At 50.3% G+C, this 71,257-nt stretch overlaps 2 long non-coding RNA genes across 2 annotated transcripts; one reads left to right on the forward strand and one right to left on the reverse strand.

Annotated features, from left to right (window-relative positions):
* Window positions 1–4,899: 4,899 nt before the first annotated feature.
* On the reverse strand, window positions 4,900–36,823 carry LOC117797407. The gene is made up of 3 exons (XR_004622343.1): window positions 35,424–36,823; window positions 30,934–31,054; window positions 4,900–18,736 (listed from the first exon to the last, which is right to left on the reverse strand). It is a non-coding gene; the product is annotated as an uncharacterized LOC117797407 (long non-coding RNA).
* LOC117797408 lies at window positions 30,332–41,593 on the forward strand. The gene is made up of 3 exons (XR_004622344.1): window positions 30,332–30,377; window positions 38,728–38,784; window positions 39,318–41,593. It is a non-coding gene; the product is annotated as an uncharacterized LOC117797408 (long non-coding RNA).
* The last annotated feature ends 29,664 nt before the right edge of the window (window positions 41,594–71,257 follow it).

Consider the following 71,257-nt stretch of genomic DNA (forward strand, 5'->3'; position numbering starts at 1 on the left):
ATGCTTGATAACCACTTGGAAGGAATGTTGTAGCATCAGATATGTGACTGGAATGAGGAGCTTTTTAACATAGTTACTGTCCTGTTGAGTTCCTTGGAGACAGACCCTGTGATGAGGATTCAGGAGAGTGATATATTAAGGAAATGCTCCCTGGGGAGGGCAGTAAGGGAGTGGTAGGACATGAGGGGAAGGGAGCCGAGCAAGAGTGCCAGGTCAGAGAAAGTCCCAGCCTCAGCTTGGTCTCAAGCCGGGTGGGGGGAGCTCTGGTGCATATCCTACACCTCAGATTTTGTCGGGACTCCTGGCAAGGGAGCTGGGTTTTCATACTCCCTCACAGCGTCAGTCGTTAGCCAAGGGCCATCCCAGGGGGATGTAAGCTTCCAGGCGTTTCCGGCTCTCTGTGAGTCTGGGCAGAGCGGTTCCAGTTATCCAGGAGGACAGTAGGTGTAGGCAGCCAGGAGCAAAAGCACAGCAAAGCTGGAGGGGTGCACAGGGACAGTAAGAGAGATCCATGGGGACGCTGTCACTGGCTGCTAGAGTTACGACAAGGACGGCAGTCACCCTCGGTGGGGGTTCCCTCTGTTCTGATACAGATTTACAAAGCCTCGTGGGCAAAGCCTTGGCCCCAGGGCTCCCAAAGCCCCGTCCTTGGCTGACTCTACTGCTGCCGATCGCAGACCTGCAAGGAGACGGCATTTCAGAGCTGGAACTTCCAGAATCCCATGACGCTGAAGAGGGCAAGCTGGGGACTGTCGTACAGAATGGAAATGAGAGCTTAGAAGGTACAGGAAGAATGACCCCAAGCCCTCATGCAAACTCTGTGGAATCTTTTCAATCTAAAGTAGATTTGGGACTCGAGACAGTAAACATATTTCTGCAATAAAGGGATAAATCTAGCTATGCAGAAACGCAGCACAATGCCGTCATAAAAAATCCACTTTTGTCCATGCCACAGCCCTGAACCTCCTTTGCACTCGATCAGAGACCCTGATAAATCTGGGCTGCTAGAAATGCCAACCAGCTCATATGTTTTCAGTGAGCAATGACAGGGAGCCAAATTGCTTTATTCCGATTAGGGAAGGGCCTCTGACTGTAAAATATACTGTGTAAAAAAAAAATATTGAGTTTTAGTTCGCTGACACATCAATTTAAGAGAGTTATGGCTCTCACACGGAGGCCAAGCAGGTATCTCCCCACATGTATGTGCAATAAAAATTAATTGTGGCCTTTTATACAGGGCACTGTTCTTGCTCGTGGGATCAGGGGGTGACCCGAGTGTCACCTCCAGTGGCAAGCTGCGATGCTGGAGGGGTTGGTCTGTTCTGGGAAGCCACAGAGGCAAACGAGCGCCAGAGCCACAAACAAGCTTCGCATGTAACTTTCTGAATTTTAAAGAAGATATGCGGCCATGTGATGTTCATATTTTTTTTTTCCAAAGTGTATACACGCATTATGGGTATAATGTGCGTATATCATTCGGGGTCCAGACAGGAAAACAGAAACTTTGACAAGTCTTTCAAATTAATTCAGGGAATTGGTTACACAGGAAATAGAGAAGCAAGAACACCAAGGTGGATGGTGAGGGAGCTACTACACCCTCAGGGGCTCAGGGGACACAAGGGAGGGGTGGTTTATGGAGACCAAGAGCTGAGGCTATCCCGGGGCTGCTTGACCCGTGGCGGAGGCGTCCCAAGGGGAACTGTGGCCACCGAGGGAGGCGCTGGAGTATCTCTGCTGCTGGAGACGCCACAAGAAGCAGAGAGCGAGCGAGATGAAATACCCTAGCTTCTCCCTTCCTCCTGTCCTCCAGTCTTCCCCATTGGACACACGGAGCTGGAAGCAGGAGGGCAAGGGAGGCTGGGAGATGTAGTTCCCCGTGAGACACGACACAGCAGCGGAAGGGCGGGAAATGGATCTGAGCGCACAAGGGCAGTGGAGAGGCATGGCATATATGTAAATCCCCCTTTGTTGGTTTGTCTCTCAACTTGACAAGTCTGTTAGACTCTATCGACCGTGCGATTTAGAGAGCAGGGAGTTGGCCTGATATTCAATCCCAAATCGAGGGCCCCACATTCAGCTTGGGGATCTGTTGTATCTGATGGGGATTGCCTTCAGAAGGGTCCTCCAGGTGGCTGATGGACGTATGGTAACTCACAGGGGTATTATTTTAGCAGCATTTCCTAGCACCCCTCCCTTTTTTGTGATTTCTTCTCTTTGACTACACCCTCTTTAACGCCGATCCCAGGATATTAGGTTTATGGCTTTAGGGAAGGATGCGCTCCACCTCGAAGAAAGAATTCTATGTCCTCAGGAAGTCAGGGAGAGCTGGACGAAGCAATGATGTACCTGCCTCACTGGGGGCCCTACGCCATCATGGAGGGGTCATGGCAGAAGATAATGGGTGTCACGTGAGTCGGTAGAAGGATGGTTTTGGAGCCGTCTTAGCTCCTGTGTGGTGTGGTAGGCATACAGATGTGCCCAGTTCACCTACTATGGGCACAGAGTATAGCTGGGTTGAGGGCAGTAGCCAGATGTTGGCTCTCCATGGGTGGCAAGGTGACCCCTCAGTAGTGGCTCAGGGAGGAGGAAGAGAGTGCTAGAGCACGTTTTGGCATCAGACAGGCTAGCTTGATTTCCGGCTCTAACAGTATGTGGCTGTGGGTTTCTTGGACAAGTTCCTTAACTTTTCCCAGCATAGGTTCATCTTCTATGAAATGCGGGTGACCATCCTACCGACTAGGGTAGCTGGGAAATGTAGAGCTAACGTATGTACCTCTCAGCATAGCTCTGGAAGCAGACTGGGGAGACAGGGATGGGTAGTTATTATTACTGGCAGCAGCAATAATGAATATAGTCTGTGTGGTGGAGATCGGTTGCTTGTTTGACCAGATGGTTTCCCTTCTCTTCCGGTTTGGTGTGACCATGAGACTACGTGAAGTTTGGTGGGATGTCAGTGAAAGTAAAGTTCGTGGCCTCTGGGTGTGGCTCAGAAGACCTCCCATGCTCTCCTCCACACTCTTTCTTCTGTTTATCGGCCACTGGAAGGGATGAAGTGAAGTCTCCAAGGGCCTCAGGGATGGCAAAGCCACCAGATGGAAACACCCTGGGTCCTTGGGACACTGCTTGTAGGAGGGCAGCCAGACCAGAAAAAACACATCGGACGGTTTCATGAATGAGAAAGACGTTTTATTTTGCAAAGGCACTGAAACCATAGCATTGTTGGTTAAGGCAGTTGACCTGACACAGCCAGCCTCTCTCTTCACTCTGCTTCCCCCTCTACCTACCCAACAGAGTTATCACAAGCATAACGAGGAAAATACATGCGCAAGTGCTTTGAGGGCTTTTACTAAAAGCACTCTCCAACTGTAAAGTGTTGTTAAAGATGGAATCCATTCCTCCGAACCTGCAAACCATACCCACTGTCTACTCTCACTGTTGGTAGTGCTACCTTGTTCTTCTCCGTCCTGTGCTCTTGTATTTACCTCCTTGTACCGGGCCTCCCCCCACCGCTGGGAGGAAGGAGAGAATGTGGGATGGGAAAGAGGGGTGCCATCTCCCTCCAAGACAGCCTAGAAGGAAACTCAGTTTCCCTTCCTGGGTCTCCTCCCCTAACTTTCTATCACTGGCCTCCTCTGGTCTTCTGGCACTGGAGGTATCTGCCCAGTGGGGACATTCCTGGGGAATCCAGGTCTGGTCAAGGGCAGAAGCAGTTCTTGGGACACTTGGTGCCAGTGAGGGGACATGGAGCTTAGCAGTGCCCACACTGCCCTGTTGCCCATACCCCAGCCCTGTCTCCCACACAGTGGGTAGTGTGCACGACCCCCAGCTCCCAGCCGATGGAGCTGGTGGCCTAGGTGGTGATTTAAGGACACCCGGAAATACCTCCCACTACTTTCTTTCTCAAAATATCTCCTTTGGCCTCTCATCTTGAAGTCTGCTCTATTAATATGAAAACACCCTTGCAGGGGTGGGGAGTGAAACTTTGAGCTGGTGGTAGGCACTACTATGGTAGGACAGAGTATGACTCCGATCCTTCCCTCTGTGATAAGTAGCTGGGAGCAAGAGGCCTAGAAGGCCAGGGGTGGGAGAGTGGTTTGGGGATACTACCGTGAGGACACAAGTGAGGAAGAAGGTTTCCGAGGAAGGAGACAGGAGGAGAGGAAAGGAAAGGAAAGGGTGGTGGGAGGGAATGAAGCCAAACGCGGCCTCCTAGCCCCAGGGGCAGCCCTAACTGCATCAAACCACCACGACTGCACATTTAATAAAAAGAACACACACCTGGTATTCTCTGTGTGCCAGGCATTGTTCTAAGCACTTTATGTCCTCAAAACAATCTGGGGAATGGAGTGGGTAAGTATCATTATTAGCTCTTCAAAAACATGTTGAACACCACCAGTTGCCCAAGATCATATAGCTAATAAGTGGCAGAGCTGGGATTTGAACCTGGGAAGACCGACTCTGGAGGAGGTTCCCTTAACCACTAAATTAAATTCCTCCTCAACTTAATAAAATTGAATCCAACAAACACTTTGGGGGGAACTTTGTATGAAATACTGGAGAAGATGGAAAGACAGATGAGAGGTACCGTCTTTACTCTTCCTCAAGGAATTTCGACTCTAATGAAGACCAGCCAGGCACACACTTGGAGGGGCGTTGGGACGGTGATGCTGGCAGTTCAAAGCAAGCATCTGGCTCAGGTTGGGGACATGGCTCCTGTCCTAGATGAGCAAAAACAAGGACGGTCCAAGGCCCTGAGGGGTTGAGGGTGGGAACCTGGGAATAAGAAGTTACTGACCTTGGAACACACTGTAACACACTGCGTCCAGTAAGAGTGATTTTTTTTAACTGCCCCTAATAGAAAACCTGACATTGACTTGGTTTTCTTTCGTTTCCCCCCTCTGCCACCTCAAATCCCTATAACTGGTTCCATCAAATTTCCCAGTGCACATTCAGCACTGTCCTGGGTCCCGGAACAAGCTATTGAGGCAGGAAGTTCTCAATCACTCTTGGCTTCTGTCCCCCGATCTGATGGGCCTTGATCTGGAGCCAATTGCCCACACTCATTAGGCTGACCAGGAAGCAGGGCATCTCTGGTCTCTGTCACTCGGCTTCGGAGTCGGGCGTCTGGTGGTGCTTACTCCCTTCCCCCGCCTCCACGGTTCGTCTTTCTGAGTTTTCAAACCCAGGCCCCAGTCAGTATGATTGTGTGGGGTAAACACTCTTAGTTTTCTGCTCAACTCCCACCCTCCCTTCTTCCTTGCTAACAGAAATTCAGTTTTGTTTGGGAGTAACATGTCATCCACAGGCACTGGTTCATGATTTGTCTAAGCTAATTATGACAATTTTCTTCTCTACTTTCCCAGCCTCCTGGGAAGCTAGGGATGTCATATGACCCAATTCATCTGGCCAATAAGACTCTATGTGTGTGTGTGTGTGTGTGTGCGTGCGCACGTCCATGCACACACACAAACACATGCATATGGAAAGGGGATATATTATGGGAAAGTTTTTCTTCCTGATAAAATGAATAGACAAGGTTTACATGTCCCCGCCTTCTCTTTGTCTTAAATCTACACTTGATGTCTGGGGGTTTCCCCCTAGTTCATGGCTTCTGACCGAGGTATTTAGACTTCAACAAAACTGAGCCATCATCTCGCCTCCAGCCTGCTCCCCCTGAAGGTTGACAGTCATGATTTCACCTGCATGCATCAGTCACCCAGGCAGGAGCCCGGGGGGGCCACATTTGCTTTCTGGCTCTCCCTTGCTGCCGCTCCCCACCACCCCCATCCTATCAGTCCCCAAGTCTTATTCATTCGACCTCTTGGCTGTCTCTTGAATCTGTATCCTCTCCATCATCACTGTCACTGCCGTAGTTCAGAGCTTCGCCCCGCCTCACCTCGCCCTGATTGCGGCTCCTGCCTGCTCTCTTCCTCCCCTCTGAGCTCTCCAATCAGTCCTCCAAAACTGACTTAGAGTTTCATTTCGAAAATGCAAGTCTGATCAGGTCATTTCCGGCATAAAATCCTCATATTGTTCCCCGGGCTTTAGCTTAGACCCCTTGAGATCTGACTTGTAACAGACCCTTTGGCTGTGGTTCCTGCCTATTTACTTATCCTGCCACCCCCGAAGTAACCCCTGCCCAACTTTATCAGATGCAGACAATGCTTGGAACCAGCTCTGGGCTCTCTCACGATGCTCCCTCTGCCTGGATTTGTCCTTCTTTCTGATTCTTCTTCTGTTAATCCTATTTGACCATTAAAACTCAGGTCAAGTCGTCAGTCCTTCCTTTCTTGGGAAGCCTTCCTCAACTCAACTCTCCTTTTGTCTACCCTACATGTCCTCTTCTCTGCTCACACCTACAGTATCACTTCACACACCGATCTGTGATTTCCAGCTATCCTTTCCTTCTAATTAACGCTTACTTAGGTTTACCCACCTGTTTACCAACTTCATTACTCATCGTTGCTTTTCATATCCTGTCTTTCCCTTCTGGGTTGAATTTCCGAGCTACACTTCTGAAGTAAATCCTTTGGTAATTCTTTCCATTAAGATCAGAAGCATAAATTCTCCCAGACTTTGTTTTAACTGGTCTAATTTATTTCACCCTCACGTTTTACTTTTAGTTATGAAAAATTTCAAATATACAGAAAATAGGAAAAACAGTACAGCAAGCACACTTACAGTTCATCTGGATTTAACAATTATTAACATATGCCATATTTATTTCATCTGCTTTTGTTCTAAAAATAGATTATAGGCATCCTCACTTTTGCCTTTTTATTTCCCCTATTCTTTTCTCTGTCTTGCTCTGCTCTTGAGAGACTGACCTCTAGGACCACATGCCCAAGACCCTCTTGCCTCCTAGCTCTTAGTCAGGCTTGGTCAATAGGAAGATCCAACAGATGAGAAGGCGGACCAGAAGTTGGCAGTGTTGTGTTTCTCCACTGAAGTCTACAGCTTCTGGAAGGAAACCTACAGCTATAACCACACCTCTTCCTCCAGGTCCCAGAAATTGCTCCTCTCTGTTTCCTTGAAGACCCACGATTGAGAACTCCTAGAGCTCCAGGCACTTCAGCATACTTTATTGGTTTCCCCACATCCTGGCCACACCTTCGTAAATAGTCCCTTTATTAAACCTTTCCTCTATTATGCCACTCTATTCTGGCTAATACATGTTCCTAAATGCTTCCGTGCACATCTTTAAAAGGACTGTTTAAACATAAACATAATACCACTACCATACAAGCTGAACAAAATTAACAGTGCTTCCCCAATATTCTCTAATATCCAGTCCATATTCAGATTGCTCCAATTCTTTTGAAAGTTGTCTTTGACAGATGATCTGGTCCATTCAGAAGTCAACCTGAGGACCACATACAACATTTAATCACTCTGTTGCTTAAATTCCTTTTCATGCAGGAGAGGCGCCTCCCCGTCCCTTTCTTTTCATTTTACACATTTTTGACAATACTTCATAAGCAACATTGCCTGTTGGATATTGGATTATATTACGAGCCACATGTGGCCTCACTGTTAGTAATATACAGTTTGAGCACTGCCATCCTCACTCTTGACAGTGTAGGTGAGTATAGAATGACAGTTTAGGTGGGTATAGAATTTTTGAAGCGCCGGTTATGCTTCACTCTCTGGCCGTTGTTCCTTCTGGCCTCTACTGATGCTGCTGCAAAATCTGCTGCTGTCATTCAGTGGTTGCTCCTTGTCAATGATTTTTCTTTTCTCTTGGGCTATTTTTGAGATTTCCTCTTTGTCTTTGTAGTAACAAAGGTGTATTTTGATACACCTAATTGTGGATTGATATTCATTTGCCCTCAGGGCTCACTGTGCTTTTGAATCGGAGGATTTATGGATGCCATTAATTCTGGAAAGTTCTCTCTGCCCTGAGTGTTTCTAATTTAGCCACAGTGCTATGTTCTCTAGTCTCTACTCCTGGAGACTTGATCAGCTCTGTGTTGAACCTTCTCATTTTAGCCCCAATGTTCTCTAGCCCCTCTTTTACTTTTCCTATCACTTCATCTCATTGTACACTATAGGTGATTTCTTCAGCTCTGTCTTGAGTTTCAGAAACACTTTCCAGCTTTGGGTCTTATTCTGTTTCACTCTTTCATTGCGTTTTTAATTTCATTTTTTTTTCATTTCCAGACGTTCTCCTGGCTTCTTTTTTGAGTACCTCTGCTTTATTTTTACATAGTGTCATGTCCTTTCTTTATGACTTGTATATCTTTTATTGATTTAATTATTTTAAATAAACTTACTTTACAGTCTCACTCAGTTGTTCTATTACCCCCAGGTCTTTGGGACGCTTATATTTTCATCTGCTTATTTGTTTTCCTGCTGACTCTTCCTCATGGTGAATCATGTCTCAGATGTGTTGTGATGTGTTTTACTGTGAAGTCATCAATAGCAGGCTTTTGTAGGAGGTCGGACGGGAGTCTTTTTCACTCTATAACATGGCAGCACTGCTACAGACGAGTTTTGCCTCTGCTTTCTAGGGCCAGATTTTATCTAATTTTATGGATTGAGGAACTCCTATATCATACAGATGGAGTAAATTCAGACTCTCTAGGACTTTGAATTCTCATGGAGAGCTTTTTATTTACTACCTAGAGCTCTGGGAAAAGGGGATACTTGCCACTAGCCTGGACTGATGGCAGTATGGTCCTCTACCCTTTTTCATCCTCATAAGGTCTCAACTTTATGCAAAGACCTCATGTTCAGCTCTCCCGTTTTATGAGGGCTACTACCATATTTTCTGACTTCACATCCATGTTCAAACTTGACCGTGCCACCCCCCACCCCCAGCTCCCAGAGTTTATATTCTTTCTGGTAGGCTCCCTGGATGCCACAGCATCACTTTATAGACTTACTATGCTGGCTTACAACCATATTTGACTCTGGCACCTTGGGAGTTTCACTTCCCTCGTTTCCAGTCTGTATTGGTTTTTGTCATATTTTAGCACTACATTTTTTCCAGAACAGGTGCTTCTAGATGTTCTTATTATTGTCTGCCTAATTTGTCCTCTCCACGTCTAGACTGTAAGCACTTTGAGGGCATCATCAATAGCCAATTCAACTCCATATGCCTCAAATTTAACAAAGTTCCTGGCACATAAATGGGTGCTCGACGAGTATTTGTTTTAAACATCTGAATGAATAAATTCTAGTGTACTTGTGAAGTTCATGTTTTCCAAGGCATTGATTTACAATTACTATTTCCTTGTGTGACACTTACTCATTAGTCCCCTTGGCCTACTGTATCATGGAATCTAGATGTTGACTTTATACATTTACATCCATTCTTTCCATATCTTAGAACACAATGTTTTATCCATGTATTTGTTACGCACATCCACTGTCACCTTCTTTACAATGTTTTCTTATTATTAGTTAGTAGACCATAATATGACAGTTAGTTCTATTTCCTCTATTAAATAAATACTAATAAAAGCTTCTTCTGTGTGGAAGGAAGAGAAATCCACTCAAGCTAGCTTCAGGAACAAGGAGGTTTACTTGTGAATACAGAGATCTTACAAAATCCCAACGGCAGGAAAGGGAGAAGAGCAAGTCTGCTGTGAACTGATACTGGGTATGAAAATTCAAGAACTTGGGGTCTTACTCTCTTAGGAGCCATTTCCTGCTGGACTCCGTGTTGCCAAGATTCCCTCTCCCTTCAGAGGGCTTCCTTCACTAACTCACTCTGTGCCTAGCCTAGCAGAGCCTACATACCCTTGCAGATTCAGCAGGCTACTTGGCAGGGTACAGGCACATGGGGGCCTGTCTAGTGGGCCTCACTGGAGCATCCGTGCTGCCTAAAACAAGGGGTGTATGCACAGAGGCACCAGAGGGGCTCCAAGTTTACAGAATGATTGAATGAAAAGAGGTACCTCCGAATGGAACCATTCAGCAGGAAGCCCTAAAGGAGGATCACAGCCCTGTTCCCAGCAGCAAGGAGGAGGCATGACTTCCTCTGAATTGACACGTCAACCTAACCCCATCCACTCCTGGGACCCGAAGCCCCTCCACCCCAAAATTTCCCAGCACCTGCACCTGTGAAAGCTACAGTGAGACATAAGCCATAGAATCAGAGACTGTTTAACAGGATGGAACCCTGGAGGCTACTAAAGGGCTTATTTCATTTTGCTTCATACTCTGTTATTTGTGTAAATGTCTGTCCCCCCCCCCAATAAATTTTAAGGTCCTCGAATGCCAGAAATCCGTCTCATAAGACATCTGTGTCTCTACAGCACCAGACACCTTGCCTTGCTCACGTAGCTGCCTGGCTTCAAATCCCAGGCTAGTGCTTTACTAGTTGTGTGACCTTGAACAAGTTACTCCACCACCCTCCGCCTCAGTTTCCTCATCTGTACATAGGAGATAATAATAGTACCATCCTCCAAAGGTTGTCATGAAGAATAAACAGCTAACACACAGTAAATAATTTAGAACACCTCCTGGCACGTAGTAAACTCCTGAGACACGCCAGCCATTACTAATAGGTGTGGCTCTCGGTCTGAGTTGAGTTTTTTCCAGCTTCCGAGACATCTGTGGGCTGATGTCTGTGTTGGCTTTGCGGATTCTCTACCGCATCTGGACCAGCCGTGACTGCACAACCTCGTGGACCGGCTTGGCATCTGGAGGTCACTGCTGCGGACAGAAGCTGTGTCTGGTCAGAACGGAGCCCCAGGCAAGGTGGTTGTCACGGAGTCCCTACCCCAGCATGTTGGCCTCGGATCCAAGCCCTTCGTCACCTGTGGGTACGCCTTCATGCCACCTGGAAGGTGTGTAGCTGCCTCGACACCGACGCACACACGCACAGTTCCACGTGCACACGCATGCATGGGCACAGGTGCACACACAAGTGTACACACACACTCGCCCTTGCTCTTCTCACTCCTGTTGAGTCCCGCATCCCCAGGGCCTCTTTCACCCTGTTCCCTGCCACCCGCATCCCCACGTTAATAATCTTACATCTCTTGGCTCTCCTCTCTCCCTGCCTTCCCTGGGTGACAAATAGCTCCCCTGACGAAGTTTCCACGTGAACAGGGGAGGGGAGAAGAATTGTCCTCCCTCGCTAGGTTCCATGCATGCACTTCTACGAGAGCTATTGGAAGATGCCTGCCTTTATCCTACTCAAAGGAGCAGATCCAGTGTTGCCCATCTGTTTCAGTTGGATTCTTCTGGAAGCAGAACCCGAGACCAAGACTTGGGTGCAGGGCATTCATTTGAGGGCTGACCCCAAGAATCAGGAAAGAGGGAGCAGGGAGCAGGGAGAGGGAGGCAAGAAAGAGGGGAAAGCCAGTGTTAAGTGTGTGAAGGTCACTGCCACAGGCAACCAGGGTTTGCCCCAGCTGGGACACCCTGAGAGGTACATGGAATGCGTCTGGACTTTACCCCTGGCTCCTGCCCCTCCGTTGGTTGGAGATTGCCTCTTTGGGTGTTAACCTTGTGCTTCTGGACTGTTCTCGTGCACTGGCCTTTAAGGGGCTGCTACAGTGTCAGAAAAGCCCTGGGTCAAAAGTGGAAAGACTAGAGGTCCATACCTGAGGGCAGATGCTGTGAGTAGGAAAGGAGTGTGAGCTCGCAGGAAACAGACGGCCACTAGCCGAGGCTAGCCGGAGGATGTGGCTCTGGGGACCAGTGTGTCTGACAGCACACAGCAGGCCGGACGAGAGGTGTGTGAGCGGTGGGATCACAGAGGCAGCGGGGAGGGCCCATCCTCCCTGTCTAAGAGGAACCTGGCTGGAAATAGCCAGGAGTGCAGAAGCATAGCCTTTACACCAGCACCTCCCTCTCCCTGCTCCCTGCTCTTTCCAGAAGGACATCAGAGGCCCGGGCCTGTATCAAACACAGCCCCATCCTGCACAGAGCCCCGAAGCCTGCTTTCAGCCCCGCAGCATTCATGCATGACAGCCCACCCGGCCCAGTCGCGGAGTTTGGCCCGATTCTGGGCTGAGGCTCTGTGGTGGCCTCCCAGCAGGGCTGGCTATGCTTTTGTATCCGTTTTCATCCAAAGCAGCTCCTGACCTGGTTGGAGGAGCGGCAGAGGGGGCCGAAGGGCTCCTTCTGAACTGCTCATCATTTCCCTTCCTGGGGGCATCAGGGAAACTTCAGGCTAGCCCACCGAGAGCCAAACAGGAGCCCCCCGATGGAAGCGATGGAAGGTCCTGTTTTATCGGTATGAGAGGCCTCAAGCTGGGTGACTGGAAACTGACATGCCTTCTATTTATTTACGAAATTTGTAACTGTGAAAATTAGCCTTAGAAGTTGTAGACCCATTACTATTAGCTTTATCGTCCTCCTAAGACATACCCTGAGGCATTCCTCCAGATTGAATCCTATTGTGCTTTGCAATAAACCCATAATTGATAATGCCACGGAGCTTTAATATGGATGGAGAAATGAAATCTAGAAAGTAAATACATTCAGAATTTTGCTAGCAGGCTGAATTTAAAACTGATTTTCTGAACCTACCAGGATTATTCGTCCTCAATAATGATTTAATTTGAGTGAGCCACCCTGAGAGCTCTTGGTGGGGGAGGGAGGGAGGACAAGCATAGCCTGGCTTCTCACAGGGGCCCCTTAAAGAACTTTATCCTGCATTTTGCACCTGTAAGTTTGTGAAGATAAAATTAAACTCTAAAATTATACATGATGGACCAGTAAACAACACAGGCGCCCAGGTCCTGGCTGCTGATCCAGTGTCCTGATGCGATCACTTGTCACTAACGCTGTCAGCAGAGGGGCGCTGATTCAGTTCGCGTCTACGAGGTGAGCAATTACGCTGTGTTTCTACATGAGCCACACAGCAGTAGGGAGGGCCCGGGTCAGAGGAGGGGAGACTGCCTTCGTGACTGTTGGCCTGGAAAGAGCCACTTGGGCTGCAGGTGTTGGGAGAGCCTCCATAGGTGGTCCCTCGGGCGGCCTCTTAAAACGGAGCCCCGGCGGACCCCTGAGGAAATCCATTTTGCTTGCTTTCTAATCGACTTGCAGGGAGGCGGGAGGGGAGAGTCCAGATTGCTACCTTCTGTAGGTCACATTCCACCACAGAAAGGGTTGGCACTCAGCGATCCGTCAGACAGGCGTAGTCGTTAAAAGTATGGATCCTGGAGCCAGACTGCCTGGGCTCATGTCCCAGTTTTATCACCTGCTAATGCTGTGGCCTGAGGACAGTTGCGTAACTCTGCTGGGCCTCAGTTTCTCAATTTGTACAAGTGGAGAGCTGAAGGTGCCGTTTCCCAGGAAGCCGACTCCGAGATGGAGATCACACGCAGGAAGGTATCAGGGTGTGCTCTTTGGATCCGAACACATGGAAGGGAAGGGAAGGAAGCAGGGTGGGCCGAGGGAGAAGTCGGGATGTGATGGCATCTCATCAGAGGCTTCAGCTGACCTCACAGGGAGCTCTGGACCTGGGATGGTCCAGATTTGGGGTGTGGGGATCTGGTTTTTTTTTTAAGATTTTATTTATTTATTCAACAGAGATAAGAGACAGCCAGCGAGAGAGGGAACACAAGCAGGGGGAGTGGGAGAGGAAGAAGCAGGCTCACAGCAGAGGAGCCTGATGTGGGGCTCGATCCCACAACACCGGGATCACGACCTGAGCCGAAGGCAGATGCTTAACCGCTGTGCCACCCAGGCGCCCCGGGGATCTGGTTTTTTAAACCCCTGCCTTGATCAGTCATCGGATGAGGGCTACTGGCTCTTTTGTGTGGTGTGTGTGTGTGTGTTGTGTGTGTGTGTGTGTGTGACAGAGAGAGAGAGAGAGCACAGCAGGAGAGGGGCAGAGGGAGAGAAAGAATCTTAAGCAGGCTCCAGGCCCAGCATGGAGCCCAAGGCAGGGCTTGATCTCACGACCCTGAGAGCATAACCTGAGCCGAAATCAAGAGTCAGACACTTAAGCAACTGAGCCCCCCTGGCGCCCCATGACTCTCTTTAATGGAGGCATTCCTGCAGAGACTCATAGCCTGGGCCCATCTGAAGGCAGCCCTCCTGGCAATGGGGAAGAAATCCTTCATTTTTGAAGGGGAGTTGCATGAATGTGCCCACGGTACAAGATAAGGAAAAGAACCTGCTTCGCAAGCTTTGGTGGGTGGCTTAACACGCACACGGTTTCAGAACAGTGCCTGGAACAAAGTACACGCTGTGACAGTGTTGGCCGCTTTTGTCCAACAGCACCGAGCCCTCTCCCCATTGGAGGGACCCAGGCATGGGCCAATAGCAGGGTGAACAGTTTCGTGAGGAGGGTGGCTAAGAGTCTGAGAGGAAACACTGGGGGTAGCAGGCTTCTCTTCTGAGTTCGGCCAAGCCTACTTTTCTTCGTAACACTCAGAGGAGAAGCAGGGCCTGTGTGTGGAGATGGGGCATCCCTCTCCCAGATGACACACTTCCTCAGCTCGCTCTGGGTAAAACAGCCAAAGAGGCAAAGGTGCTGTCTTAGTCGGCTCGGGCGGCCATAACGAAATACCACAGAGTGTTGGGCTCTAGCAACAGGCACTTATTTTCTCACGATCAGGGTGTCGTCAGGGTTGATTTCTCCTGAGGCCTCTCTCCTGGGCTTGCAGATGGCCGCCTTCTCACTGTGTGCTCCCGTGGTCTTTCCTCTGGGTGAGACGCCTGCTGGGATCTCTCAATGTGTCCACATTTCCTCTTCTTATGAGGACACTGGTCCTGTTGGGTTAGGGCCCACCCTAGCCCCCTCGTTTTAACTTAATCACCTCTTTAAAGGCCCCCACTTCCAAATACGGTCACATTCTGAGGTCCTGGGAGTTGGGACTCGACCTAAGAATTTGGGAAGGGGAACACAATTCAGTCTATAGCTGGCAGTTCCGTTCATCCCCTTCTCCCCCCGTATAGGGCCTGCTCGTGCCCCCCATGCTATACTGCATTACCTCACTCTCCCCCTCCATCCCCCTGCCAAGTGCTGTCTGACCGTCTGCCCAACCTGCCAGCTCCCTTTGCCCTTCCTACCCAAGCTTATCTCTTTATCGTCCCACTTCCTCAGACCAGTGCTGGCTGACAGCTTCGCTTATGGCTGAAAGCCAAATTGTACTAAGGTGTAAATGGCTGAGTGAACTACTCAGGATTTTAATTGCATTTTTACAACGAAGAGACTTGGGGGGGGGCAGCTGTTCCATGGGGCACAGGTGACTTTTGTAGGTAAGAGGATGAGACAACATTTTGGAGCTTCCGAGGATTTTGACTTATCACCTGAATCACACTGAATTCCTGTCATCGAGCCCGGGGCTTTACAGTGCATGGGCATCCCCTGGGGATCTTGTTAAAATGCAGATTCTAGTTCAGGACGCTTGTAAGGGGGCAGCTTCTCACCAGTGCCCAGGTGATGCTGATGCTTCTGGTCCACAGACCACACTTTGAGGGGCAAAGGCCTAAACCACCATTTTTAAACTCAGGGTATCCCCTGCCATTCAGCCTCTGTGGCTTCAAGGGCTCCCTCCTCGGGCCGTGAGGGTCCCTCTCACATGCCATGGGAGATTTCCAGGAGAAGGCACCTTCGAGCCCCCCCATCCTGTGGATCACAGTCTGGCTCCCTCATCTTCAGTGAAGGCTGGGGGAGGGAGAGGGACCCCGGCCAGACGGGGGCAAAGGCATGGGAGAAAGCACAGAGTGTCTCCGCTGACGAGGCTGTGGAGAATACATAAGGAGAGCTCAACAGGTGTTCCAACGGGAGGAGACCACGAGGGCTTCCAAAAAACCGTGTGGCCCAAAGCAGGTGTGGACCCCTGGGGAGCCATGAATCTGCACGCCAGAATGAGGTCAGGGGAAGAGCAGAGGGTGGGAGGAGCAAGCTGGCAGTTACCTGGCCTAGGTGAGTGGCCTGGGTGGGCTCTGGTGCGAAGCGTGGGTAGGCCAGCTGGATTTAAGGACCAGGAAGAGATAGACGTTCCCCCTATGATTGCCATGTTTGAAAAGATTTTGCAACCAAGCTACCACTATCCCATAATGAATCACTCATTTCCCCATTGGTATTCAATAAAGAACAATAAAATGATAAAACAGGGCTTCTGGTCGGCACAGTCTGAGGTTGGCTGCTGTTTCTGCCAGAGTGAATATAATCCTAGCCCACAGCAAAGGTATCTGACCTGTTTGTTGCCTGGTGGGCTTCTCAGAGACAAACGTGTGGATTATGGAAATACTGATAGTAGTTGGCATATTTTATGACTTATCTCTTCGGGATCCTGGAGTCAAGAAATGTCAAGCTGGTAGAACTGAATCAGTCCAAGATTCATTTTACAGATGACCAAGGTTATGCCCAGAGAAGTTAAGGGAAGACCCTTGGTCTGTGTTGAACAAGAGAGAAAGAGAGAGGTAGCAGTGGGCTGGGCAGGACCGAAGACAGGCCGGACTCCTCTCCTGAACCAAATGAAGGATGTTTCTTTAAGCCCTATGTTTCTAGTTGCTAGAGGAAGGACATCATCTGGGAAGAATTGTGGTCCATTAGACAAATATTAATAAAGCCTATTTGAACAAGGCAGAAACCGTGCTAGACTCTGGAAGATAGACTTGAGCGGCACAGGGCCCTGCCCCAAGATCTCCAAGTGTAGGGTTAGGTTAGCAAGCTGGGGCTTGAGTTGACATTGAGCCCACCCCCGACCACATGCCCTCAGGGCACATAACTCTAAGGCTTTTCACTCTCTTCTTTCTAAGATTTTTCTTGATGTCAACCCACAATTCCACTCTCCACTCACACAGGTGCCACTCGTCTTTCATCCATCCACTGTCCTACAACCACTCCCATATCCAATCCACCTACTCGCCACCCACCTACCTATTCACGCGCCCTCCCGTTGTTTGCTTCCCGTCTCATGTCCATACGTGGGCTCACCATCCATCCCATCATGTGTCCACTACCTAACCATCCATCCCTCCTTCTATCCACCATCCACCTAGCTGTTCATTCATCAACCCACCCCTCTCCCACCTGCCTATCTCTCCTCCCCAGCACCTGTCCATTCACCCATCCATCCACCCACACATCACTGCCCCAGCATCCATCTATCCATGTATATATCCGTCCGATTCCTTATTCATTCAACCTTTGTCGAGAGATACAAGTGGTAAGTTCCAGTTTATGTCCTCCAGACATTCACATTTTAGTATATGAAAATAATAGCCTTTGGTAAACACTTTACTAGGGGGAAAAAGCAGGAAGAATTAGTGGCTAACGCTGCCTGGTAGCATCAGAGAAGGATTCTCAGAAGAAAGGGCATTTGAGCTGGGTCTAGAAGACACCTTGAATTTCACCAGTATTCCAGGCAGAGAGAACACTCTAGACAATGGCTTACAGGGTATGGAGAACACTGTCAAGTTTGGGGAGTGGTTGTAAGCAGCGGAGACTTAAGATGATGGAAACGGGGGAAAGGCTGGTAAGAGATAAGATTGGATAGGCTACCAGGACAAGTTTTGAGACTTTGCATCCCACATCATGGAGGTTAAAATTCAGTCCAAAAAGCCAGAATCAACAAAGTGCCAAGACCATGATTTGTGCTTCAGAATAATCTCTGGTGACAGTCATTAAGCTGAGACAGAGGGAAGAGACTAGAGGCAGAAATACCAATTGGAAGATAATTGCATTATTCCAGATAAGAGGTGACAGAGATCTGGCTGTGGGAGTAGAGAAGAAATGACGAAGTTTGAACACAATTTAGGTGGGTGGGTCATTTGCATTTAGTGGAACTGAGGTTTCTCCCAGGGGCCCCAGAGTTGATGGTGAGGTCACTTGCTGAGATGGGGAGCTGAGCAGGAGGAAGCAGATGGCACAGCCAGAGGAGAGAAGTAATCGATTGCATCTTGCCTGAGCAACATCTAGGTGGATCAGCAGCACTGGAGGCCGATGGGTATTCAGTCCAGAGCTCGGAAGAGGTACCCCTCGGGTAGTGGGTGTAGTTGTGGGTGTTAGGGCTATGTTGAAAGAGCAGAAGGACAATACAGAATGTTGTAGAAAGGAGAGGCCCAGGTCAAATGCCAAAGACAAATCTGGAGGGATGACTACATGAAGATACCATCAAGCTTGGGAATTGTTGGGGCCTATCCCAGTTACTCTTGCCACGCAACAAATTAGCCCAAAACAGAGTGCTCTAAAACAGCAGCGATCATTTCATGATGTCCCTGTTTAGAACAGGGCTCAGCAGAGATAGGCTGTCTCTGCTCCCAATGTCAGGGCCTCACCAGGAAGACTGTCAAGCTAGAGGCTGGAATCACCTGGACAGATCTTCCCTCTCATGTGTGGTGGTGGATGCTGGCTGTTGGCTGAGACCGTAGGTGAGCCACCTGCACGTGGCCTCTCCGTGTGGCTTCTGGGCTTCCTCATAGCATGGTGGCTGGATTCCAGGAGAGAGCATCTCAAGAGGACCAGGTGGAAGCTATACTGCCTTTTATAACCCAGTCTCGAAAGTCCTATAAAGTCACTTCTGCCATAGTCCCAGGCCAGCTTGGATTCAAGGAGAGGAAGAACGAGCCCCATCTCCTTGATGAACAGACCAGAGAGCCAATGTGACATGGTAAGAAGGGCGTGTGGGATGAAAGGTCTTGTGGCGGTCATCTTGGAAAATCTGCTCTGCCAGCGGATCTTCAGGTGTCGGGGGGTTGGGGGCCAAGAAGTCAGACTGTGAGAGGTGTGCACAGAGCATCCAGCAAGCCGGAAGTGGGGACAGCCTGTCGCATGCTTTCGTCGGGAGTTTGGCATCGGGAGGACACAGAGAGCCTGGAGGAGGAAGAGTTGGAAGCAAATGTTGATTTGGAGAAGAGAGAGAACTTAAAAGTGTAGACAGGGAGAGCCTGAAGAGATTAGAGAGAAGAAATACTTGATGGAACGAGTTTCCTGAGAAAACCAGGAGAGACAGCGTCTCGCAGTAGCTCAGACAATGGGCCCTGGAGCCGGAGAGCCGGGGTCCACATTCCTGCTTGGTCAGTCATTACTGGATGGCCTTGAGTAAATTACTCTTCCTCTTTTCACCTGGGTTTCTCCACCTTTAAAACTAATAATAGAGCAAACCTTTTAGAGCTGTTATAAATATTAAAGAAGATAAAATATTGGAACTGTGGCTGGCACAGAGTGAATTGCTGACCGCAGGATAGCTGCACATAGCTGAGTGTCAGTACGGGCGGCGGGAGTTATTCCTGGTGAGGAAAGGGGGTACTTCTCTTCAGAGACAGAGGAAAACCAGGAAAAGGTGAATTCTGAAGTCAAGGGGGGTGGAATGTGTGCCTCAACTTGCCTCTGTTTTGTCTTTGAATTAGGATGTCAGGGTACCTAACAAGACCGAGGGAGCTGAGGCGGGGGGGGGGTGGTGCTGTGAGCTTGAGGAGGGAAGGAAAGGAAGCTGCTGCTCTATGGACTGGAGGGGGTCAGGGAAGGGCAGTGTGGTAGGGGGCATGGGAGATCCTAGGCCCGGATAGAAGATGGCCGCCCCTTGTGGATAGTTCCATGGAACAAGAGCGGTTCATAATCTCCTTCTTGGACACGGTTGTGAGATTTTCCCCCAACAGGGTGACTGGTACCAGGGAGGGGGAATTAGGAGTTTGGATTGACCCGGGTGCTCGGCTGGGAAGACCAGCGCAGGGGGCGCTGAGGATGCTAAAAAGGCCACGAGGATCGCCAGTGCCGTCCAAAGCCAGTCTGAGAGGGAAGAGGGGAGGCTGTTTGCTGGGGGGACGGGAGATGGGGGAAAGCCCGGAGTCCCAGTGGACACAGGAGGCTTAGATAAATGAATGAAAGAGTGGGAAAATAGGAGCTAGTGGTCGGGGGAGGAAATTTCCGGGCCCACAGCTTTCACGTGTACACAGATCTTAGCCAGAGAAGAGATGTCCACCCAATGTAATTTGCTGTGGCCCTTGACTACCCCCTAGGCTTCTGCCTTCACCTACTTCCTATGTGGCCTTTCTCATGAAGTCCCAACCCACCCAGCACACACACACACACACACACACACACACACACACTCACATCCTCTTGAGTCCTATGTTACTGGGGTTTCAGGCTAGAGTACCCCACAAAATCCCTGGTGGCTGCTAGTACTCAGAGGGGGAAGAAGGAAGGGCTTGAGAGTGTGGACGATGGTAAAGGGGTGCTCCAGGGATGAGGCACCCAAAAATACTAGGCACGGTGTGTGACCCGGCCCCTTGGCGCCCCTGAGATCTGGCATCTCGGTGTGTGAAATGCAGAGTTATTTCCACGTGAAATTTCCCACAGTCTTGTCACCTGGCACATCCTGCACGGGTGGTGTTGATATAAAAACAACTTGAAAGAAAAGTAAACCAGAAGAATGAGGAAGTTCACATTCATTAAGCAAAGCAAACATTTTCTCTCACTTCTAAAATTAACTCTTTGACAAACTTTCTTCGTGGTTGTCTGTGAAGAAAGGAGGGCAAGAAATAAAAAAAAAAAAAAAACCAAAAAACCAAAAACAGTATTATTTGGATTCAGGGCATACTTGCCAGTCTACGGGGATAGCAAGTTTCTAAAATTATAGAATTCATTGCATTATTTAAATAATAACTATGATAATAAAATCTTGCATTTATTGATGGCTTACTGTGTTTTAGACACAGTGACAAGCACTTTCCCCATATTCCTCTTAATTCTCATGACACTCCTCTGAGGTAGTCATTCCAGTTCTCACTTTACGGAGGAGGAAACAAAGCCGAGAAGAACTAACTCACTCCAGATGACGCAGTTGAGTGATCAAACTAAGATTGGAACCCAAGATGATTTGATGCCCTAAATCCACGCTTCCAATCACGATGGTACATGGAAGATTTGGAAAAGAAGACAGATCATCCCCAAAGCAACACTGTGGTGACCTAGTGCTTGGGCGTATTTTCATCTGGCCTTTTTACGTGGTTTAATTTACGTGCGTATTCGTGAGTCTGAATCTATGTAATTATCACATACTGCTTTGAGCAAATTTTCCTCCCCTTTCCAGTTAACATTATTTGACGTTCCTTTTCCCCTGGTGCTGTCTCGTCTTTCTAGACATCAGTTTTAATGGATTCATAATGTTTCGTCTGGTAAATGCACCGCAATTATTCTATCAGTTCCTTGAAGCTGAAAGTTCAGATTTTGGTATTGGCCATCCTGCCGCCCTTCCCGGGCATGCAGTGTTTATGGCCACTTCCTTAGACTGCGCTGCTCAGGTTAGGAGTGGGGAGTGGGACTGCCGGCTCTAGCCCTTTGTTTTTACCAGATGCCTTGCCAACAGAGCTGCGTCCATGGACGTGTCGTCCACAACCAACGTGCCGCACCCTCAACAGCACTAGCAAGATTTGGGGTGATTTTACTGGGGGGGGGGGAATGGTACCTCCTTATTTTAATTTGCAGTTGTTTCCTTACTAATGAGGCATGACATTCTTCTAAATGGTGAGCTAGTTATGTTTTCTCTTTGGTGAATTATCTGCTTGTGCTCTTCGCCTGTTGAATTATTAGCAAGTGCATGCTTGTTTTAAAATACTTTATTATTTGAGAGAGAGAGAGAGAGAGAGCATGAACAGGGGGAGGGGCAGAGGGAGAGGGAGAAGCAGGCTCCTCGCTGAGCAGAGAGCCTGATGTGGGGCTCCATCCCAGGACCCTGATATCATGACCTGAGCCAAAGGCAGCTGCTTAACCGACTGAGCCACCCAGGAGCCCCAGAGTGTTTTTCTGTTCTCCCCATTTTCTGATCTCTGCATAAGAATGAACTTTGCTGCAAGTGTTTTATTAATATTTTGTGCATATCTATATATGACTTCTATATAAACAAATATTTTTAACTGTGAAGTTAGGCTGGTGGGTCTTTTTCCTTACTGGTCTGTTCTATCATTTTAACACAGAGAAAGTTCTCCTTCCCCCAGAGGCTGGCTAAATATATACTTTTATTTCCTTCTGCTTTTTCTATTAGATTTTTTTAAAAAACCAAAAACATTGGTCCCTTTTTTATCCATGTGATATTCTTTTGTGTACATAGTGAAAGGGGATGATGGTCAACTCTAAGGAAGACCACCAGCCCGAGTTTGAACAAGGAAATTCATAGATAATCCACCACCCCCACCACCACCAAACAGAAACCAACTAATCTTTTCAAATTATTCCTCTGCTGAATCTTTCCAAAGAACTGATAGATTATGTCATAAAATTGACTGGGAAAAGTTTATTTCCCTTGTCCAGCCTCTGGTTGAAGGGCTGATAAACTATGAAATGACTCAAAGGAGAGCAGACCAAGGGCCTAGGTAGCCCATAAACCGGTCAATAAACCCTCCTCTCCCCAACGATTGAAAGGTGCATACGGAGCTCTGAGCACCAAGTCAGGAACACAGGGAGGGGGCAGGAGTGTGCAGAGACGAGTTTTCAGTCTGCACTTTCCTGGCTTCTCTGCACACTTTGCTACCGTTGGCCACTTTACAGATCCTCCATTGCCTTGCCTTACAGCATCTCCCGTTCCCCGACTTCTCTGACCATTCTGCCCCCTCCTCTGGGAGGTTCCCCTTTCGTGCCCGGCTCCTTTAATGGTTCTTTTTCCTCGAATGTGTCTTCAACGTTCTTTGTCTCTCTCTCCATCCACTTGCCTTGGATGAATCCATCAGCTCACATGGCTTTGGATACCATCTACATGCTAATGATGGCAAAATCCACGTCTCTTCCGAAGCCCTCCATCCAACTGCCCACAGGACTGCTCTGTCCAGAGGCCCCCACCTGGGCTTCAGATCCCTCGGACCCCCAAAGGAGAGCTCACCATCCTGCCCTATCACCACCCCCCAAATAACCTCTTTCATGTCCTTCTGTCTCTTGGACACGTTGGCTCAGCGAAGGGCCTCATTTTCCATCTGGGAAGTCAAAACCTGGGAGTCAGACACCCCTGACTTCCTCACACTTTCCAGTGTGTCCCTTCCAACCTCTGAAATCCCTCTCTGCCTGTCTTATGTACATACCGCCTGCTTGGTTTCCGTGCTCTGGTGGACTGGCACAGTGGTCTTCAGGCTGGCCTCTTCTTCCCACCTTCAGGGATCCCTCAGGGACTTGCCCTGGCCAGACACTCCGGGCCTTTTCTGATCGGGCTCCTGTCTTCTTCCCCCTTCTTCCTTCCTCTCCCTCTCTCACTTACACCCCACGTGGTAGCCAGGCGGCTGGGGCGCCTCCAGCTACACCACCATTTTGCACGTGCTGTGCTTGCAGCCTGTGATGCCAGCCCTTACCCCCGTGGTCCTTTCCCCAGCCTTTGTTCTTTCGGTCGGGTCTCCTTGGCTGGCCCGTGCCTGGACGTCATGTGCGCACTGAGAAGGTAGAGATGAGACGCAGACGCCACCGGCCTGCCACAGTCTCAGCCTGTTGGAGCTCCTCTTTGGGAATAGCCCCATCATGTGCTGTGACGCTCCTGCTGAGGAAGGTGGCGGTCGGTCCCAGCCGAGGTCGCAAGTCGGGATAAAGGCCTTTCGCTTTTTTAGGGCTGATTTGGGGAGATGTGAGAAAGCCAAGATGAAAGTACATTTGATTTCCATTTTTTGAAAAAGAAAACTCACGTGTGTTTCATTCTTCACACTTGGATGCTCTTTAGTATTCTTTGTAGGAGTCTTTCTCCGGGGCGGCTTAGCTGAGCTGTGTGGCTCTCGCATGAGCAGCAGGGCCAGACCTGCATTTGCATACATAATCAGGGCTGCCTGTCTGCCCTGGTCTCCCCAGCAGACAGCTGGCTGGGGAGAGAGCTCGGGCTGCCCACGTAGATGTGGGTGGCATCCTCCTAGCGAGGAGGGCACCCGACCTGCTCAAAACACAGGTACAGTTCTGGAATACCGTTGGGGTCCCTGCGCGGCCGGAGCAGGCCGGCCGCTCCCGCTCACTCCTGTGGCATTTATGGGGTGCCTACTATGCTCAGAGCACTGTATGGCTGTTGAGGCCCCTGTCTCAGTGTGGGTGCCCCCAAAAGCCGACCCTGAGGCAAGGTCTAAGGGGCGCAGATGGTTGGTTCAGAAGCACACCTAGAAGGCACCAGTGAGGGAGTGAGAAGAGGGAGACGGGAGGCGAAGAACGGTCCACGCTGGGTGCTTTAACATGCACGTTACTGCTGTGGGCAATGGGGCGCACTGTCCCTGCGGACTTTCCGACGCACCGTAGGGAACCTGCTGGGAATCCTTTCTCCGGAGGCCGGGAAGCCTGGGGCATCAGTCCACCGCCGCTCATCCCTAGGGTCGTTAGCTCCTTTGGCGCCCAGGGGCATCGGCTCCCCTGCACTTGAGGCTTGTGCTTCTTACAGCCACGCTGGATGCTCAGGGGCAGGGGGAGCCCGGAGGCCCAGAAGCCAGGAGAAGCAGGCTCTTCAGGGAGCAAGTAGTCTGAGGCCTCTGAAGCTGCCCATCGTGGCTGCAGGTAACTCGGGGAGGGGTTGAGGCGATGCAGGACAGGCCATCACCAGGGTCCGCTCCTGATGAGGGATGAATTACGCGTGATGCCTCTGCCCTCAAAGAACTCGCCGCCCTGTGGGAAAGACAGGCCCACAATCGGGCCGCCAGCTGCCCAGACTAGCCGTGACTTGGAGAGCACTGCGCGTCGCACGGGGGCTTGGAATCGGCCCTGGGCCGCGAGCAGTGAAAGCTGAGCGACCTCTTCCGGGAGCACATGATTATGTGGGTCGAGACTTGAAGGATGCATGTTGCTCCGGTCCAGAGAGAGGAGCGATGCCCTTCAGGGAGCACAGGCAGCAAGCCCTGGGTGTGCCAGGCATGTGCGGTGGAGCACAGGCTGCGCCGGGCGCCCCAAGCGTTGGCCGCTTTACAGGGAGTGGTGGCTGGGGCCATGCTGTAAAGGCACCTGACTGTACCGGGTACGCATTTGCACTGCATGCCCCGGGAGGCTGTGGAGGCCCACCAGTGTTTGCATAGTGACGTGTTCAGAGCTTTAGAAAGCTCACTCCAAGAGAGAAGCTCGGAGGGTGGGTTGGATGGTGACAGGTGACACTGGAGCCCAAGGATCACGGTGAGGAGGCGTGGGAACGGGCAGGAAATAGATGGCATTCTCAGAAGTAGGGGAAGAGTCCCCAGACGGCAGAGTCCCACGGCTACAGAAGAGGGCCACTGGACAGGAGGCGGCGCTTGGGTAGAGAGAAGCAGCCAGGGCCGGGCTCACCCCGGCAGGAAGGGGGAGGGGGCCCAGGGGACACAAATTCTCCCACCTCTCAGCCTGCCCCCCCCCTCCGTCTTTCCTTCTGCCAGCGAGGCCCACTGGTTAAATCGATGCAATCCCCAGAGGCCAGCCTGTCAGGGCTCAGAGCAGAGTGGAGGAGCCCAAAGGGTGGGTCTGGAGGGGCAAACAGGCTAGCCCAGCACACGAGGTCCCTGCGATGGGCAGGCCGGAGATGCCATCAGGGGAGGTCAGTGCTAAGACCGTGGAGTCCGAGGGATCTTTGGCACTCTGCTGTGGGAGTGGTGAGTCATCGGAGGACACCGGGCAGCAGTTCCTGCTGCGAAAGGACCCGTTCTTTGCTGCTGATCTCTTTCTGAGGACCACACACTTCTGAGAGGGGTGAGGCTTTGGCTGTTACGTACCCTTCACTTCAGTGTCGATAGACAGTGAGCATGAGGCCTGGGTGAATCTTTGAGAGAAGCCGCCATGGATTCCTGGGGAGTCCTCTCCGAAGCTTAGCAGCCACTGGGCAACAGGAGGGCAAGGGGCCAGGCTCTGGAGTCTGGCAGGCCAAGGTCAAGGCATAGGAGGGCTGTGTTTCTTCTAAAGGCACAAGGGAGCGATCAGTTCCAGGCTTCTCTCCTGCTTTCTGATGGTTCCTTGGCTATGGCAGCGTCATTCTCAGCCTCACACGGTGTTCTCCCTGCGTGTGTCCCTCATTGCGTCCAAATTCTCCTTTCTTATAAGGATACCAGTCATAGTGGATTGAGACCCGCATCCGTGACCTCACCTTAACTCACTCATCTGAGAAGACCCTATTTCCAAATAAGGTCACATTATGAGATTAACTGGTTAGGACATATCTTTTGGGGGGACACAGCTCAATTTACAATACCCCCCAACACTCACAATGGAGTTGGCAGGACCCACAGCTCCAAGGAGTATGGGGTCTAAGGAATCTCGGGGATACTGAGAGCATTAGCTCAGCAGTCCTCCCTAGGGCAGTGGACCAGAGGGCTGACATGAATCCACAGAGAGAGGAGTCCTTCCTGGAGTGCCCCCAGAGAATTTTAAGTAGACACACACAAAATATAGGCAGAGAAACCCACAAGTGAATTTCAAATATCTGGCAGCTACAGAAGTCACACGGTACTGTCCGCTAGGTGCTTGCGTCGTGCCAAGGTCTAGGCTTGGATTCCCACCCAGGCAGACCCTGAAACAAGGATTTCGGTGCAATGATTGGTTTGGGAAGTGACCCAGGAGGCTCTGTGAGGGGCGGAGGAATTGAGAGAGGGAAGAGGAAAGCCAGGAGAGGGTGGGCAAATGAGGGTGTTACCGCAGTGGGCACGTGGTGCTCCGGGCCTCTGGGGGCCTCTGACAGATTGTGTGGGATATGCCTGGGTTTGAAAGCTTGGGTTTTTCCTCCATGAATTCCCATCTTTCCCTGGTGAGCTTGATTCTTTTGGTTTTCTGCAGACAGTGCCCAGAGCTTTGTTTCTGAGATGTGCTGGAGGGAGGGCAGAGGCCCCTGCCCGGACCCCTACCAAGGCCTCTTGGGCCGCATGGCTGGGTGTGAGGACCCAGGCCCGTGGCAGCCACAGCCCAGTCCCTGGTGGCACCCGTGTGCTCCCTCAGCTTTTGTGGTCTCTCCCTTTTCCAGGCTTGCGGCTGCCTGCCCCTTCCCAGCTGTTCGCCGGGCCTGGGGCGGTGGGGAGACACCGCCGAGGGGCCCGCTAAAGTTTCTCCCCACCTACCGCTGCGATGACATTCTCCCCTGGTTGGCGGAGAGTGACAGTGATAGATTAAAGGCGCCAATTAAATTAGATCCTATTTTAAAGAGCTTGAGCTGGATTTACTTTTAATTATAGTGCTGTGCTCGCTGATGAGGTATTGTCGAGGACTTAACAATTGGTTGATTGTGCATCCGAGTGTTCAGAGCGCAGTTTCTAGGGAGAGATCAGGGAGGGCTTTCTTCTCAAGCAGCTCCTTGGGATAACACAGAGGAGGGAAGAAGTGGGCAGGAAGGGGGGGAGAGGGGAAGATGTCCTATCTCCACTGAGCATCCATCTCTCTTGTCCTCATTTTCTGCTTTCTACGTTCCATGTTACCTGGAGATCAAAGGAGCCCAGCACAGGGTAGAGAAGTGGACCAGAGGCCATGGAGTCACATGGGCTTAGGATCCCCCCTTCCTGCCTCTGCCCCTCTTGACTGAATGTGTCACCCAGGATGAGGCCACTAACCTGCCCTGTTCCCTTTCAGAGATTCATTGATTCATTAATTCACCTCAACAAGAATTTATTGAGCGTCTAGAATGCGTTGGCACTGTTCTAGGTATTGGGAATGGGGCGGTGAACAAGACAGGCAAGATTCTCTGGCCGGTGGAGCTCACATCCTGGTGGTGGGGGTGAAGGAAGCGGCGGTAAACACACAAATCACACAATGTCAGGGAGTGATAAGCGCTAAGAGGAAAAGCCAGCAGGGTAAAGACCTAACAGAGGAGACTCCATTTGAGACAGTGGTCAGGAAAGGTCCCTCTGAGGGTGATGTTTGAGCAAATCCCTGAAGTAAGTGAGGGGCTGGGCCTTGCGGATATCTGGGGGAACAACGGTGTAGACCAAGGGAGGAGTGAAGGCAAAGACCCTCTCCCTGGTACGGTGCTGTCCCCCTCAGCCTCTAGACTCTCCTCCATGGCGCCAGCTAAGCCCTGTCCATGTGGCCACTTCTCTGTGCCTCGAGAGAGGCGGGCTCTCAAGTCTTCGGGATCACCCTACCGGGGCTCCAGTCACTGGACAGGCTTGTCTACAGACGAGTCCGGCCCAGGGAGGGAGTGCGGTCCCTGTGCACCGATTACATGACACACCCGGCAGTCTGAGGATGCCACTTTGGGGGCCTGTTTGTCATAATGAGAAAGAAAAGAAAGTTCAGAGCAAAAGCCCCGCAAGCCAGGTTTACACATGCGCAATGGTACTTGAAAAGTGCCTTGGGCCATCAGTCCAGGCGCTTAGGTTTTGCTTCCTGCTTTGCCGGCCCCGTACAAATCAAGTGAGTTCAGGTGAATCTCTTGGCCCTCTGAGCTTCGGTTTTATTGTCCGTAAAATATAAAATGAGTCTATTGCATGGTACCTGGGGTACCTTGTAGCTACAGATGGTGGTAGGGGACAAGACTTCGAGAATTGGAATCATGAAGGGGAAGGGGGGGAAGGGCCTAGGAAAAGGTCAGAGAGGAGCCCCCCAGGCATCGAGAGTTTTCCAAAATCTTTGTCATCAGCTTGGAAGTGACAACTCCATCAGTGGCTGGGATGGCAGAGAAGTTCTTCCCCTGGCTCAGTTTGGGTCCCCAGATGCAGAACTGAGACAGGGATTCAAGGGAGAGCAGTTTATTTGGGAGATGAGCCCCAGACTCACCAGTAGGGAGAGTGGGGAAGTGACACAGGGCATCACCAAGCCAGGGGCCATTGTGGGGATGCTGAAAGTCACATGCCTCAGAGTCCTCCCACCCGAGGGCTGGGTGCCGGGGCATTTATCCAACCAGTCCTGTCGGTCAGTGGTGGACGGTTGCTCTGGGACACCGGGAGGGGTGTGAATTCTCCGGCGCTTCTGGCCCTCAGCAGCCGCAGCGGGCAAACTACACTCCTGGCCTCTGGGAGCCCTGAGGTAAAGGAATGACCGACCCGGTGGTGGAAAATTGAGTGGTGTTCACTAAAGTGAATATGGGCAAGATGCTCACAGCAGATCTCTGACAGCCCCTGAAACAGGCAGCACCTCATTGCAGGCAGGAGGCCCCGAGCTCGGGCCAGCCCTCAACAGCAGGAGATGGGTCTGCTGCCTGGCCCCAAGTCCACCCCTGTGTGGTCCAGCTTGTAGCCTTTGGGAAGTAGCAGGGACGGGAATCTGGAAAGGGAAGGCCAGCCGAGAGAGACGGAGCTTCACACCCCCGTGAAGTTCAGTACGCCCCTCAGCTAGCCGACGACCAGCCTGGCAGATGGAACCTTCTCTGTGTGATGCCCCCTGCAGGGGATGCTGTTCCCTGACTGGCAAGAGAGTGGCTGGTGGCATTACCATGGCAACCAACAAGAGCCCACCCGAGGACCCTCTTGTGATGGAAGAGACTGAGCGAAGACCAAGATCCCAGCAAGGGCGTCTTGACGGCAGGCGGTCAGAGCCAAAGAGAGTTGGTTTTCCCTACTCTTGACATTGTAGCTGTGACCCATATCACACACATAAACACACCGCCCTAAGCTGGTTGGAGCCCAGGAAAACACCTGTCATAATGTTGTGCCGTCTTGCAGCGTAAGCAGGAACACGTGGGTGGCTCTGTTTTCCCCTGCACAAAATGATTCAGATGGTACCGATTCCTTGGCCTCCACCGTGGGAGGCGGCAAGAGCTGACGCAAGGGCGTCTGGGAGGCATTTGGAGCATCTTGAAAGAGAGAGGTTGTCAAGAATTCCTGCTATGAAATGCTAAAGTTTTCCTTTTCTTTTTCAATTTGAACCCTTACGCGCTTTCACGTTGCATTTAAGATATTCCAGACCAGCTGCTGTTGTGAGGCCACAAGCCGTCCAGAGCCAAGGACCACAAAGTTAAAGCAAAAAAAAAAAAAAAAAAAAAAAAAAAAAAGGGAAAAAAAAAAAAAAAANAAGGAGAAGAAAAGAAAAGAAAAAAGAAAAGAAAAGAAAAAAGAAAAGAAAAGAAATCTGAATTAAAAAGAGGTGCTTCTGACTTGTGGCCAGATTGCAGTTTGGCTCTTAAAAGCTTCCTTTCTGGCCAGCTTCCTGCGCTGACCCCCAGGCTCCCTTAGCTCTGGGCGGCTGTGTCTTCCTTGCCATTACATATTGAAAACAGGAAATGAAGGGGCCTGTCGGGGGATGGGAAAGCTTGAAACAACTTCAGAGAACAAGCTGATGAAGTCATAGATCTTATCTCCCTGCCTTTTCCGTGTCAGGTTTCTTTAAAGATAAGGTAGTGAATCAAAATGTTCTGCCTTTTTTTTTTCCAAGATGGAAGCAGAGGGAGGATTTCTTTAATACCCCCTTCCCTCCCAGTGTTTCCAAAGATAACCAGATGAGAGAAATGCCTAGATCGCGCACGTGCCTGCAAAATGCTATTACAGGACAATTTCCCCATCTTGGTCCCTGAGGGCTGGGGAGGTGAGGGGGAGGAGGGATGAGACTTGGGAGGGACGGGGCAGCTAGTCATCCGGCCTGGTGTCGTTGTCGTGGAGGATGAGGATTTCCTTGTCCTTCTTGGTTCATTAAGGTAGGGCTCGAGCCAGAGGGGACACTGGGGGCCTATGGCCAGTCTGTGCTGCAAAACTAAATGTAAAGGTGACTTGGGGGGGGCTGAAAGAAAGGGGGGAATGTCGTGTGTTTGGGTCCTGTCTGTGGCATGCAAGGCACACCCAGCAGGAACGCCAGCCCCCCGTGGGCATATTCCTAAGTGCTGGGCTGATGCGGCGCGTCACCCTGACGCACGGTGACAGGGGCCTGAAGTAGCCCGTGGAGACCAGCGTGAGGCGGGGTGAAGGCAGGAAGGCACCCCAGCTGGCTGCTCGGGGCTGAGAGGTGAGGCCGGCATGATGAGCTGTGAGGGCAGACGTTGAAGGGGGCAGGGAAGGCGGGAGGCAGGGCTGGGGCCACTCAGGGGGACCTGAGACCTGAGGGTGTAGTGCCCCAAGGACACAGGCTTTGGGACCAGCAGACTTTGGTTCCAATCCAGCTCTGCCTCAGGCATGTGACCCCAGCCTCGGGGTTTGGTGGTGGGTTTTGTTTTTGTTTTTGTTTTTTCCTTTCTGGTAAAATTGGTCAATACTTACATTGTTACGGAGATGAAACATGCTAACTTTTTAAAAGGCGCTCGAGGCTGTGAACTGGGCAGGGTGCTGGGAGGATGTATTTATGTAGTTCCAGCAAGATCGTGTTGAGGGAGGGGGGAGCCTGCCAGGTTAAAGGGAAAACACAAAGGAAAACATGCTAAGCTTATTTATGAAACAGCTTCTATGGCCTTTTGGTGAACCTAGAGAACAATTTACATCTGGCAAAGCAAAACCGAGATGAGCAAGAGATTCTGGGGTTTGTGAGCTGTTCGGGGCAGCCTACTGGGAAAGGAGGCCCCTTGACTCTCTTAAGCAGTAGACACCTGGCCTTGGCCCTGCCCCACCCTGCCAAGGGTGATGGATGTGGGTCAGGCCCTACCGAGGTCAGGCTTTCCTCTCGAGGCAGTTAGGAAGGAGGAACTTGCAGGAAATGAAGTAAGAAGAAGGGATCTATGGGGTAGGAGGGACTGGGGAGGGATGGCAAGGATAATACAGCAGGGGTTACGGCAGGGGAGATTGTACAGTACCCAACCTGCACAGCTGTACGTAGGAGCCCAGGAGTGGGGATGTGAGAAGAAACAGAACAAATTAGAAAAGAGAAAGGTGACAGGCAGGGCAGCAGAGTGGGACCCAGGGGAAGGCTGTTCCAGGTTTGATTTCACAGGCAGCCCAAGAGAACTGAAGGACTGTTGCTTTTGGAGTTCTTTCTTCCACTAAAAGGCTTAACGTAAATAAAAAAGCACAGGCTACAGGCCGTGTGCTTGTCTCCCAAACAGAAAAAGAGCAGATGAATTAGTATCCCTGAGAGAGGGACACAGCAGATGAGTTTATCGTCCTCTGCCCCCCACCCCGCTGCCGGCTCCCACTCCTCCCCTGGGAGTGCCAGCATGGGAGACAGGTTCCTCCGTGTACTCTCCCATCTCTGCTCATGGGCCCATGTTCCCACCTCCCCCCATTCCCCAGGCCCTGGGGAGCGCGCTTCTGATTAGAGCGGAGTTCCCTATGTTCACATTCACAGATGGGCATTGGCCTTTAAAACCTCCTTCTGGGGGCGCATGCATGTTGAGCGCCCAACTCTTGGTTTCTGCTCAGGTCATGATCTCACGGATCATGGGACTGGGCCCCACATCGGGCTCCGCACTCATCGGGGAGTCTGCTCGAGGTATCTCTCCCTCTGCCCCCTCCCCACATGTGTGTGTGCACATGTGCTTGCTCTCTCTCTCTCTCTCTCTCAAATAAATAAATAAATCTTTAAAAATACAAATAAAAAAATAAAACCTCCTTCCCGGAGAGCAGAAGCTTCCAGGTGCGGCCTGTTAATGAACTTTCTCCAGGCATCTTGGAGCAGCCTGGCATTCCCACTGCACCCCTGGGAGCCAGGCTCCTCTGGGTGGGGGCGGGAGGGATTGGGAGCCTTAACACCCAGCTCACGAGTTCAGGATGCCGCCACCACCCGTGTCCAGGGGGAGGCAGGACGGCTCTTCAGTGTAAGGGGCACTCCAGCCCTTTCGTCAGCGATTCTCATCCCTGGCTGTCCATGAGTGTCACCAGGGGGGCTACGCATATTCTGTGCCCACTTTCCATCCTGAACCAATGGATTAGAACCTCTAAGCACGGGGCCCAGGCACCTGTCTTTCTTAAAAGCTCTTCCAGGTAATTGTAACAGCAAAGGTCGAGAAATTACTACTCTAAGAATTTACGTGAGTCCAAGCAGCAGCTCACAGTCCCTCTCTGGGCCTCCAGGTACCCACCAGCAAAACGAGGGAATTGGACTTTGTAGTCTGTGTTTCCTGTTAGTTCTGGGATTCTGCACCTCTGGGACTGAGCAGCAGGTGAAACATCTATAGACATACACACGAGTGTACAGGCACTCCACACACGCACACTCACACACACGCACACTCACACACACACACGTTCCTTTCCTGCTCTGCTCTACAACCTTCTTCTTGTCCCTCCCCATGTAAGAAATCCTTGATCTCAGCTATCCCCCCAGCTTGGAAGTGCCCTGGAGGTCCCCTCCCACCCCTCCGATTGATTCTGAAGAAACTAGTCTCTAGGAGGTGAAGTTAGTTGTCTAAGGTCAACTCGGGTAGTTGATGGCAGAGCCAGGGCAGGTTCAGGACCCAAATATGGTCTAAGGATTTTCTACATCAGAATGACCCAGAAAGTGGTTTAAAATTCATGTTCCTGGGCTCCACCCCAAATTTAATGTGTCAGACTCTCTGTGTGTGTGAGAAGGAGAGAAATCTGATTTTAAATCCACTCCCCTGGTAAGCCCAGAATGTTCCCATGCTATCACCTCGATAGCAAGGAGACTGGCCTGGCACACTGGCAGCCAAGTAGCCCAGTGCCCACATCTGCCCCTTCCCTCCAATCCTGGCACCTGTGGCAAAGGTCGGACTGGCTGGGCATGCTCAATGCTGGTCACTCTCTCCTAGAGAAGCGGGGAGGCTCAGTGGCTGGGGATGGGGAGGCGGTTCTGGGGGGAGCCTGACCCAACTGTGCCCCAAACCTGGTGCCTAACTGGACAGCTTACGGTCTCCTGGCCTAAGGTCCCCGGGCTGCCCCCCATCGGGAGCCCGCCCACCAGAGGAGTGCCTGCACTGGCAGGGCAAGGGGGGACTCCAGTCAGCTTGGCGAGGATGGCAAGGCTGAGTTCAGGGGTCCAGATGCGACGTGGGCCAGACTAGATTGTAGTCCAAGGCAGATGGGATGTCATTCACTGTTCTGTGGCTGGGCCGCTGTTAGATCTGCTGGGTTTTTGACCCTGTCCCCACTGTAATCTGTCAGTGCAACTTTAAGCTCAAGGGTGCACACTGCATGAGGCTTTCTGCAGCCACTTCTGCTTGCAGAAGAGGGTGGCAGTAATAATTGTGGGCGGCGTGAGCTGAGTGCCTGTTGTGGGCCAGGCTGTGTGCCAGGGGCTTTTTTCCCCCTCGTTTGATCCATCTCGGTGTGGTAAGCAGGATAATGTCCGCCTAGAAACGTCCACGTCCTAGTCCCTGGAACCTAAGAATATTACCTCGTCTGGCAGACGGGGCTTTGTGGGTGTGATTCAGTTAAGGACCTTGAGCTGGGGTGGTTAACCCGCACTGTCTGGGTGGGCCCAGTGCCATCACATGGATCCTTCATCGAGAGAAGTTGGAGGAGTTGGAGGAGTGAGGATGGGGACAGAGATCAGAGGGGACACGGGATGGTACACTGCTGGCTTTGACTGTGGAGGCAGGGGCCACGAGCCAAGGGATGCCAGGGACCTCTAGAAGCTGGGAAATCAAGGAATCAGATTCCCCCATCTTGCCTCCAGAAGGAGCACAGTACTGCCAACACTTTGATTTTAGCCCGGCGAGACCCAATTTGGAGTTCTGACCCCCAGCACTGTAAGGGAAGAAGTTTGTGTTGTTTTAAGCCACTGTGTGTGATAAGTTGTTAGAGCAACAATAGGAAATGCATACAATCATTACTCCCACTTCACAGATGAGAAAATGGAGTCTCGTTGATTACTCTTTCCGCCTCCCTGGTACCTGACTGCGTAACCTCCCACTTCTGCCCTTTGTCTGGTTGTAAACATTTCTATAGCCAAGATGGTCTCCTTTGTCTTTGTACCTCCCACTCACAGCACAGTGCCTGACCATGGTGAGCCTCGCACTGATGTTGGTTGAATGAGTCAGTGAATAGCAGGAAGCTCACGATCACCCCCATAGCCTGGCTGGTCAGGATTTCAAGGAGTATGACTGGAGTGGAATGCTACGTTTTTGGTGAAGAACCTGGACAGAAAGGGAAGGAGAAGGGCAAGGAGAGGGATGGAGGGAGATGAAGGGAGGTAGGGAGAAGGATGGAAAGCAGGGGCAGGGGAGATTTAAAGGGGAGAAGGAAGGAAGGAGGAGAGGGGGTGGCAGGGGTAGGGAGCGAGAGAGGCAGGGGAAGGGTAGGAGGGAAGGGAAGGAAAGAGAAGGAGGAGGGTGAACGAGGAGGGCAAATGAGAAGGGGAAAGAGACTGTTCTTAAGAGCCAGGAAAGGTCACTAGCTACGCAGAGAGCATCCAGGTCGTGGGTTTCCCTGGTGCTTAGCCTGAAGCCAAAGACTCCAGTCGAACCAGTGAGAATGCAAGGCCTTGCAGTGAGCCGAATTCTATTGCCCAGGGAAGCCTGTCTCCACACGGAAGAGCAGAGACACAGGAGCCAAGGAGACCTTGTTATTCAATGGAAAGGTGTCGAGATCCAGATGAAGCATTTCCAAAACCAGGGGGGACTTGAAATCTAGCCTGAAATTGGGGTGCATCAGCTGACAAAAGCATACCCCCCCCGTCACACGCACTCAGCCCTGCTCTTCAAGGCCACGCAAGGATAGAGCCTCAGTTTCCCTTGTCCACCGTTCCATCCCCCTCATGCTGCCGTCCCCCTTTGTCTGCACTGGGTTCTCAAGCTTCTCCCAGACACCCAAGGTGGGCAGCCCGTTCCCATTTCCCTGAGGTGAATCTCTTTACTCACCTCCTGCCTGTAGCCTCCTTCCAGCCGAGGATTGGTCAGGACATGACGGGCGAACCCAGGTGTAGAGGTGCAATTGCCCAGTGTATCAGTTGAGAGGGAAGCTAGCTCTAGAACACCGTAGAAATTTCACACAGTCACTGGGGGACTCAAACCAATGGGGAGCTTGGTTTCCCTGACAGTAGAGGTTCTAATTCCATTCGTTAAGGATGGGACATGGGCACAGAGTCGTTTTGTTTTGTTTGATGTTCCCCTGGTGACTTCAGTGGGCAGCCAGGGCTGAGACACTCCTGTCTTCCAACATCACTCAGGGCACCAGCGGCCAACCACCAAATGCAGGAAATGGAAGAAACAAATCAAGGGGCCATGTAGGAAGTATTTATGGGCCAGGCCTAGAACAAAGACACCTGACTTCTGTCTCTAGCTCATTGGCCGGAAGTCAATGACAGGCCCACATTTCAGTCCCAGAGGGCAGCTGGGGCACGGAATGCAACTGGGTGCCCAGGAACAAAGCAGGATGGGTTATACATCATCTGGCTGGTCCCTGCCCAACCGAGACTGTTGCTGTCCCTGAAACAATGGTCTCAAGCTTAAAGAAAACATCTCCGTTCTTTCTGTGTGCTTGTTTTGTGTGACAAAAAGGATCTGGAACCTGAGGGAGTCACAAGATTTAGAAGTCCCTGAGGGAGTTCATGGCACAGCCCTCTCTTGAGCTGGTCTGACTGGGAGGTTGTGAGTGGTGTAACGTTCATTCACCCTTGAGCTGAGCCAGGGGTGTGGCTGTGGGACTACTGGGCGTCTGAGGGAGGGCATGGTGGCGAGTGGGGAGAGGAGAGTCCCCTAGACCATGGTGTGATGAGAGGCACGACTGGGCAAGGCAGAACAGAACCCGGGGGGCAAAAGAAGCAGCTGTAAGGAGAGAGGGAACACAAGGGTCCTGGCTGTGAGACACAGCCCCTGCCTTCGGGAGTTCCTTGGCTCGTGCATGGGAGCTGGGAGTGTACAGCGACAGCATTCCGCCTGGTCTTTCACACCACGACTCGTGTGGACAAAAGAAAAGCATGTGAGGGGAGGGGAGGGGACAGAATGCTTCTCTGCCACGGCTGGTTTGCCTGAGCTGGATGCATAAACAGCGCTTTAAATTCTGCAGGGCTCAGACCAGGAAGGTGCTCGTGCCTAGGAACTGAGGGACATGTAGAAAGTCTCCCTCTGAGGACTGAGCCCCAGTTGTGTGCGCACCAGCACATATATGTTGCCCTTCGGTTTTTGCACCTCAGAGCAGGTTAACAGAACGAGAAGTGATTCAGAAAAGAGTATCTGGAAAGCCCCATGAGGACTAACCTGAGAAATGAGGTGTCCTTAATTTGGTAAGTGTCTTAGTTTGGGTAGCTTAAACAACAAACCATGGGGCGCCAGGGTGGCTCAGTCGGTGAAGCGTCTGCCTTTAGCTCAGGTCATAATCCTGGGGTCCTGGGATCGAGTCCTGCATCAGGCTCTCTGCCCAGCGGGGAGCCTGCTTCTCCCTCTCCCTCTGCCTACCACTCCCCCTGCTCATGGTCTCTCTCTCTTTCTCTGTCAAATAAATAAATAAAATCTGAAAACAAAACAAAACAAAACAATAAACACTTCTTTCTCATGGTTCTGGAAGCTGGAAGTCCAAGGTTAGGATGTCAGCATGGTCTCCTTCTTGACAAAAGTGCTCCTCCTTGTTCATAGATGGTGGTCTTGTTGTAGCCTCACATAGTGGGGGAGAGAGACCTCTGGTCCCTGCATCTCCTTACAAAGGCACTAATCCCATCATGGGGGGGCTTCACCCTCCTGACCTCATCTACACCTAATCACTTCCCAAAGGCCCACCTCCAAAGACCAGCACATCAGGGGTTGAGACTCCAACATATGAAACTGGGGCCAGGCCACCAACATTCAGTCCATAGCAGCAAGAGCAGGAAAGAGATGAACCCCTATAATGTCGAAGGACTGAATGTAACATTTCTCCCACGCCCAGACTGGGACGAGTGGGGTACCGCCACTGGAAGCTGCTAACGAGGCTTTTCTAGGGCAGGAAAAAAGATGCATCCCAGAGAAGAACACAGAGGCTCCTTTCTGCCCAAGCAGTGCCACGGGTCCCAGATGTGAGAAGAGCCAAGAACACTGGTGGAAAATGGGGCTGGCGAAGTTGAGGGATGGTGCGTGAGTCCTGGGTACGTGGCCGTGTTATTTTATCTACCGACCCCATCAAGAGAGACATACAGAAAAAGATGCACAACTCACAGTTGCATGGCCTGATGGTTTTTTTTTTTACAAACTCACCACACCTGTGCTGCCGGCACCCCGATCAGAAAACAACAGGACCAGCACCCTAAAGGCACCCTTGTATTCCCTTCCTTTTATACCTCTACCCGGTGGTCGTCGCTATCCTGGCTTCTAGCAGCATGGATGAATTTTGCCTGTTTGGGAACCCTGCAAAAATGGAATCATGGAATATGTACTCTCACATGTCTGACTTCTTTTGCTCAATATTACGTTTGTGAAGTTTGTCCGTATTATTGCAGGTAGTGGCACTTTGTTGGCTCTGGGTGCCACAGAGCATTCTGTTGCATGGATATATCATGCCTTGTTTATGTCTTCTCCTGTTGATAGACATTTGGGTTGTTCCCAGCCTTTGACTCTTACGATTATTCTCGTAAGCACCCTTTTAGAGAACACATGCGCGCATTTCTGTTGGGTAGCCACCTAGGAGTGGAATTGCTGGGACAAGAGGTATATATTTCTTTTGCAAGCAGGTTTTCAAAGCTATTGCACCACAAAGACGCCTTTGAGAGTGAATGGGGTTGTAGACTGGCTGAGATACCAGAGCCCCAGGAATAAACTGGCACTATCCCAGGCAAACTGGATCAAATAGTCACCCTGTTCACGGCAGGCCTCCCAATCCACACATACCGGGCCTTCCCGGCAGGGCCTACCTCTGAATAGGGCGGCTGTGGTTTGTGGCTCCAGGGGCATTCTTGCAACTGTATGTGTTCCAGAAAGCTGAGAGGCTGCAGATGTCCTTGCAATAAAAATCCATAAACTAACACCTTTCCCCCAGCAGATCAGGGGTTCTGGCTAAGCTCTTCCTTTATCATTTATGAGGATTCTCCCAAATATCTCCTTCTCCCGCCTTCTTCATAGAAAGTCGGTTAGACCCGAAACGCTTGGCAGGTCTCTGAACCACACAGCCAAAAAATTACATGCTGCACACATCTGTAGTGAGGACCGTGAGGCTTTCTAGGGGAGATTTATTGCCTCCCTTTCCTCTCGTCTTTAGGAAGGTTTCTGGATTCTGCTCCTTGTGTCTAGCCTGTACCTCCGGCTTATCACTACGGTAAGTATAAAAGCAATTAATTTCTCCCCCTTTTGGAAAACGGAAGTTTTAACTGCACTTCAATACCATTTGCATTTCTGATTTCTATCAAGTTCACACTTCCAGCAAAGAGAGTCCTGCTGATATAATTTGTTTTTTTAATTGCATGTTCTCTGGCAGGAAGCTGCTTCTTTTGCCTCCAAAGCAGAAAACATGTACACGTTGGGAGGAGTCGAGCTCTCGGCCTCTGTTGCAGGTTAGCACGCCTTGCCAGCATTAGCGAGGCAAGGACAGGTGTGGGCATTTGGAACAGAACACCCCCTCCCACTGCCCCCGAGTTTCTATATAGATGTTCACATATGCTGAGCTTGTGAAAAACAGTTGCCCAATTTGAGTGAATTGGGCAGATTTTGAGAACCATGTATTTGTACCTGGCTGTAATTTACTCATATGTTCAGAGAAATTTTGTTTAGACAGACGAGATCTCTCTCTTGCTTGCTCTCGCTGGTCGATATCTGTTGACACTGTTTCTACGTCATTATTTGGACTTCCAGAGTGTTTAGGCTCTAAGGGACCCTGTGACCCGACGATCCCCTCGTGTGACTGCTGCGGGAATTGTGGTAGATTGAATGAATGGTCCCGGTGCGTCACCCCACCTGTCGTCATGGCATCGTCCCGGGTGGAGTACTATTTCCTGCCCCTTGGTTTGGGGTGTGGCCAAGTGACTTGCTTGGACCAATGGAATGGGACTGTCGTTAGTTCTGAGCCAAGGCCTGAGGAAACCTCGCCTGCTTCCAGATCCTCCTATCGTCTCCGCTTTCATTTGAGAAGGACATGCCCGCCCAGGCTGCTGGTCCAGGAGGGGAGCCGCGTGGAGCAGAGTTGGCCCAGCCAACCCCCCAGGCCCGTGCTGCGAAACAGAGCCGCTGCTGCCAAGCCAGGCCTCGTCTGGATCCGCCAAACCCCAGCCGCCCCCGATCTGCGGTCAGCACCACAACATCCTGCCACATCGTACAACATGGTTCACTGTCGTGTGCTGCCGAGATGGTGGGCAGGCCGGGGAGGAAATGTGACTCATTCACCCGTGGTCCCACAGCTGGATCGAGTCAAAGGCAAATCGAGAGCCCCTGTCCTTGGCAGCCGTACCCCAGGATTTTTGTGCACATGTGGACAAGGCTGCTTGGTCGTAGGTCCTGGAGCTCTTGGAAAATGCAGCTTGTACAAATCATTGCGAGAAAGCAGATGAAACTTTACATGGCCCCGGGGATGAATGATCTAACGGGGACGGTTCCACTGCTGGTTTGAAGGGAGTTCACACCAGCTGTTGCACCCCCTCTTGTCCTCCTCTCTGACAGCTGTGGCGTTCCCTGGGATGATGGGTTGAAGGAGTTTGGGAGCCGCTCCAAATAGCACCTTCGAGAACCAGCGCTCGCGCAGCCCTGAAGGCCAGCGATGTGTGGAGTGGGGGTTCGGCCCTCTTCTAGACAAGCAGAAGGGCTGAGCCCCTCCCTCGGCACCCCCAGGCCCAGCTGGCCTCTGCGGGCAGCACAGGGAAGACCGGAGAGAGAGACTGCCCCACACCCCACGTTTAGAGCTCTGCCCTTTCACACTCACGGCCCCTGAGACGCAGGTGGCTGGCAGAGGCGGACGTGGAAGGGAGGTCACACCGGAGGCTTTCGCTTCCATCACCCATTTACACCACCCTGTAAGTAAAGGCTCCCGCCACCCTCTCCAGGACTTGGCACTTCGGACCTGTCTCCCCATGGCCTGCAGAGAAGGAATGCTGGGCCTGATTAGAACGCCAACAGCCGACAGAATTTCTGCGTATTATCTTTTCTTACCAGCGACTGCGGTGGCTGCCTGCCTCCTGGCATAAGTCCGGAGCCTTTATCATGCTAAAGGAGTCTCTTCTCTCCACCTGTAAAACCTCCTGTCTTGATAGGGGCTTGGGCTCCAGACAGAGGCTGGGTGTGAGAAATGCCGGAAGGAAAAGCCCACGCTGCCATATAATGGTGGATATTTGATATGTGACCAGTATCTGCCTCCATTCTATATTATCCGTCCACGGAAGGGAGAGATCCCATCGCTCATTCCCTGTCGTGCGCCTAGCCCAGACCACGGTGCCAGGCACATAAGCAGCATCAGTGAGCATTATATGAATGAATGGATGGATGGATGGATGAATGAACGCGAGCACGAACACAGCTGTTCTGGGAGAGAGCTCACAGGCAGCATCTTTGCATACGCAGCCTGACATGGTTCAGCATGTCAGACCCAGGCCTGTGGGTCCTTTGGCATCTGGTTGAGGCCCCTCTGCCACTCCCCGTGGCATCATGCCACGCTAAGCTTGTCTCGACAGATCAGTCACTGCTGAACTGACATCTCTATTGCCCATGCCTCCCTCGTGACCGGAGGACACAGGAAAGAGACCGGGAATGGTGGCGGCCATGGCAAGGGCTCGAACTCACCTCTCCCCCCCTCACCCCCGCCAGGGCAGGCTCGGTCTCTCACTCCTGCCCAGTCCTTATCCTGGATTCGCTGGCGGGAGCTGGTGAGCTGGCAGCATCTGCTCCTGTCTGGGACCAAGGCTGCCCATCTAGTGCCTCGTGCCAGCTGGGCGGCTGAGCGAAGTCAGGAATACAAAGGCGAGTCCAGACTGGCAGGTGCCACCGATGGCCTATGACAAGAGAGTCTGACGGGAGGCGTCTGATAAGGGGATCACGTGCTCCTTATCCTCGCTCACTGCCACGAGAGGGATTATCTGAGTCCAGTTCAGAGAGGATGCACAGAAATGTTTCTGGGTGCTTCCGACTTGCCCGCTACACGTGTACTGCCATAGGGTAGGTTCCCCTGAAAGCCCCATCTAGGACAAGATGTGGGTGCAGGCAGGGAGGTGATCCCATAGAATGGGAGTGAGGGAGTGGGGTGGGGGGGGTGAGGCAGGGCAGGGAGTGCGCTCATGAACTCTGGCCATCTGCCAAGGTTCCTCTGAGAACCACACCTCCCCAGAGCACACCTCAGGGAGCGGGGAGGCTGAGGCATTTATCCCGTGACCCCCACTGCTGGAGGGGTCCCGCTGGGCTGTGAAGTCACCCACATTTGCCAGCTGCACCGTTGCTAAGCTCAGCAAGCTCTCGCGGCGCCAAAGCAAAGCCCTCAGGGAAGCTGAGAGGTGCAGCCCTTGGCTGGGCAGCGGGGGTGGGGAGGCCCTAGTGCGCTCTGGAACTATCCACCTCAGCGACAGGGAACTCAGGTGGCTCGAGAGGGTGTGAGTGGGACATCAATAGGGGCTGAATACTTTTGCTTACAGTTGTCCTGAAGCTAGAAGACATAGGTCCCAGTCATCTTCCATTTAACTCTGAGATCTTAGTCAGGTCAGCTCGCCCTCAGCCTCAGTTTTCCCATCCAGAGAGAAATAATATATAGTGCCCATCCAACTTCGAGGGGTTGTTGTGGGAATCAAATTAAAGTAGAGCATCAAATAGAAATTGTTATGTTTCCATGAAATCCTGTTCCTTTAATTAACTTGTCCAGAAAGCTATATTGCTCACCTGTCAGTAGGTTAAACAAGGAGGGTTTCCAAGGATACAAGTTGTCGAAGAGACTTAGGAGACCAAGGGTAAAATCCAGTTTCAGATGAGAATGAGTCCAAGAGTCAACCTGCAGTGGGTTCCAGATGTTGCTCTATATACATTTGGTCTCACGGAAAAGAAAACTGTCATTACCTCATTCAAAAAACTCTTCCCAGATTTGGCTGGTCCTACGGCAGCCTGAGTTATTGGTCTCCTCTTCATTCAACCCCCTTCCCCACAAATTCTCTCGTTCCTTCGGGAGATGCTAAGGCGGTCCCTGCCCGTTGGGTTCTCCATTATGTGAGTTCGGCAGTACTAGCTGCTATCACTGATAAACCTCCATATCTCAGGGGCTTATTACACCAGAGGAATTTTTTTTTCTCACAGTCCAGCATGGTTGTTCCTTGTCAGCAAGAAAGCTTCTGTGCAATGATCCAAGAAACCAGGCATCTTGCAGCCTGTGGCTTTGCCATCTTCAACACAAAGCTCCCAATGTGCCTTGAGGATTGTCTTTATTTCTAGCCAACTGAAGAGGTGAAAGAACATGGAAGATGGAATGGCAAACCTTTAACAGTCCTGGTCTGGAAGGCCTGCACATCACCTTTTCCATCCATGTTCCATTGGCCAGAAGTCTGTTAACATGGCTGCTTCAAACTGCAAAGGAACCTGGGAATGATGGCAGACTAATGGTCTACCTCAAGGTCCAGGAAGAAGAGAAAAGAGTTTGGTGGCTAGGGAGAAGTCTCTCACATAGTTTCCATATTCATATGACCAAGGCAGAGCTGGAAATTGGGAATCGAGCAGAACAGAAGATGTCGGCCAGGAAGCAAGTCAAATCCAAGGAAGGCGGATGAGGCAAGAGAGGAGGACCGGGCAGAGGCCATGATTGAGCAAGCCAGCTCTGTAGCTGTATTATACTCCCTGTGGCCTATATACCTTCCCTCCCACAACCCTGAGGTGCTTAACTTTCCCCCAAATGCCACAGACTTTCACAACCCCATGCCTTTGCGCATCTTTCTCCTTCTTTCAGGAGCCACTCCCAGCCTTATTTATCTGGTCAACCACGTGCCAACCCCAATGAACCAGGCCTCCTGGTATTTATGTCTTTATGTAATCTATTCCCCTTCAATCTGGGCTTGTCCTATGACCACCTGACCAACTGAATACAATAGAAGTGACTCTCAGACACTGGCCTACCACTTTAGATTCCTAGAAGCTTCTGCTTTTGAATTCTTGGAAGCCCTGAGTCATGATTTGAGGAGCCCGGCTGCCGTGCTAGAGAGACCACGGGGAGGAGCTGTGCAGCAAGGGAGAGGCCCCAAGACTACATGAAGAGAGAGAAAAGCTCAGCTGAATCCAACCCCCAACAGAACTGCTGGCTGAATTCAGCCACAAGAGTGTTTGACCGCAAGACCAGCAGAAGAATCACCCCGCCGATCCTAGCCCAGACTACAGAAATCAGGACCACATATAATGTTATTTTAAGCCACTGAGTTTTGGGGGGGGGTTCCTTAGGCAGCAGGAGATAACTGGAGCCAGGTCTTTCAAGTTTCCTGGCGGCCTTTGCTTCTCATTAGACACATTCCCCTCAATCCTCCCTCTACCTTCTCTAATAGCCCCTACACAGAGGTAGGAGCCTTCCTTTTTGATACTTTCCTCCACTCTCACAGAATCCAGTACACACATCCGTCTTGCGATTTCTTCCTCCGCACCATATCATTTACATGCTTGTCCCTTCAGCTTTAAGGGCTATGCATTTTTGACAGCTTAGACCAAATCTTACTCCTTTCTGTGCTTCCTAAGCCCACTGCAGTGTCTGATACATAGGAAGTGCTCAGAAGTGCCTCTCATAGAAATGGATCCTTATTTTTTAATTGGTTCATGAACTGGAACATGGGCTGGATCTAAGGGAGAGAGCCCAAGGGAATGAGAAGTTGTGTCTCTCACCCACAGGTCTGTAAGGGGAATTCTGAGCAGACCTGTAGGAGAGAACTGGGCTGGATAACTGGCTTCGCTGTTCTCAAACTCCAGCTGAACCTCCTTCTATTTGGAGATGTTGGAAAGCTAAAACCTACATTTGGTGGACTCCCTTCAAACTAGGGTTCTGCCTACTTGATACAGTCCTGAGAGATTTGGAAGGTGAAAGGGAGGCAGGAGGCCATCTCTCTGTGGCTGCTCAGGTGGCCAAGTGGGCTCTGCCCACATGAGTGTTGGCAGCAGCTGGACTCATAGTGTGCTGTCTGCTCAACAGCTCTATGGGCGTGGGCGGCTTTATGGATGGAGGATATGGGTGAAGGAAATGAGCAAACGTTTCCTGACCTCTGGATCATAGCTGTAGTGGTGTCTGTCCTTTAACACGAAAGCCAAAACACTTTTCTCCTTCCTCACTTCCAGTGATTTTGAAAGCACCTAATTCCCTGCATGAAATCCCTTTCCGCTTGAAATACCTACATTGCTTTCTGTTTCCTGCAATGACTCCTGACGTTGGCATGTCGATGAGGAACAATAAATGGGAAGAAGGAGAGAGTGTTCCTGTACCCGAAAGGCTGTGGAGGAGGCAGACCTGGGGCAGCCCTGGGAGGAGGTGGGAGGTTCGGCTGGCTAAGCCCGAGGCAATGTAGAGAAAGGGCTACAAGGGCCTGGGGTACTGGAAAACATCATTAGACCCAGTCTAATGGATGCTGAGAGTCCTGGGGGCCAAGAGTAGGAAAAGTTTCCAAACCAGGGAAGGCGTGACTGGAAGGTAACTAGGAGGTCCAAGCAGAGGCTGCCTCTGGGGGCTTCACAGGAATAGGGACCACGGGCACCAAACCCAACATTTCCACGCACCATCCGGAATTGCTTGAGCGTTGAGAACTCAAGACCAGAAGCTGGGGCAGGGAGATTCTGTATCTGGTCAAGTGTGACTGAGAAGAATCTAGGCGAAAACTCAAAAGGTGGGGCATTGTGCAGTGAGCCTCAACCACTCTGGAGTCAACCACATTTTACAATATGTGTTGATGGGGTTCTAAGCTGGGGCAAGGACGGTTTGTGGATGACGGCTATCTTCCCAGAGGTTCGAAAGTAGAATGGAATTTACTCCACTTCCCTAACAACAGCAATGACAAAGGGCCCCTGAGTCCTTGCTTCAAGGGGCATCTCTATGTGAATGTTGAAGACAGAACGGCACCGTGCCTCTGTTTCTTCGTTTGAGAATGGAGACCCCAATGTTAGCCCCTTTGTGAGGCGGCTGTGATGATTTAAAGCAATATTGCCTTTTAAAGCACAAAGCACGATGCCTGGCAAAGAGAAAAATGCTTGAAAAATGACAGCCACGAACCCAGTGGATAGTGGGAAATCATCAACAGCCAGTCTGGGGAAATTCGTTTACACAAAATCTATTGTCAGCTTTTAAAAATTCTTTGAATGACACTTAGAAGAAAAAGAGACACTTAAATCAAATTACAGCATTGTTTGTAAACATATTTAAATCCATGGTGCTAAATAGAAAAAAATGAAACACTATTTTCGGTGACTGGCAATGGTAGCATTTAATATTTATTTATTTATTAAGGGTTTACAGTGTGCCAGAGACTTTTTGAAGCACTTCCTATGCATTAAATCGTTTAATACCCTCAACAATCCTATAAGGTAGATACTATTATTACCCTTATCTTATAATAGATGAGGAAAGTCTGGGCTCAGCAAGGCTAAATAACTTACCAAGGTCACACAGCTAGCAGGATGTCAAGTTCAGATTTGACCCCAGTTGTTCCGACTAACCAGCAATTAACCTCCACCATCAAATGCCTCTCATTTGAAGAATATTCTAGGAGAGTTGCAGGATCGGAACTTATTTGTAAGCAGGAATTGTTCTGTTATTAAAGAACTTACAAGGGAGACTAGAAAAAGAAATATATTGCTCGTGCGAGTAAATATTTACATACACCAAAATATTTATGTTCATATATGTGAGTACTGCTTTCCGCAGGGGGAGAGGAAAACGTGTAAATATTTACTCCCTGGAAATAGCTGACAAGTAGTTAGGAAATAAGAATATTTATACTGTACATTGCTTTTGTGCTTGTCAAATTGTTTCATCCGGAGTCTATGCACTAATTCCCAAATTGGACAAGCAGCACAAGAATCCTGAAATTGTAAATTCAAGGCTCCTTTTGGAGGTTCCTGACTTGGTTATGAGACCAATTTCCAAATAAAGTTAATTCCAATTTTCCTAAATCATGTTTTCTAAAAATGTGCACTGCCTTTTAAGATGTCCTCATTCTTTCTAGGAGGAATTATCCCTAGACCAGAAATAGGAGGCTCTGTCTTTATGCCCAGAGTCCCACGCTGTGGGTTCTGCCTGGGAGACATACTCTGGGGACCACTCCTGGAGCAAAGGATGGAAGTGGTTGAGAAGCAGGTCAGATACTGAATTGGCTGGACAATAGCCCAGTTTGGGGGTGACCCCCAACCAGAGCCAAACGCAAGAAAATTTTCAAGTAAAAAAACCACTATTTGGGGGCGCCTGGGTAGCTTAGTCGTTAAGCGTCTGCCTTAGGCTCAGGGCGTGATCCCAGCGTTATGGGATCGAGCCCCACATCAGGCTCCTCCGCTGGGAGCCTGCTTCTTCCTCTCCCACTCCCCCTGCTTGTGTTCCCTCTCTCGCTGGCTGTCTCTATCTCTGTCAAATAAATAAATAAAATCTTAAAAAAAACCCACTATTTTTACATGAATAGTGGGGATTTTGGGAAAGACTATAGCAAGATGGAATTCAAATAAATGAATAGATAGATATTATGGGTCTAGTGTACTTACTGGCTTTGGGTTAGTGGTTTCACATGTCATTATGCTTAATCCTTACTGTGGCAGATAGCCTTTGTGGCAGTTGGATTGCTTTTAGCTGCTAATCACAGAATTTTGATGCAACTGATTTAAACAACAGAGGGTTGATTACTTTATGTAATAAAGAGGTCCAAGGTGGGCATGTCCTGGGATTGGTTCACCCCTGCCATCTAGGTCTCGCATTCCTTCCATCTTGCCCTCTGTATTCTTGGCGTATCGTCTTGTGCTTGGTGAGATTGCCTCATGGTCACAAGAAGGCTGCTGTAGTTCGGGAAATCATTTGCAGATACCACAAAGACCAATAGAAGAAGAGGGATTTTTATCTTTACATATCTTTCTTTCTTAACCAGATCTTTCCCGGATGGCTTCCACAGACATCCCCTCACATGGCATTGGCCAGAAATAAATCACATGCCGGGGCACCTGGGGGCTCAGTCGGTTAAGCGTCCGACTCTTGATCTCAGCTCAGGTCTTGATCTCAGGGTCATGAGTTTGGGCTCCAGGATGGGCTCTGTGCTAGGGCATGGAGACTGCTTAAAAAATAATAATAATAAATAACAAAGAATAAAAAGAAATAAATCACACGCCCGTGTCTAACCAATACCAAAGGGAACGGGATTGCCATATTTCATTTAGACAAATCATGAGTCCTGTGCCTTCTGAGGACAGGGCTGCAGCGCAGTTTCCTTGAAGCACATGGCCTCCTTGATCCAGGGGCATTCCTGAATGACAGACACTAAGATTGGGCAAGAAAGGATGGCGGAGGTAAATAATAAGTGGGTAGGCAACCAACAGTGCCCTGCGTCTCATTTGAAAGACAGGAAAACAAGGCTCAGGGTTGTGACCATGCATTTAGTAAATGCCACGGCTGTAATTTAAACCCAGAGCCTTTTCTGTCATACCATGACTGTCTCAAGAACCTGCAGCTGCTATTGCTTTCATGTTGCTGGAACATTGAAGGTGTGTGGGCACAATTGATATTTTCCACTGAGCTGCCTTCTCTATTTCCTGTCTAGACAATTGTAAAAGGGCTGTGTGTGTAAATTTAATTCATTCATAGGCATTACCCACCCACCCTTGGCTATAAGCCTTTTTCCCCGCTCTCTCCAGCAATCCTGTCAGAAGCCATACTTGCCTTCGCTTGGAGACCTGCCCAGAAAAGCATCTCTGGACCTGGGCAGCAAAGAGTGAAGAGCCAGAGAAGGGACTCTGGCTGCTTGGCCAATGCTGGTGTTGCTGTAGATACCAGAGCCTATCCCACACTTTGTGTCTCCCAGGCTTAGACGCTGGCTGCCCAGGGTTCAGTCTCCCTTTCTTAGGTTATATATTGCCTGTCATCCAGCTCCCTGTCCCTCCGGCTCTGGAAAATATCCACTCCTCTTTACTTAAGATGATGTCTTCAGTCTCTCTTCGCTTCTAGACCCCGGACTCCTTGACACAGTCTAGGGTGCTCCTCCTTTGCCTTCCCTTTGTTTCTAGAATTTTTCTCTCCTTTCCCTTGGGTCATTGTCTTATATCAGATTGCCTTATATTAGACCATTTCCTCATTACATGGTGAGTTTCCTGAGGGCAGGGTCTACATTTCTTCATCTTGGCTCAGCTGGCCCCAGTGAAAATTAAGATATCTTCAGCATGGTGGCAGCCATCTTCCTTGCAAGTTCTATATGCACAAACTTTGACGTGCGTGGGAGATTTTGTGTTTTGGCTAATAAAGGAGGGAGGAGATTTGTTCATATTCATTTGTTTTGTTTATTTGTCTGGTTTGCTTGTTTAATTGTTTCTATTTTTTAAATTTTTTAAATTTATTTGAGAGAGAGAGCGCACAAGTGGGGGGGGAGCAGCAAAGGGAGAGGGAGAGAGAGAGGGAGAGAAGCGGACTCCTCGCTGAGTGTGGGCCCCGACTCGGGGCTTGATCTCACGACCCTGAGATCACGACCTGAGCTGAAATCAAGAGTCAGATACTTAACCAACTGAGCCACGCAGGCGCTCTTTGCTTACTTGTTTTTAATGCAGAAGCACTAGAAGAGTAGAGAGAAGAGAGACAGGGACATGAAGAAGAGGACATAGCATCTGTTCTACCATGGCAAAGATTGCTGGTGGCCTACCTAAATATCTTAAATTAACAAAATCTCATTTTGTCCACGTGACAATATGCCCAGCTAAAAGTCGACATTTCCCAGCTACCTTGCAGCTAACGGTAGCTACGTTCCACAGTTCTGGCCACCGACATGAAGCAGAAGTCATTATACAAGGCTTCTAAGAGAGCTTGCATAGTAGACTCCGTGGTCCACCATCCGGATCTCTGTTCAGGAACGAACTAGTTGCTTTGACCATTGGAGCACTGCTGGCAGACATCCCTTGGCTGTTAGCACCCGTATGGATTGCCTCAGCTGAAGGAATCGCCTTCACAAGAGGCTAGCCTCCAATGACTTGTCAGCATGGGATATTGACAATATCTGGCCCATTCGTCCCAATTTGAGTCTACTCCAAAGGGTCACCCAGGCTCCAGAGCTCCCAATGGGATTGGTTGAGACCTTCATTGGAGCTGCCTCATGGCCTGGGTTCTCCTGCTACCCTCTTCTTCTTCCTTCCTCTCCCTTCTCCATGTCTTGATCCTACGAGTACTCCCTAATAAATGTCTTACATGCTAATGTCCATCGAGGAGTCTGAAGCCTGAGGAACTCAAGCTGCAACATCTCCTTTAAGAGGCAGACTTATTCAACTTACACCTTTTGACCTTTGACCTCCCTCTTTCTCTTACCTGGCGCATGGATGTTACACAGACAGAGCAGCAGCCATCTTGTGGCCATGAGATAAGATGCATAAGGTGAAAGCCACACACTCAGGGCAGCTGAATGGAGGCAAGAAGCTCCTGGTGGCACTGTGAAAACATGGTACCGTCCCGAACTGATGGACTTCCTCTATATTTCTTGTTCCGTGAAAAGTAAAAACAAATCACGATTTGGCTAAGCCACTGTTATATGCAACAAAACCTATTTCTAACTAAAATAGACATCAATAGCATGTGAAAGACAGTTTTGAGGCCTTGCAAAAGAGAGGTTCATTCACTGAGCAATCAACCAATAGTCAGTATGCTCCCATTAGGATTTCCAGGTCTGTGCTAGGTATTGGGAGGGAAAGCATTAAATAAGACAAACAGGATTCCTGTTCTCACAGAGCTTCGATTCACATGAGGGGAGACAGATAAATACATAAATGAGATGAACAGACAAGGTGTGATACGGGCTATGAAAAGAACAACCGTTCTCTATCAAGGCATAACTTGAGGGGGTCTACTTTAAACAAGGTAGTCAGAGAAATGCTGTCTCAGAAGACAATAGCAAGGTGATCTTTAAAGAATGAGAAGAAGTGAGGGATGTGAAACTCTGAGAAGGTTGGGAATGTGGCTGAAGGATTGAGGGGAGGTGTGTGTGCCTAGATCCCATGACTGTGGGGAAGTAGGTGAGGACCAGATGACCTAGGTCATTGTAGAACATTGTAGAACAAGGCGTTGCGCTTGGATTTTTGTATAATTAGTCATAATTGGAGGCCACAGAAGCAAAGGCATGTGACGTGTTCTAAGCTACTTTGCGAAAGATCACCTTGGCTGTTGTGAAGAACCAGCTGAGGGGTGACAAGAGTGACAGTGGAGAAGCCATTTAGGAGATCAGGAGGGAGAGGACAGAGGCTTAGAGTAAGGTGGTAGCTGTGGACATAAAGAGAAGTAATAATAAGATTCAAGGTTTTGGAGGTAAGCCCAGAAAGCCTTACCTGTGGACTGAAAGTAGGGAATGGGAGGGGGGATAAAAGCAAGGAGTCGTCCTAGGTTTGTGGCTTTAGCTTCTAGAGGAGAGCGAGACCATTCACCAAGATGGTAAGCACCTATGGGAACACATATGTGGTGAGAAGAGTCTTTTAATTTTTTTCTATGTTAAGTTTGAGATGTTTATTAGGAATTTCAAGACTTCAGTATTGAGGCCATGGAAAAGCACCGCAGACCTCTCTGATGGACATCTCTGATGGGCCACATTGGCTCAAGGACTCCCTGTTGGCCTGGGTGAACATTTCTGCCCAAGTCTCCTTCCTACCCCTCTCCCTCCACAGGTGTCATACCCCGCATTGCTGTTGGAGGCTCCGCCCACCTTCTCCAGCTGCCTCCCCGCTTTACTTCACAGGTGCTTCCCCCCAGTAAATCTCTTGTATGTCCAGTCTTGTCTGCTTCTTGGAGGACCCAAAGTAACACAACCAGACAGGTAGATGTGTGAACCTGGAGGGCAGGGGAGAGGTCTGGGCTGAAGAAATAAGTCTGGAATATAGATGGGTCCATATTTAAAGTCACAAACTGGATGAGATTGCCTGAGTGTGGGCATAGACAGAGAAGAGAAGACGACCTAGGACTAAACTTCGGAGTTCTCTTCATAGAGCTAGAGTCAAGGAGCACAATTTTTGGCACGGATGTGGAGAGATGCGAGTATTTTAAGAAATAAGAAGAGGCCAGCCATGCCAGATGCTCCTTGGAGAACCAGCCAGATGAGGAGAGGGGAGTGTCCACTCGATGAGGGAACTTGGTAGCATGGAAATCCGAACCCGTAAATTTGTTGGTTTAGTGTTGAAAAGATAGAGGTCCCATGTGATTATTTCCACTTTCTCAACAAAGGATGAGATGAGGTCACAAGCTTGCAAATATGGAGTGGGACAAATAGAGAAGTTTGAAGAAAAAGAGGAAAGTATGAAATTGTTTTATCAGAGGGCAAATAACAGACTTCCAAGGAGGCTTGCCATGTGGTTTGAGAGCGTTTTTGAGGTGTGTGGTCATATATTTGAAGTGAAATCAGTTAGTCCTTTTGGGTAAATGTCAACATGCAAGACAGAGGCAAGTGCAGCTGCCCATGACCCAAGGGATAAAGAGCCCACCATGTCTGGAGAAGAGGTCATTCTTCCGCCATCTCTCTTCATCTCAGATCCCAGCATCCTAAGAGTTCAAGGTTGGCACTACCAGGAAAGAGCTGCTGTGTGGTGGAGCTTTGGGTCCCATCAAAGCCCCCAGGGGAACTGTGTCCTCTGGGAGGCCTCAAAGCAGGGTCCATGAGGACAGGACTTGTTCTCATGCATAGTCAAGATTCTTTCTGGGCACTCCCAGAAACATTTGGAGACAACTTTGTGATCCTGAGCCTTGTAGGTGGGAATGATATTGAGATGGTTAATTTTATGTGTCAACTAAGATGGGTCATGGGGCCCATTATTTGTTCAAACATTATTCTGGATGTTTCTGTGAGGGTGTTTTGGGATGAGCTTATCATTTATTTTTTTTTTTTTTATTTGACAGAGAGAGATAGCCAGCGAGAGAGGGAACACAAGCAGGGGGAGTGGGAGAGGAAGAAGCAGGCTCATAGCAGAAGAGCCTGATGTGGGGCTCGATCCCACAACGCCGGGATCACGCCCTGAGCCGAAGGCAGACGCTTAACCGCTGTGCCACCCAGGCGCCCCGAGCTTATCATTTAAATCAGTGGGCTTTGAGTAAAGAAGGTTCCTCTCCATAATATGGGTGGGCCTCATCCAATCAGTTGAAGACCTGAATAAAACAAAAAGACTGACCTGTCCCAGCAAGCAGAAATGATGCTAGCAGATGGCCTTTGGACCTACACTGCAACATCAGCCCTTTCCTGGGTCTTTAGCCTTCTGGTACACCCTGCAGATTTTGAATTTGCCAGCTTCCATAATGATGTAAGCCAATTTCTTACAATAAATCAATTTCTCTCTGTCTCTGTCTATCTACTCACATCCTATCAGTTCTGTTTCTTTGGAGAACCATGACTAATACAGATGAAATTCTAACGTGACCTCGTTTGTCCTCAAAGCCTGGGGAAGTCTAGATACCAAGGTTACTTTTTTTTTTTCAGTCTCCAAAACTGGGGACAGTGTCTGTCACATAAGGGTCCAATGAGTATTTGTACAATAGGTGAACAGATAGATAGATGAATGAATAGAAGGATGATGGGTGGATGGATAGATGGATGGATAGAAGGATGGGTGGATAGATGGATGGATGGATGGGCAGATGGATGAATGACTAGATAAATGATTGGAGAGATAATTGGGCAATACTTTGGTAGAAAGAGCATTGATCTTGGAGTCAGATGCTATGTGTTTCAGTCCCATTTCTGCTATTTACTAGCTTTGTGACCTGGAGTATTTTTTTTATAATAAAAATGGAAACAGTAGGGGCACCTGGGTGGCTCAGTAGGTTTAAGTGTCTGCCTTCGACTCAGGTTATGATCACAGGGTCCTGGGATCCAGCCCTGCATCGGGCTTCCTGCTCAGCAAAGAGCCTGCTTCTCCCTCTCCCTCTCCCTCTGCCCCTCCCCTTGCTCATGCTTGCTGTCTCTCAAAAAAATAAATGAAATCTTTAAAACAAAATGGGAACAATAATAAATAACAACACTTGACCTACCAACCCCATAGGAACCTCGTGGCAGGCAAATGAGGTGCCCCCCAAAACTAATGCCACCCTAGATTGCATTACTCGTGCAACCATACATTGCCCAGGTCAAAGATCTAATAGTCCCCTGGTGTCCTGCAGCATTGAGACCACATTTGGAGTACATGCTGTGTGCTCTTGAGAGCTGATGATGTTTTAGAAATCATGAAGCACTCTATACTTCCAAAGATCTTTTATTATCAACATTATTTTTTCTCAGTCTCTGAGCCCGGTTTATGGGGCCGTGCTTTAGTTGACCTTCCTGCAAATTCTGAGACTTTCCTTGCCGCCTGTCTCCCTGGCTAAAGAAACCATACCTTTTGGACCACATCCCTGGTCTGTGGAACGTTTCATTATTTTTTAATAGAAAAAGGAATCTCTTGGTTTACAGCCATCAGAAATACAAGGCTTTGTCTGGAAAGTGGAGTTCAGATTCAGAATCTCTCTCCTTTTCTCTATCCCACTGCTTTCCTTAGAATTAGCTGCACTCTTGTCTTTCCCCACGGAAAGATGGCACACTGGCCTTCTGTTAACCTGCAAAGTGCTTGGAGCCTAGCTCAATTTCTGGTCCAGGCCCCTTTTCTCTTAAGTCACTCCCTGTATTCAACCAGCATTGGCTTCTTGCTTTATCTTCTGTCCTGAGGGTCAGGCCATCACACGGCAGAAATGGCAGAGTATCTTCTAGCAAGCTGGTCCTGGGACAATGAATTAACTCACTGGAAGTCCCCTTGGCCGGCTGCAGATCCTGGGATGGAAACTCATGGTGTGTTGAGTCCCTGACTGCCTGAGAAAAGCTACTTTGAAGCTGTCATGGGAAGACATTGGGGATACTGGGTTTCATTTTCCAAATTCAGCTGTGGTTTCGAGTCAGGAGGATTCAGTCTGAGGGGCTCTGTCAGGCCACCCTGAAAGAGATCAGCCTCAACATTTATGGAGTTGGGCTCATCATTTTAGATTTAATATAATCAGAGAGCAGCCCCACTCCAGAGCAAAATAATCCTATCTATCCATTTATGGAACCAACTGCTCTTCTCCTGTCTGGAAAAAAAAAATGGGATTGGGCCTTTTTTAATATCAACTTCTCTAGAGTATGGATATGAAGACATCCTAGAAAAAAGGGACCAAGTGTTTACATAGCACTGAGCCTGTAGCAGAACTCAGTAAATAGTCCTCCATTATTTGACAGTCTGACTCTCAGCCATTGATCTTGTTCCATTAAAATGAGAATTAGAAGGGCATGAGAAATGGCTCTCCACAGGCCAGGTTCTGACAGGGTTCTGAAATTGGAGCTTTCTGCTTTACTTCCACAGAACAATGTGTTCAGATATTCATTCAGGGTCATGAGTGAAGCATGGTATTGGCAAACGGCTCCCTGACCCAGAAAGGCAGAACACCACCAGCCGAGGCCGCCATTTTGGCTCTCTGTATTGGCAAAGAACTCCAACATATTTTTCTACTTAGAATCATAATGTTAGTGCTGGAAGGAATCTTAAAGATCCATCTAGTGCCGTGTTTCCCAACACAAACTATACTGAGGAGGGGCGGGCGCTCTAAATTCTCCACCATGGATCAATTAAAATTATATAGATGTAATATATATTTATTAAATTCTTCAATAAACAGTGGAAACCTATTTAAACTCTTTCTCATTCGTTTCTTTTATCACTGAAATAAAACATTAATTCACATTAAAGACATTTTATTTAAAGATGAATTTTATAGATTTTAAGAACTAAAGGTTTTTAGTGGTAAATTTGCAGTCTGGAAAATTTGTCCTGGACTAATGCCAGGTTGAATGTCAGGAGACCCTGATTCTATTTCAACCCCTTTTGTTTCTTCTATAAAGAGAGAGAACTAAGGCCCAGGATCACAGAGCTGGACACCAGTCCATTGACCTTTCTGCTGTCCCGGGTTCCTCCACAGTGAAAGGCAATAGATATCAATCAATCTACGAATAGATTTAATGTTGGTAAGGCTCTGCGCTCCACCTAAGCAGAGAACAATTTGTATTTACCATCTGGCAGAATTCACAGGGCAAGTTTTCAACTCGTTGACCACTCCGGTGCCCAATTTGTAGCTTTTGCCACAAGTACGCCTGGGGCATACTTAACAAGTAGTCTGGATGTGGGCAGTTGCAAGGTAGGCTCAGCAATTTAACGAGGCCAACAGAGCCCCTCCGTTTGGCAGCCCTCCTCCCGGTCCCTTTTCCTTGTTAGGTTTGCTGCCTCATGGTCTCAAGACGGCTGCTGTGGCCTGAAGCATCATCTGCGAGTGTCGGCATCCAAAGCAGGAAGTAAAGAAGAGGGGAGAGGCCTTATTCTCCGGTGGCCCTTTCTTTGTCCAGGGGCTACTACTTTCCAGGATCCTTCCATCACAGATCCTCTGACATCTATTCGGTTCTCTTGGGCTAATCGTGACGTATCCCCTCATTCGGGGCACGTTGCCACCAAACTAACCAAGGTTCTATTAGCGAGGAAAGCAGGGGACTGGCCTTTGTGTGAACAACCATGGGTGTCTGCCGCGTGCCTTCACCCACACGCTGACACAGGAAAATGAAAAGGTTTCCACTGGAAGAAACACCCGAGCGCTGGCGCCCCACTTCTTTCAACGGCGTGCAGCTGTAATGAATCCGTCTCTAAAAATATAGAGATACCCTGTCACGTTGCACATCCGGAGCCTACAGTGGTCCCTCCGATGAGCATTTGCAAGCCCCTCTCTTAAAGACACATCAACCCAGAGGTGGTGCTGCTCAAGGCCCCGGGAAGGGGGTGCAGGGGGCAGCTCCCTCTCTGCACTTCTAGAACCTGCCACTTTACCTGCCACTCAGTTGTTAGCTCGGGCCTTGGGGCCTTCAGAAAGGAGGTCTGAGAAACTGCTAACACCTGCACGGGTTTCCACACTGCCTGCTACCACCCCTCCCCCCAGGAGTTCCCTTCACCACGAACCAGCTGCCCGCTCTGAGCATCAAGAATTCTTCTTTAAAAGCCAAGGTGCTTCCTCATTGCCGTTTTGGGTATTGTAACGCAGAGGTGAAAGGTAGGGGCAGGAGCTTCACAGGGGCTCTCCTGTAGCCCCCAGATCACTCCATCAGAGGGCACTGCTTTCCCTGCCCAAGAGGACCGCCTCTGGCCCCGGGCGGTGCCGGCCAGCTCCTTCCAGGCAGCCGCGTGGCACCGGGCAAATGCAGGGCAGCCGCGTGCTCGAGCAAGTCTGTCCTTGCCTCCAGCCTCGCCAAGGGAGGCTCGTCTTGCACAGCGGGCCCGCTGCTGCGTGCGAGTGTGTCACGGTCTTTGCGTTCTGAAATCGCACCTCTCAGAGCGCAGGCACCGCCTTTCCGGCTCTCTGGAGTTGATGTCCCGCAGGGGGTCTGAGCACATGCCGGTCGTTCTGCAAGCCGCTCAGCCGCGGAGGCTGGTTCTCTGAGGATGAGCCCCTCTCCTCCTCCAGACCTGGGGGGGCTCCAGGAGCCCGCGGCCGCCGTCTTCCTCTGTGTATCCCTCGTGCCTGCCTCCTGGAGGGGCCTCCGTAGCAGGTCCCTTAATGACAAACGAACGCCAAGAGGGAGGAGGAAGCTCTCCCAGCTCGGCTTGACAGGCGGGGTTGAAATAGGGAGACAATTACCGCCCTGCTTGCTGGCACAGGACCCACCAGGATGTCCTGCGGTCCTGAGTTCCACCACACTCTCCGGCGCTCGCTGGGAGCCCCACCGCTGCCTTTCTATTTACCATAGCCCCGCGGCCAGGCCCTGTCCCTGTGTTCGATTGAGACTATCAATAGAACAGACTCCGGGAGTTTCACTTTGTGCTTCCCTCTTCCCTCGGCACTAACGACAGGAATGTCCTTATTACAGCCGCACACAGGCCCCCGGTCGGGACTGTAGCAACCCACTCTCGCTGTGCAGCTTTCGACCAGAAAGCGGAGACTATAATTGTCTCCTCTCTTGCCCACCCTTGACTTTAGATCAGGGAAGTTTGATGCTTTCTTTTGATCTATGCACTTCTGTATCCTTTTGCCTTATTCCCCCAGTGGGCCCCCCCCCCTCTCCCTCTCTCGGATTATAGCTCCCCTATCTCTTATCACATGTTTTAATGAACAGGTAACCCAGGACAGGGAGATGCTACCAAATGTGATCAGAATTAAGCCACTTGTGTGTCCCTAGGCCTCTAGAAGATGCTAGGGGCAGGAGGGAGAGGTGTTTGTCTTCCTCTGTGTGCAGAGAGAGAGCAGGAATGGGGGCAGCCCGCCACACGTGATGCAGGGAGGAGTGGGTGCGGGGCACGCCATCCACCACCCCGTAGCTTCTGCTCCTAGGCGACCTGAAGGACCCAGAGCTCCCGGGAGTGCAGCTGCCTGGGCTGGCTCTGTGCATTCATACCTTTTTCTCCTTGAGCACCTGCCATTCGGAACCAGCAGGATGCACCACACACACACACACACACACACACACACACACACACCCCCTGGTATTTCCAACTGCGCCAGAGCCTGGGGCGCAGGAGCTCCCAGGAGCCAGCCTGTGCAAGCTCAGACCAGGGGGTAGGACTGAGGTGGGAGAAGGAGTCGAGGCTAGAATCGAAGGAAGTGGTCGATAGCCAACAAGTCTGTGTGTGCAAGCTTCCCCGTGCCTCAGTTTCCCCAGCTCTTGAAGAGGAACCTCACTCTCTACTTGCCTTACGTGTGTTCTGTAGGGACATCAGGAAATAGAACTTGCTAAGTGCCTGACTGCTTCACATGATTTCATTGTAAGGATCTCTTCAGCCCCCACAGCTTCCCCATTAGCAGGCCTGCTTTTCACGTGAGAAGAGAGGCACAGAAAGACTGAGTAATCTGCCCAAGGGCACACAGCCGGCAAGTGGCCAAAGTGGGATTTGAACCCTGGCAATCTGGCACCAGGGTCAGCGCTCATAACGACCGCACTAGACTGTTTCATGCTGCCTAAATAGAAGTGCTTCGAACAGTCGAAAGTTCCACACAAATGGACTCTTCCAAATGGGGTTGGGGTGGGGAGTGCTGTGCACTGGGGACGTCACCGGCCCGTGCCACAGGGCCCGGGGCTATGTAGAGGGGCCGAGGAACCAGCCTTCCATGAGCATCACACCGGAAGTTAGTGCATAAATTCTCCGGCTTGCTCCCCAGCATCTCCCAGTGTTCCCAGTGGGACTGAGCCCCAGTGGCCCGGAGCAGTAAGCCACTCATGAGCCTGCCCTTTATTGGCTGCCTTCCTTTCTCGTCTCGCTCCCCCAACCCCATCAGTGCTCCCCAGATCTCCACGTGTGCAAACGCCGACCCTGTCTGAGTCTGCTTCTTGGGGAACCCAGCTGAGACAACTTATGCCTTCTAAGGCGCTTTCTCATTATTTCAACGTAATAACCGTCCTACAAACTAGATAGGGTAGGTGATACAATCCCATTTTACAGATGAAGGAACTGAGCCCCCACACCATTCAGAGATAGACCCAAGATCGTATGGCTTGTAAGCGGTGGAGCAGGATTCAAACCTGGTTCTCCCAAATCTCAGAGTCTCAGACGTGTTTGTCACATGACCCTGAGGTTCCTTGGGACACTCCCGTGAGCTGGACACAAGGCAGCGTGTCAAAGCACTTTCCACTGTCAACAAAAGGGTATTCCTGATTCCTGATGGACACGGTCCATGACTTTGGATGACCAACATCCTAGCTACAACACTGTGACAGTAAGGTGTTGTTTCCAAACTTTGTGTGGTTTTTGTTTTGTTTTTGTTTTTTATTTTTGAGGGGGGAGGGGCAGAGGGAGAGGAAGAGAGAGAATCTTAAGCAGACTCCACGCCCAGCGCGGAGTCGGACTCGGCACTCAATCTGATGACCCTGAGATCATGACCTGAGCTGAAACCAAGAGTCAGACGCTGACCCACCTGGGCGCCCCTCCAAACTTTGTGGATTGCACACCTCATCCATAAAACATCTTGAGGTACTCCATTGGATATATATACACTTGAAAATTATGTATGTGTACTTAGAAATTATATAAATATTTATCACTGTACTAAGAGGATATATACATAATATGGTAAATTGGATTATTGGCTCCAATATTTTACTCCCCTGTGGTAGTACTGTATATTCACCGCCTTGCATCCTTGCCACGGCCTCGTGGCGGCCAGCGTGTACTGCTCCAGCCTGTGACATTGGGCTTGCACCTGTGACTTGCTTTGGCTAATGCAGTGGTAGTAGGTATGAGGCAAGCAGAGGCTTGAGCTGGGCTAAGCCCCTCCCCCCATCTCTCTGTCTCTGTCTCCGTCTGCGTGTGCATGTTTCTAATACTTCTTCTGGCCCTCTGTGGCTTGTCTTGTACACCACCTGTGATATGGACATCCTCTTTATGAGACCATTTCGCCAAGTTTGCGGGAATCTGGTGCGTATTTATTGATTTATGCATGCGGTGACCATGAACGGGGCATGTCCTATGGGTATAGGGTAACAGTATTGGCTACCCTAGAACAGTCTTGGTTCCCTGGATGTAATTACTAATGACACCTTTTTTCCTCTCGTACAAGTGTCCCAATTGGGACCACACATTCTTTGGTCACCCTCACCTTCGCTGGGTATGAGGAACTAAGAGAGCCACATCCTCTGAGGGCATGTAGGACGGAGGCAAGAGGGCCGTGCTTCCAGGAGAAGCAATGCCCGAGCTGAGTCATAGAAGCCAGATCTGGAAGAAGAAGGAGCAGGTGGGCAGCCATGAGATTCTCAGGCACAGAGGCGCGGATATAGCAGATCGTGCCTGGAAATGAGGCTGTGAATTTAGGAGGGGTGAGCGGTGGCGTTGGGTCCAGGGTTAGTAGCCTCGTTTACCATCCTAAGGAGTTTGGCTTCTTTCTTGAAAGCTGTGGAAGGTCCTAAGGGGTTTTCAGAGAAGGGCCATGATCAGATTTGCCTTTTCATAAGATTATCCCAGCAATAACCTAGCTTGGAAAAGGTTAGAAACTAGAGGCCAGGCAGCAGCCTTTACGACACTCCTGGTGAGAGATGGTACAGGCTTGAATGAAGACACGGTGGGGAGGCTGAGGGGCAGAAGGTGGGGCCTATGGGACTTGGTGACAGGCTAGACGAGGAGACGTAGGGGGCAAATTCATCCTGGTCGCTGACATTAACGACATCCCCTTGGGTGCAGGAATTGAGGCTCTGATCCTTTCCTTGACTTCTGTACAGCGATCTGAACTTGCCGTCTCACTTCTATACAACAGCAGACACGCCAACGAGTGAGCAAGAAGCCATGTGACTAGCAAGGGTGGTAGACATGGCCGACGCTCTGCCCATATCCCCTCCTCGAACCCGGGAAGCCACTGCTGGAAAGTTCCCATGTGCGCCTCTGCCCTCTGATACCTCTCTGGCTGAGGCTCTTTTCTGGCCACGGGGACTTGTGTGGCATATGTGGGGACTGGCTGAAAAGGCCAAGGGATTAACATACAAGGAGTGATCCTCCACGCTGAGTTATACCCAGCCTCGCAGAACGGCCGCCCCAAGGACGGAGCCCTAACCCGCTTATTAACACATTCTTTATCAGCTCTCTTCCCTTTTCTGCCTCATTGCTCACAGTGCTGCCTGAAACCATTTCCCAAATAAATGACTCACACCCGAATGCTTGTCTCCAAGTTGCTTTTGGAAAAGCCATGCTGAGACAGTGGTTAAGAGTTGGACTTTGCCTGGGATAGAGTCCCCGATCCGGCTCCCTGCTCAGTGCAGGGGGGGGGCTCTGCTTCTCCCTCTCTCTTTGCCCCCACCCCTGCTCGTTTTCTCTCTCCCTCTCAAATAAATAAATAAAATCTTCGAAAAAGAGTTGGACTCTGGTGCCAGACTTCCTGAATTTGAATACCAGTTGGCCTCTTACTATCTGTTTGTCTTCAGACCCTCTGGGCCTTCAGCCTCACTCTATTTGTCCATAAAATGCAAACAATAGTAGTGTCTTTCCCTCAAGGTTATTGGAAGGATTAAATGAGTTACTATATGGGTAGTGTTTAGAATAATGCCTGGCCCATAGTAAGTGCTATTTATGTGTTCGATATTATTTTTCATGTCAATCAATAGGTACTGAATGTCTGTGGCCAAACAGTGTAATGGTTATAAAGACAAATAAGGCAGAGTCCCTGCCCTCATAATACTTACAAATAACTCACCAGTATGTATACTGAGATTCCTCAAGTCCAAGATATATTTGCGAGTCTGAGGAGATTTATTTCAATCATTTCATTTCATATATGTAGAGACAAGGGTTCAGAGGGGTTGATTGCTTTGTCCAAGGTCAAATTCGTCATTTGCCACAAAACTAGCTCTAGAACTCGTGTCCCCGGAATCCAGGCCAGTGTGTGTCCTCCTGTGCCACACCACTGCCTGATATCAGGCCCGGCTATAACAGAGGCACCCATTGATCTCTGACACATTTTCCCTGGATAATTTTTCCCGTTTATTTATTTATTTTTAAAAAAATTGTTTTATTGGAACCTAGTCGACACACAACATTACGTTAGTTTCAGGTGTGCAACATAGTGATACAGCTTCTCGACACATTGCACCATGCTCTAGGCACTAGACTAGCTAGTATTATTATTATTACTATTATTACTATCAACCCATTTGTTTCAACAAAATGCATTTTGCAACATAACATTATGACGTCGCATGTCTTTTGAGATGAACGGAAGGGAGGCTTCCTCTGCAGCTCTCACCAAACACTATTGCCCCTTGATCTCTACTTCCCATAATGCAACACCTAGTCAGGAAAGGAGAAACCAGAGAGGGCTCTCAGAGGGTATTTAAAATGGGGGCATCAGTTACCCAGGTGTTGGAAGGCTGAAAAGACGCTGGAGAAGAAAGCTAAGTGAACCCAAAGGCAAGAAAGTGCAGCAAGTGGCTCCCACCCCCAAGGCTAGGAGAACAAGACGGAGGTGGTGGGCAAGGACTCCGTGGGAGGGGGAGGGACCACCACCTCAGGAGCTGAGACCCTGGAGGAGTGGACACAGCTCCTCCCAGAGACCCTAGAGCAGAAGGAAGCAACAGCAGGGAGAGAAAGAGAGGCAGGCATCGCTGCTTTCCATGCCCCACCTTCTGATCTCCTACCAGTGCCTCCCTGTTTCTTTTGGACAGTTGCGGGGGTGAGGGGGTTCTCATGTGTTGAGCCTTTCTTCTTTCCAGGAGAGAGTTTTCCTTTTCCTCTTTGTGCAATAGCTTATCCCTGAGCTCCCATTTGCAGAGTCGGCCCTCCCCCTGAACGTGTGCTTCTGCTGACATACGTGTGATTGGGGTCCAAAGCCCCTGAGAGTCAGAGTTTGTGTTTCCAATATGGCAGCCGCCTGTCACATAGAGCCATCCTGGAGGGAAGCCTTGAGCCTGTGTTCTTTGATCTTAAGGCAAAATGAATATTCTAGCTTATGCCGATGGGTGGTTGGAGAAATTGTTCGGTCCTCTGCTCTATAAAATTCGCGGTGTGGAAGAGGTGCTGCCTGCTTCTCAAAAGCCCACTTACCTTCATGTGTTAACAGAGAACATACCAGATATTTTTCCTGGATTATCAGACTCCATTCAGGCCAGTTCACATGTTTAGTGCCACCCGCATGCAAGACGTGTTCCAGACATGGAAAGGAGGAAGCCACAGCTTCCAGAAATGCTCAGTAGAATTGCACATGAACTACTGATTCGTCATAATAATGATAACATAAACTAAGATTGATACAATACCTTGAAGTTCCCCATACATAAAATGATGATCTCATGTTCTCATGATCACCCTGTGAAGTAAGCAGTATCACCACTTTACAAAGAGGAAACTGAGTTCAGAGGGGTTTGGTGACTTGCCCAAAGTCACACAGCAGCTAAATTACAGAGTCTAGATTTAAATGTAGGGTTGAGTCCCAAAAGGAGCTCCTTGTACTCTGCCCCATGGCATATGAATACGCATGTAAATGAATGTGGAAAGAGTTCGGGCCCACAGGCAGCCGGAAATGGAGGAGGTCAGTGAGTGTATCAGGAAGTCAGTGGGGCCCACCCTGAGACGGTAAGATTGGGGCTGCAGTCTGAGGAATGGACGGGATTTGGGACGCCAGAAAGGAGAGCGCACATACCGTAGTGAGAGATCTGCGCTCAAGACCCAGAAGGGAGAGACCTCAGCGATCACCACGACAAAATGGAAACCCAGCACATTGAAGAGATTTGTGAAAGGCCCTCCAACTAGCTGGTTAAAAACAGAACTTAGACTAGGTCTCAGGGTTTCTGACAGCAGATACTTTTGTGCTCCCCTGGCTCGTGGGTAGTAAATCGACTAGAACTAAATTTCTGATGAGGTATCAAGGTCATCATCCGTTCCCTAGGATTTCTGGGATTCACATCCATGGATGGATCCTCTTCCATCTCGTGGTGCAGGTCACGATGTCTGAGAGACTTCTCGCCGCCTTGTGCAGTGTGGGCCTTGGACACGATCAAACCTAGGTTTAGATCTTACACTGGCAGTCACTTGCCACGAGACCTTGGATACATTCTTCACTTCCAGAGGTTCTGTGCTGCCGTCTGTAGGAGAGGATAATAGAGCCGTCTCCATGGCATGGCTGTGGGGGAATCAAACGAGGCACTAAAAAGAAAAGTCATGGTAGGGGCTCATTAAGTCATAAGATTGCTGGGGGGTTTTTTGGTGGTGAGGGTTCCATTGCCTTTAAACAATCAGAGACGCAAAAGGTGAAAACCGGAGAAAAAGAATAAAAGGAAGAATTGTCACCGGAACTAAATAGCTGAGCTGACGTATTTACTGGAGCTCAGGATTATGTACTACACCAGCGCGCAAGCGCAGGCGCCATTTTGCACGCTGTGAGGTAGACTCTGAGGGAACCCCTTTCACAGACAAGGGAAGTACTGCACAGGGTATGGGCGTGATCCGCACAAGGTCTCCCAGCTGGTGAGTGCTGGGGTCAGGACTCCCAACCGGGCCTCTCCCCTTCCAAGCCCGAGTTCTTTCTACTGGGCTGATGAGCAAGCAAAGCAGGGACTTGCCAAAGATTCTAGTGCCATCTGAGAGACGGTCGCACGACCTAAACAGGGGTGCTGGGCATGGTGAGGCTAGACGTGTTGCCTGGGGAAAAGGGCTTTTTTACATTACAAAGGAGAGATCTGAGGAGAAAAATAGGTTTAGGCATTAGGGAGAGAAGAAATGAGAGAGGTAGAGAGTGTGTATCTGTGTCTGTGTGTGTGTGAGAGAGAGAGAGACCAAGACAGAGACTGTGAGCATCAGCCGCTGGGCTTCCCAGGAAGCGAACTTGGAGACTGAGTTAGCATTGCAGGATGTCAGCTGGGGAGACACTTTAGGGATCCACATCTGGGGAAGGAGAGGAAGGAAGCGGGAGTGGGCAGATGGAGCTGACCAGCTGCTGTGAAGCAGGCCTTGGCCAACCCCACGGAGAGCCGCGGAGCCAGAATGGGCCTTCCGAGATGGGTTGAGAAGACCATGCCTTTCTAAGTCTCTGTCATTCAGTCACCGGATATGGGCTGCCCAGAAGGGGTGCAGCCTCGGGCCAGGCGCTCTGGGCCACCCACGGCATCCCTCCTGCCCTGACGGCTGGAGGGTGTCCACCCCCATTGCTGGGCTTCCTAGATGGGGGATCTCGGTGGCTCGTCGGGGGCTCCGCCAAACCTCACCTGCCTGAGAGTGTTTGCCTCTGAGTGTGAGGGTGGTCTGTAAGCCTGTGTTCTCTGCCCTCCCAGCTGCACTTGCTTTCCTGCACTGAATTCCCACCAGAGCCTCTGCACCTCCTGCTTGATTTTCTGCACCAGTCTGGGGAAGGGTGTGGACAGCAGAGCAGCTGGGAGCGCCAAGCTTGCCCGCAGAGGGGCCACCAGCGGCCCAGAGCTACCCGTCTGCCGCTGCTCAGGCCAGGGCCCTGAGTTGGAACCTGAGAGCAAACTGTGCAGGGCAGCCTAGTGTAGATGCAGGGACAGGAGAAGACATGCTGCTGGAGAGTGGCTCGGGGACATGAAACCCTGAGAAGACAGACGACGCGAGAGCGACAGAGACCAAGAGAGACGCACAGGCGCAATGTGACACGGAGAGAACCCTGTGGACAGACAGTCCCAGAGAGCAAGGGGAGGCGATGCGACAAGTCAGACAAGATCAAAGAGAGGTAGAGGGAGACCGAGGACACAGAGAAAGAGCAAAGCCAGTCAGCGAGGGATGCAGAAAGAACAAATAGAAAAACAGAATGAGCGAAGACAGCAAGACACAGAGCGGGGACAGAAGTGGCAGACAGCGGGGCCCTCAGCTTCTTCCCCTCTCCCAGGTGATGGCTTGGCTCCAGCCCTCTGAATTCATCCATTTAGGAGCTTCTGTCTGTAATTCAAATACCCAGCAAGTTTAATCTCCGTATCTAGAGGCCGCAGCTTGAGGAAGACGGCCCTATGTAGGAGCCGACCGGGAGCTTGAGAGAAAGAACAGAGCCCGCTGGGTCAAGGGGTCGTGGCACTTTGTAATCAAAAGGATGGACCTCGGGAACCCCAGAGCCATTGGACTCCTGAGAGTTATAAGTGAGAAAACGAGGAAGAATGAAACCAGCCCCGTCCTTTGTCATTATTATTATTATTATTATTTAGAAGAGATGATTGGACAGCAGTTGCTAAAAGATATTTGAATTATAAGGTGGGCAGTTGTTGTGTTTCAAGAAAATGACTTTTGTGTGTCCCCCCTCTGTTACCATCTGTGGTGAACTGGGCATGCCTCTGCCCCGCCTTCCCCTGCCCCAGTGAACTGGGCCCCACAGGATTATCTTTTTATGGAGCCCCCTCCCTCCCCCACACCGTACTGACTTGGGGATTGGCTCTGTGACAGGAGCAAGCAAGAAGCAAGCAGAAGCTTAATGATCATTTGCACGTTGGGGCTTGCCCTCTCGTACACCCCCTCTCAGGACCAAGCTGCCGTGCTTCGAGGAGCCCAGGCCGTACAGAGGGGCCGTGCTCCACACCACAGCCCCTGCTGAGCCCCTCAGCCCAGAGCCGGGGGGGCAACTGGCCAGCCACACTCTGTGAGCCCTCTTGGGGGTGGATCTTCCGGCCCAGGTCAAGCCACCCTGGGGGCGATGCTGCAGAAAGTGGGGGTGGGCCTTCCCCAGCCAGCTCTGCTCAGACTGGGGAATCCTGAGCAAATACGTGAGTCCTGATGTCTTAAGCCACTAGCGATCAGAGCAGTTGGTCACCCAACAGTGGGGAGCTGGAGCACTTCTCGCACCTTCGGAAGAACCTGGTGCCGCTCCCTGGGTCTGGCGGAGCTCCTGCTGGTGTCTCCAGACGGCCCCATGGGGTTTCTTCCAGGCATCCAGTTGAGGGCCTTCAGGCCCAGGCAGGGGAGGCAGAGGAACTGCTAACTGGCTTTCAAACCTCACCTTTGCCGCGATGCCTGGGTTTCGTTCTCTGTGTCTGTGTCCTTTTGAATATAGGTTGTTTTCTCTCCCAAGATAAATACCTATTTGCATAGACAAATAAGGGCTGGCGAGGTAGGAGGAGCGGGTTTAGGGAACAGTTCTGTAGTTTGCTTGCTTCTCAGGTACTTAGGGGGGTTGGATGCATCAAGGTCCCAAACCTAAAGGTTAATGTTTTGACACCGAGAATCCATCAGTCAGGGGGTGAGCATGGGGGGAGAGTTTGCATTAATTATTAGTCTGACTCTTAATTTAAATCAATGAAAATGCCAGAATGACAGAGGTGTTGGACTGAATAATAATCAGGAGGGCTAACGCGGACCTGAACAAAGATGCGTAGGAGAGGAGGAGTGGGCCCGCCGGGAGGGGATGGGCATGGAGGCGGGGCTGGTCCTGGGTGGCTGGAGTTCCACCCACCTTGGCCAGAGTCATCAGGGGAGAGGAGAGGAAGCCCAATACCAGTTGTCCTAATGAGTTCCGTTCACTGAACTTTGCAGAGGAGTCAACGGAAGATCAGAGCCCAGGGGTGCCTTAGCCCAAGTCACACAGCTGGCAAGGGACAGAGATAGCAGGACACCCAAGTCTTGTCACTCCCCCCGCAGCTGTCCTTCGGCCAGGCCCCGGTGCTTGGAAGCTCCGTGTAAATTAATTATGCTGATGTGTTTTCACCCTCTGGGAGCAAGACACCAAGCAGGTTAGGCTCTTCCCTGGTGGGGAAAGAGGACAGGATCGTTTGAGAGAGATGGATGTTGGTCCGTGTGGGTAAGACGGAACTCAGCAATAGCAGGACGGAGTAGCTGGCTCCTTGCTGGAGTTTGCGAGAACCCAGGTTCTCTTGCTGCACAAGAGCTCGTCTAAAATTCCACTGGCAAGTCATTTCTTCTAATTAACAGTTCTACCTTCCTATGGTCCTTTAAAACCTAGAAATGCCCCTGAAAGGGAGAGTGAAAAAGTATTTCATGTGTCAGTATGAATGAATAGAATAGGGTCATGTCCTCTTTTCACAGCCTGGGATCCCCAAGTGGAGTCCTTGCCTGGAGAAACTCCCCATCTCAGAGGGGAGACAGACCCATGATGGCAGTGCAGTCACTGCCTTTTGCTGACACCTGCTCGCTTCCAGGCTCGGCAGAAGGAAACCTTCACCAAATTTCATAGTGAGGAAGTAGCGACGCTGGGATTCGGACTGAGATCTGTCAGATCGCTGAGGCCGCGTGCTGTCCACCGTCCCATGCAGAGGCCCGTGCCTCGCGGACGACATGCGCCAAGTATGATGGGAGGAGAGGGGGAGCAGCAGGTCTAATTGCTTGGACGTCAAGGCCATCTGGGCTGGTAAAGGGGGGGGTGGAGAGAGGGTACCAGGCGTTGTTCACGGGAGGGCGTCCCAGACAGAGGGAAGAGCCTGGGTAAAAGGCAGAGGAGGATGAAAGGACTGTCTGCCTTCAGGAAGCCAGTGGTAAATCACGACTAAAGCCAAGGGTACGAGGGCATTCTGCCCAGGAAACTAAGCTAAAGCGGGCAGGCGGGGCCGGCACTCCCAGGGTGGCGCTAACAAAAGCTGCATCTTGTCGGAGCTGTGGGAAGTCTTTGGCAAATATTAAGCAGAAGGATATTTGAAAAGACATAGCTTTAAAGTCCAGCAGGCCCCGGTCTCAGATCTGAATTCCTTCCCGCTCCAAACAACATTAAGAGTTGCTCCCCTCCCCCCACCCCTGGAATCTAAGCTCTCTGAGGTCAGCGACTATGTCTCCTTGATCACTGCTGTACGCATGGGATCTGGAAGTCTCTGGCGTACAGGACATCCTGGGGGGATAGTGTTGGCTGCTCCTCCCAATTCATTCTCCCTTTCCTCTTTGGACATATAGGCAGCCAGGTAACAATGGGATGAAGCCTTGCCTCTAGGTTTTTCCCAGTGGAACGGGACAGGAAGATGCAGGTACAATCATGCCTCACTTGCTTTTAAAAGCCGCTTTCCCTGGGGTGTCTGGGTGGCGCCAGTGGTTAAGTGTCCGATTGTTGGCTTTCAGCTCAGGTCATGATCTCAGGATTGTGAGATCGAGCCCCATGTCAGGCTATGCGCTGAGCGAGGAGTCTGCTTAAGTTTCTCTCTCCTTCTCCCTCTGCCCCTCTCCCCCTCTCTAAAATAAATAAATAAATCTTAAAAAAAAAAAAAGCTGCTTGCCCTGAAATTTTCCTTTCACCTTCCCACAGGCTAGGGCATGACTGTGCCCTGACCAGGCTATGACCTTACACAAGACAGCCACACCCTAGTGAGTGGCAGAGCCTAAGAGCAAAGGACCTGGAATTCCTAAGGAACTACGTGGAGCCAAGCCGCCCTACAAACCCGGACCACCGACCTCAGAAATGTTACAGGAGAGACAAATGACTTCTGTTTTGTAAGTCTTGGCGCTCGGGTCTCGGGAGGGCCGGAGGGAGGGGCTTTTGGTTACAGCACCTTAGTCCTTACCCAAACTACTACAATGCTTAATACATACTTGTTGGATGAATACATGGAATAGATTCTTCTGTAAATGCTATAGGAATCTTATATTATTTCTCCAAAATGACCATACCTTGAGTGCAGGGCCCTATCTTTGTTTCCCATCCCAGACCACCTGAGGTGGTGCCAGACTCTTACCGAATTGAATTAAATAGAAGAAAATCAGTTCTGATAAGATGAGTCGCCTAGACCAGCCGTTTTAGTAGTCTGCTTTGGCAGAAGGGGAGAAGGACTATCTCCCTCGACTGGTAACAGTTAACGAGTTTAGGGAGTGTTTGGCGCTCAGGAGTTACTAAGTGCAAAAGAAATCAAGGTGCACGACGAAGGTGAAAGCATCGTGGGTGACACTAGAAAATTTGCAGAATTACAGCTGGCAGAGAGTAAGGATCGGCACCACCGCTGAGGGGTCACAGGGGAGAAAGGGAACCCCTCTTTGTGGAGAGAAGCATCATGCATCAAATTTAACAACGTCGCCGCCCCTGCGCGCACGCACGCTCACACCCGGCCCTGTTCCGCTGAGAACTCGTTAGTTACATCGGAGGTGACATTTGGGTGGGTAATACAGTCTGGAGCCTAGATTTCTTTAATTAACCAATAGCAATCAGGAGTGAGGGCAATTCCAGGGGCATGGTAATTGTCTGGAAGTTCTGGATGCCTGCAGGCTGAGCCTCAGGCCAGAAACCCAGCCAGGTCTGTCCCTGCGAAGTGCGAAGTGCGTGGAGCCAAGGTCACGACTGCCATTTTCAACGGGGTCTTTCTTCAGAAAGGTTGAGATCACAGCTGATTGTTGTGGGCGAGGATTTCTCCTGTGATGTGTACAACCTTGGGGGAGTGAGCGAGCTGGATGGGGCATCTCACAGCGCCACAGTAGGGGACAAGACAACATGCTGGGACTCTAAGGACCAGATTCTGCAGGCGCTGGGTGGTGGGCGACCAGTGACTCGGGCGGTCGGTCCAAACTGGAGTTCTGTGGTTCAACAAGTGCTTACTGTATAACGAGGATAATCCAGCTTTGAAGCCAGAGCTAGATACTTAGGAAGCACTTTTCAACAGTTGAGAAGAAATGCAAAGCAACATTTTTTAATGCAGTGGTAGTATCCACTACGATTGTAAACCCCTTGTGAGTAGAGAGTGCGTTGTTGCTTTTGTCTTGGTCTGTCCCACAGGACGTATGCCATGCTCTGCAGGCAATAGGAGCGCGGTAAACGTCAAATTGAATTTCAGGGGGCTCCTGGGTGGCTCAGTCGTTAAGCGTCTGCCTTCAGCTCAGGTCATGATCTCAGGGTCTTGGGATCGATTCCCACATTGGGGTCCCTGCTCAGCAGAGGGCCTGCTTCTCCCTCTCCCTCTGCCACTCCCCCTGCTTGTATGCTTTCTCTCTCTCACTCTCTCTCTCAATCTCTCTCTCTCTCTCCCTCTCTGAGAAATAAATAAATAAATATAATCTTAAAAAAAAAAAAGAAATGAAATTCAGTTCATGGAATGACGCCAACTAGACCACCAATGGGTTGCTTTAAAAAGTATTTTGATATAAACTGATCAGAACGTCTGTCACGTGGATCTTATTGCCTGTAAACTGGTGCTTTTTAAAGTAAGAGAAGGGGCTTTTCCCTCTGAAAAATTGTTGAAATGTTTCCCTTCCAATCTGCTTACATTCCCCATTTGCTTGGCAAGCTCTCTTTTCCCTGATAATGCAAAAGT

Source organism: Ailuropoda melanoleuca, chromosome X (assembly GCF_002007445.2).
Source record: "Ailuropoda melanoleuca isolate Jingjing chromosome X, ASM200744v2, whole genome shotgun sequence".
Taxonomy (NCBI): Eukaryota; Metazoa; Chordata; class Mammalia; order Carnivora; family Ursidae; genus Ailuropoda; species Ailuropoda melanoleuca.